The sequence below is a fragment of the Triturus cristatus genome, chromosome 1_1 (genome assembly GCF_964204655.1).
Source record: "Triturus cristatus chromosome 1_1, aTriCri1.1, whole genome shotgun sequence".
Taxonomy (NCBI): domain Eukaryota; kingdom Metazoa; phylum Chordata; class Amphibia; order Caudata; family Salamandridae; genus Triturus; species Triturus cristatus.
Window position 1 is genome coordinate 965,116,562 of NC_140579.1, and position 63,004 is coordinate 965,179,565.

The 63,004-nt window shown below is 44.3% G+C and overlaps 1 long non-coding RNA gene across 1 annotated transcript; it reads right to left on the minus strand.

Annotated features, from left to right (window-relative positions):
* Positions 1 to 32,514: 32,514 nt before the first annotated feature.
* Positions 32,515 to 48,466, minus strand: LOC146871396 (uncharacterized). The gene is made up of 2 exons (XR_014980996.1): positions 48,337 to 48,466; positions 32,515 to 32,626 (listed from the first exon to the last, which is right to left on the minus strand). It is a non-coding gene; the product is annotated as an uncharacterized LOC146871396 (long non-coding RNA).
* Positions 48,467 to 63,004: the final 14,538 nt, after the last annotated feature.

The window sequence follows — 63,004 nt, forward strand, 5'->3', positions numbered from 1 at the left end:
TAGGTATAGTACATATCACACACACACAGACCTTGTGACTATACGTTTTGTCATTACAGGCTGACATTTAGATTATTGTCCTGAGGAAGACCCGCCATTGATGCGTACAAACTCGCACATTGATCTAGGGTCGAAACGTCGACGTTGTTCATCAGATTGGTCCATGCAATTTCATCATTCCAAAACAGAAGATAATTACTGTGGTGTCATATGCAATTTACTTTGGATCAACTTCATTTAAAACACATTTTTGTTTAAGTTTATGTTTATTCAGTCTGATGTAATGTATGTCAATTGTCATGTCATTATGCATTGTTGGTCATTATATACGTTGTGATTTATATGTTTTTTGGTCAGTCCTGTACAGTATTCATATATATGTGGAGCTAAATACAGTTTAAAAAGGAAATTGATCTCTCAGTTTTTTCAAATTACTTATCTGTGTGTGTGTGTGTGTATAAAAGTGATTAAGTGAAAAATCCAATATTCATCTAAAAACATTTAATGTCAGTTAAACTGAGCGTACTCCCAACAGAACCATTGTCCTTGCGGTGGTGGCATGTGCATCCTGCTATGATGCATCGTCCGGGCAGGTCAGGACTCGATTTGATGTGTGAAACCTGGTGGACCGCAGTTGAGGCCAGAGGCAGCGGTCAGTGAGGGGCAACCGCTGTCCAGCCAGCTCCTCCGGGTACTCTCCCACACGACGTTGGAATGGCATGTGGCAATGTTTGTGGTTGACGGAGGTAGAAGCACCAGAGCTCGGCGTGTGTGCGCCTGCGACGATGCCATGTCCTACCTTGTCCGGACTGGGTTGGATTAGTGTGAGGCCTGCTGGACTGCAGTGTAGGCAGAAGGCAGTGGTCAGCAAGGGCCCACAGCCACATTTCGTTGGCATGCGATGCACAGGGTTAATGGCACCAGAGCAGTTGGTAGTGTTCGATCACCTCCGTTACGATGATCCTTTTTTCCTCTGGACTGAACCGTGTCTTCCTCTTACCCCTCTCCTTGCGTGCAATCATATGAACTCTGCCATTGTGTAGTCAAGACTCAGTTCCAAATATGTGACCTACTTGACCGCAACGTAGGCCGGTGGAGTACATCAACGAAAAAGGAGTGCTGGGTGCCTGTGTCGCGGAGGCAATGATGGTCTGAGGAGGCTGCCAAGGTCGCGGGCCTCGGGCTTGGAGCTTGCACAGGCACGTGGTGGGCCCTGTTTGACACACACCGGTGTCGCCAGGTGAGCGGTGTGGCCTGGTTGCGCAGGGGCGGCCAAGACGGATCTGGGGACATGCGGCCTGGGGTGCAGCAGGCACACATGATCGCAGGCACCGCAGCTCACGGCAGACACGTTGGCCATTGCGGATGAGAACCACGCCCAGAGCAGCAGGCTTTTTATACACACCCCTACGCTGGCCTGGCGTACGCCAGGCCAGGCCAGCCCACTCCGCTCGCGCTTACAGGGGGGGACGTAACAAGCTCGATTTCCGCAATCGTCCCCACTGCCTGGGGTGACATGGTTACATCCACTGTTCACTACACTCCAGACACCAGCAGTATGTGTCCACATGGGCATGTCAGTGGTCTGCATACTGCAGTCTGGCCAGCACATCAACGCCACACTTGGCATTGTGTACATTCTCATTCGTGTGTCACTTGACCCTTCGCACATGCCTGGTTCCCACCTCTCCACACATTCTGCTATTGTGTTTCTGCGGTGCCATGCCGTTGATGGCTTGTGTACATGGCTACCCAAGGTTACCACATTAAGTTGTGCTGTCATGTCTGGTAGGTGGGCATGTTGTTTGGCATGTTGTATGTGAGTTTGTATGCATTGTGTGCATTTCCAGAGTTGTGAGTTGCATGATTGTGGAGTTGAGGTGTGTTCATATGGTACTTACCAATGAGCAATGCATTCCCCGGGGGCGGTGGTGGGCCTGGGGGTGTGGTGGGCCTGGGGGTGGTGGTGGTGGGTGTTGCGGCCCTCTTGGGGCTCCGAGCTGCATGATCAGTAGCTCCATGGCATCTGTTGTTCTTCAAGTGTGGCTCTGACTTGGGCTCCCTTTCATGGTGCTGGTTGTCGTCCGACTTTGCACCAGGTCAGAGCAGGTGTTAAATCCCTGCTGCTAACGTGCCTTATTGCCTGTTTTGTGATCTTATCGCCGATCTGGCTGGTCGTAGACTTTTGCACAGGAACGCCTACTCTGCATCTCATTAGCGTTAGTTACCGGTGTCATCTGTGGCGATGTTTTTTGCGGCTGCTATCGCAGGTAATCTGGTGATATCGGCTGTTAGTACCAGCTTGTGAATGGGGCAATTAATTTATCAGTGTAAGGAGGATGAGCAGTTCCTAGTTGAATTAAGGTAAGGGGGGCAGACAGGTCTTTCTACGTAATGCCCTCACACACCTCAAAGGATGTCATGCTTCATCATTTGGGCATTTGCCCCTCGTCAGGCCGGCGCTGCAATGCCTGACGGGCTCCCGAAGCCGGGGCTCTTTGTCGGGGATCTTTTGAAGAAGCCGTAAGGTGTGTGCGGGTGTGGGGGCTGGGTAGTGCACGAGGCGTATATGGTGGGTTAAAATAGGTATAGAGCAGTCCTACTTAGTTCAAGTTTTTATTATTTAGGTAGCTCTAGCCTAGTTTAAAAGCTGTGTAGGAGCCCTTACTTGGGAGCAATGTTCCTAAAGGGCTTTTGTGGTGTAAGTGGTCAACATGTTTCGTGCCCAGACTGCCCCTAAAGGGTTAATGGCACTTCGTCAGGACCGTTAAACTAATTGTGTTGAATGCACTATCATCTAGCAATATAGAGTCAAATAAGCCAGAACCGTTAGGGAGTATACTAGTGGACTGGTACTGGGGTATACTTAGGACCCCTAGAAAAGCAGTGCAAGCTGACTGGGATAGACCAGAGCACATCGTTGCTCCAATTGAGGAGTAGGCGGGCAACTAGCGGCCGTCCTACCCTTGCTCAGGGCCCCGTCTCATTAGCGTTAGTTACCGGTGTCATCTGTGGCGATGTTTTTTGCGGCTGCTATCGCAGGTAATCTGGTGATATCGGCTGTTAGCACCAGCTTGTGAATGGGGCAATGAATTTATTGCCACTTTGGCTGCGATAAAGTGCAGCTAACTCGGAGATGTCTTTGAGAATATGCCCCTTAGTGTCCTTTTTGCCTCACACACAGGCGCATGGATGATATAGCTGCCGCTATATAGAGCACCTCTAGGGCAACACTTACACATAGTGAAATCGGGGGGGGGGGGGTAGATAGCGGCCTGGGATTGAGGCCATGAGACAGATACCCACCAATTCCCGGGGAACCACCCAAGAGACACACAATATACACATATCTGAACCCCTGTGGGGTGCCGGTGGCGCTAGTACAGAACTCAGGGTGAGGTGGTAACACTTAAGCCTAATATCTCCGTGATCCATTTCTCATCGCCAGTGACTTTAACGCTATACCGGACATGGACGTAGGCAGGTAGCATCCGTCAGTGCCCAGGCACTACAGTCAAGAATGTAGTGGAGGGGCTGACACTACAAAAAAGGGCCGAACTCTGGTGGACTGTTGGAGGGTATTACACCTGCTGAAATTGGAAAACTCATGCTCCACACTCGCATAAACTAGTTCTTTCCACCCCTAACCTTTTTACATGCATCCTGGAGATAGAATACTTATCTAAAACTCCATCAGACCACAACCCGTTGTTAAGGACCCTGCAATAGGGAGATGGGGTACCTTCATGGATGTTGCAAACACTAATGTTTGCTAAAGCTCTCTTTAAGCACACGCTTAATGAAAAGATCACACACTTTTTAGAACCAATTATGTGTACTTATATGACACCCTCGTAATATGGGACACCAGGGGCATACGCATGAAATCTAAAATATCTGTTTGCTTAAAGGCATAGTTGATTCAAGCTGTGATACCACTCTCGACCAAACTGGCCCTGAGCCACCACGATGGTTAGATTATGCACACCGCGGTAGGCATCAACAACTCCTTTGCTGACTACTACAGCAGCCTATATGTTACATGCATGACACAGACTACTATACAGATAGACTACTACATGCATAACCCAACTGACTGGAGAGCAGCGAACAGAGCTGGAACTACATCTACAACCAGAGGAGATTGAACTAGCCTTGTCTCAGATGCATACAGGCAAAACCCTGGGCAGAGATGGGCTGCTAGCAGAATTTTATAAGATATTTCCAGGACAACTGCCCCCCCCCCACCTGATGAACCTATACTGTGAAGCATATGTAAGAGGGCCACCACAACCGACTATGACCGAAGCTGTGGTAGTGATGCTCCCAAAGGGAGGCTGTGACCCACTGGAGGCTGGCTCCTACTGACACCTCTCACTCCTTAACCTTGAATTTAAAGTCCTAGCGAAGAGCCTTGCCACAGAATACTAAAAGTACTGCCCTATCTCATATACACAGCTAGAGTCGGTTTTTCCCAGGCCGTAGTACTATCTTGAAAGTCAGACTACAATTCCAAATTCTAAGTAGTGTTGCGGAGTACCCTGAGTCGGCTGCGGCCTACATACAAATGGAGAAGGCTCTGAACTCCCTTGAGGAGAGCTTTCTTTGGGCAACCATGAGACACATTGGTTTCGGGAACGGCATAATTAAACAGGAGCATGATTTCAGAAGCTTGCCCTGTGCAGCAAGAGACGCGGCATGGGCGTCCTTTCTCCCCATTGTTGTTAGCACTGGCCATGGAACATTTAGAACACATTTTATTCGTAGCAAGAATGTCCACAGTTGCACACACACCATCTTGCTATGCACAGATGACATTTTGCAATTCATTCAAGACCATACCTTAGGCCTACCAGTGTTATTCAATTAACTTCATTGATAAGGGACATACTTTGGTATACATGTGAATGCGGACAAGTCAAGTCTCTTTCCACTGAAGGAGGGAGGCGCCTGCCAGCTGTCCTCCCAAGTAGTTTTTGGATTTCCAGTTGACGCGGCATCTTTAAGTGTCTTGGAGTCAAGGTGTATATAGACCAACAAGATAGGCTACAGAGCAATCTTGGGCAGGCATTGACATCAGCCAGGGCTTCCATAGGCTTTTGGTGCAGGCTCCCATTGTCAATAATGGGCTTGGTGGCTTTGAACAAAATGGTGTTACTGACCAGATTATATTTAGGGCTCCCGGTTTTATGGTATTTATTTTTTTAACATTTCTGTCTGTATTTATCCATATTCATTTTTGGGCCATCTTATTGGTATTTACCCATATTTATTTTGTGTTCTGAGAATAAATGGAGCTGTAAAATGGTATATTTCCACATTTATTTAACTCTTCGACGTGCACTCATACATGGATACCTGTCACGTTTTAGCAAATTAATGTGTAACAAAAGACTACACTTACAGGTACATATTAGCACTTATAACTAAAAATATATGTAAACATATGCCTGTATTTAAGGAAATCTCATCCTGTTTTTTAACTCTCCATGTTGTCTGTCTGCCTAGCTGTAGCCTGGAATTCATGAAAGACAGCACAGAGAGGCTCTCGGAAGAAGTACCATTTTCAGAATTTTTCCGTTTTCAAAATTTTATACAGACAGGAAACACATTGTTTTTTGTCTGTATTTATCTGTAAAAATCAGTAAAAACAGAAAACCGGAAGCCTTAATTATAATTAAGGCTCCCGGTTTTCCGTTTAAACGGATTTTTACATATAAATACAGACGGAAAACCTTTTGGTTTTTGTCTGTATTTATATATAAAAACGGGAAAATACTTACAAAACAGATGCTCCTGCCGCCTCTGTGCTCCTCTATAAAATCTGAGTGAGAGGTGCACAGGGGCTGCTGAAAGAAATCTTAAACTGCTGCCCTCAAACTGCCACTCCGAAGAGGGGTGAACAAGTGCAGATGGGAGCGCCGTGTCTACAGAGACCCTCCAGGACCCCTCACAGCGGTGGTCAGGCAAGGTGTAAATTGTAGGAGCAATGCAAGCAGCCAATGTCCATTAAGTGGTGTGAAAACACCCCAGGACATCGGCTGAAGCCCCAGCAAACTTTTGTTTTTGTTGTTGAATGGGAGGGGGAAGGAGGTTGATATGGCAGGGCACGGAGGGGGTCAAAGGGAAGAGCATTAAGAACACCATTTATTTTAAAAATAGTAGATTGTTGAAGGTGGAGCGACGGTCACTTTAAACAGAGGGATGGGTCCTAGAGGGATTGAGGCACGCCTGGCAGGAACCCAAGATTGCGGCTCCCAAGACGGATTGAGTGAGCTCAGATATGCCTTGCAATGCCGGCGATTTTCAAGCGAGGTGAGCCCAACACTCATACCTCATATCCATACCACACAGGGTGAGCAAGAGTGGGGCATGTGATGGCAACGAAATCCAGCGGGTATAATAAATAGGTGGTTCCATTCCAGGATTTCCGGGCCAAAATTATTGGATATTGCTCTTGTCTCCATAGGCCCTAGGTGCTAGCAGGGCCGGCTTTAGGGCGGTGCGAACGGTGCCACCGCACCAGGTGCTGGCTTCCTGGGGGCGCCGCGTTTGAAAGTTTATTAAGCTTTTGAAGCACCTGCTGCTGCGTTTCTTTCCGCCTGCAAATACCAGGCCTCACATAAATGTCAAGAAAACTCGTGTGATTAATTATTTTCCTGGAGAGAGATCAGCGTTTTGTATAGTTGAGGTTTTGACTTAGGTGAAGTTAGTGCAGAGGGTGAATATGCCTGCTGCAAAGAACTTGTATCAAGTAGATTACAGAGTGCGTATGATGTAAACAGGTCAGCAGATTACTGCTTTCAAAAGAGACATCCTTTTGTTACTTGCAATTTATAATTTAAAGTCCTAATATAGGATAGTGTGCTATTAACTTTCATCCTAGAGCTGCATACACACTGCAAAGTATACATTATTAGAACATTGATTAATGTTGCAAGAAGGGTTAATTTGGCTAGAAATCGATTCTTATTATTAAAGAAAACTCCCAACTATGCTGTTTCTTTTTCGACTCTGCTTGGTGTGGAGAAGCACAAACGCTTTCTTAAACTATACTGCCTACCAGTATGGGTGACATGTGACTCCTACACTTTCAGTCCTTTGGCTTAAGTAACATTTCCTATACACTGATTTACACTTGTATGATTGATTGTCTCTGTGTAATGTGTGTGTGATGCAAAGTGCTCGGACACCCTACACTGGTATGAGTGGCGCTATATAACTAATTCAATGCATCTGAGAGAGTGTGGTTATGGTGACTTGGTCACTGTTAAAGGGTGCTAGTGAGAGAATCCGTGGTGGAGGTGGTCATTGGGGGGGGGGGAGGGGCGCCAACAAACATTGTCGCACAGGGCGCCAACAGCACTAAAGCCGGCCCTGGGTGCTAGAGAGGTTTCACTTCTCAGGGTAGTGATGGGGAGGGCCTCCCCTCGCCGATCAGCCACCAGACAGGAGAGCATGCTTTCCCTCAGTAGGGCCATAGGGGTGGAACGATCTGGGGTGAGAGGGCGGCATGCCTCATCAGGGTAGGAAGAAACTTGCCTGCAGTCTGAAAGGAAGGCAGGGACGCTCCTAATGTGAATAATGCATTTAGCATAGGATCCAATTAAAAAAAACAGCTATAACAACCTAGTGCAAGTGTGCATGTCAATTTAAATAAATGTGGTAAAATACTAGTTTCAGCCTCTTTTTTTCATGCGACAAAAATAAATGTGGGTAAATACAGATTAAATGTGCAAAAAATAAATATGGATAAATACAGACGGAAATGTGAGAAAAATAAATACCATAAAACCGGGAGCCCTAATTATAATATATTATTTTTGCGGATATTCCTTTGCAGTTGACCCGTTATTTTTTTCAACAGCTCCACACATTCCTGACAGAACTGGTGTGGGGAGCAAACATGAGAATAGTAGTCTTAGAAACTCTGTATCTCCCGTTGGATGGGGGGAACTGGGAGGTCCAGACTTTGAGTCTTACTATTTGGCCACCCAACTCCAGAGTGTGGCAGGATGGCTCAGCCCAGGTGCCTCCTTCAAACTCGCCTATTTGAATGGAAGACTAGTCCGTATGAATGTAGGGGAATATGTGCTGGATAAGAGATGTGGCACCCAACCTGTCTCCATCCTACTGCGAGTGGCACAATATACCTATGTTATAGGACAGGTTCGACCCCACATGCTCCGGAGGTCTTGCTATGGTCATTCCCAAGCTATGCTCAGCAAGCAAATGGGGTGAACAGACCTTTTTTAACTGAGCCACATTGGTCGACCGGTACGACTCTGGAGAGAAGCACGACCATCCCTTGTGGCCGTTCCTAATTCATGCTGGATGTACCAGATTTTTATGCCTTGTATTAGTTGGTGGTTCTGAAGGGACGGGTAAGGGCAACATATTTTAGACAATTGCTGGTCTGTTCCAGTGGGATGATGGGAGGTAATGTAGTGACATTGGTTGGTTGATGGACCATGACGTGGTACTGCTACGATTTTACTGCCTAGATCTTAATGGGTTAGTCCATGTTAGAAATGTGGGTCTCTCGTTGGCAATGGTTTGCACCTTTGTGCAAGTAGGGACCCTTCTACCTAGTCAGGGAAAGGGGGATACACTTCTAAAATAACCCCTGATTACCCCCTTGGTAGCATGGCACGAGCAGACAGGCTTAATTCAGAGGCAGTGTGTAAAGCATTTGTGCACACATACAGTAGTACAGTGAAAACACTACAAATAGACACCACACCAGTTTAGAAAAAATAAGTCAACTTTATCTAAACCAAACAAGACCAAAACGACAAAATTACAACAAACAATAATCAAGATGTGATTCTTAGAAGGAAAAAACAGTTCTGTCCAAAGCAAACTATAGATGCAACACTTTCAGCAACACAAAGTACTTTGGATGCATCAAAATCATAAACAAAAACCACAGGGAAGGTGATGCGTCAGTTCCTTACTTCAGGGGAGGTGATTTGCCGGTTCCTTACTGCCACGCAGAAAGAGGTGGTGGTTTGGTTCCTTACTGAAGGGGAGGTGATGCGTCGGTTTCTTACTGTGCGGGGGTGTTATGCGTTGGTTTCTTATTGCGGCTCCAGCGTTGATGTAGACATGGTGCCCCGGTGCAATGCGTGGGGATTGGGGATGCAATGGCTCTAGATGCGGCGGCAACGACGCTGCGTTAGACTCTCCAGCCACGGTCCCACGATGTGTCGGTTCTTGCAGCCGTACAGCAGGGCCTGCGTCAGAATCAGTGCGCTGATCTCGCACTTCGTAGATTGGTGCTTGGGTTTTGGCGTGAGGCGACTTCTCCAGCCGTGGGCAGGTGCTGCGTCGGTTTCTTCAGCGGCACACTGGCGATGTGTGGAAATTCTTCCCACACGCCGGCTATGCGTCGGAAACAAGTGCGGATGGGTCACGCTTCTTAAGTTGCTTCTCTTTTCCAGCCTCCAGCAGCAGAAACAACCTCGAGAGACCCAACACCTCTTGGCAGGTCAGAACTCCCAGCAAGGAAGTTCAGGGGAGCTTGTGGTGAAGTCTTTGTGTCCATGAGACTTCAGAACAGGAGGCAAGCTCTACTTCAAGCCCTTGGAGATCTTCTTCAAGCAGGTTGCACAGCACACATCAAAGTACTTTTCCTTTTCCTTGGCAAAAGCAGCCACTGCAGGCCAACCCTAGTCAACACACAGCAAAGGGGCAGTACTTCTTCTTCAGCTTTCCCAGCTCTTCTCCTTGGTTGAGGGTCCTCTTGAGTCCAGAAGTAATAACAAGTTCTGGGACCTGGGCCCCAATATTTATATTCCATTTCTCTTTGTTCTCTTGTGGAGCAGAGGCTCTGTGCTCAGTCAAAACCAGTTCTGTCCTCTTTGGTCCAGCTTCCTGGCAGGAGGTGCAGACAGCATTGTGTAAGGCAGACAGGGCCCATTCAGGTGAAAGGAAATCTCCCCCTACTCTAAATGCAGCCCAGGTCTATTCAGCTCAGCCCTGACTCATCCAGGAAAGGCAGGACACATCTCAACCCTCCAGAGGCTGTCTACAGTGAATGTACATCACCAGCCCCTGTCATTCCAAAGCCAGACAGTCAATCCACAAGCCAGCAGAGGCACACAGGATGGCTAAGCAAGAAAATACACACTTTCTAAAAGTGGTATTTTCAAACATTTAATAAAAAAATCATTGTCACTAAAAGATGCATTTTTATATTCTGAGTTCAGGCATACTAAACTTTACCTTCCTATCTGATACCAATGGGAAGTTATATTTATAAGGTGTTATAAATAAACTCCCATTCTATCCTATGGGACAGATAGCCTTTCAATAGTGAAAAACGAAATTTGCTGTAGTTCACTATTAGGACATGTTGCACACATCAGGACATGTCCTACCTTTCACATACACTGCACTCTGCCCACAGGGGTACCTTGGGCCTACCTCAGGGGTGACTCACATGTAAGAAAAGGGCAGGTTAGGGCCTGGAAAGTGGGTGCACTTGCCAGGTCGACATGACAGTACCAGACTGCACACAGATTTTGCAATGGCAGGTCTGAGAACCTTTTGCAAGGCTGCTTGTGTGGGTGGCACAATCAGTGCTGCAGGTCGACTAGCAGCATTTGACTTACAGGCCCTGGGCACACACAGTACATTGTACTAGGGACTTAGTATTAAGTCAAACAAGCCAATCATGGAAACACCAGTCCATAATAACAATTTACACAGAGAGCATAAGCACTTTTGCACTGATCAGCAGTGGCAAAGTACTCAGAGTCATAAAACCAACAAAAACAGGGTAAAAAACAGGAGGCCAAAAAGTCTGGGGATAAACCCGCTGAGAAGCCAGGTCTAACAGTCCACCATATCACTCAATGGATGGTCTTTCTTTGCCACCAAGGTCCGTGGAAATGTCTCCACTTGTTGATTAAGGGCCTGATTATGAGTTTGGTAGTGTAGGAGTGGGGCGGCATGCCACCTCCCCGCTCCCACACTACCAAACTCCACCGCCCGCCGGATTACAAGATGTAATTCGGGCGGGCGGGCAGTTCTGCGGCAGCTGGCCCATGGCACTGCCTTTCAAATGCTCATAGGAGAGCCTTAGAACAGCAGCGCCGTTGGACCCCCACAGCTCATTCCAGCATGGCATGGGCTGTAAAGATCATGTTGTGCTGGAACAGGGGGTGCATACAGACAGGGTGCACCCCCATGCACAGGGGCAACAGGGGGCCCTGTAAGCCCCCTTAGTTTGAGGACCGTCACACTTTTCATGGCGGCCTCACCGCCATCTGCTTGGTGGTGCTGCAGCTGCACTGACTGCATATTGATGCCCTAGACTGCTGTGTCACTCCAGAGGAATCGTGGATCCCTGGCGGTTGCGGCTGTCCTAATGCTGTCCAAGCGTCGTACCTGTAATACGGCAGTTGGACCACTGGAGGGATCGCCAAACTCATAATCAACCCCATGGTCAGTAAATCATTCATCCGTATCAGATATTTTATCGTACTTTTTATGGTTCCCAGGGGCATATGTATCAAACGATTTTGTATTTGCAAACGCTGCGAATCGCAAAAAAACAGCGTTTGCGAATACAAAATCGCAAAACGCGATGTATGTGACATTTCGCATCGCATTATTAAGGAATTGCTAATTTTGCGATTCCTTAATTTTGCGTAAGCATTTAAGGAATCGCAAATTGCGATTCCTTAAATGCTATGTAACACGCACGCAAGTTGTGCGAATTCTCCTTAAGAAATCGCAAATTACCACCAACTTCAAGTTGGTTGTAATTTGCGATTTCTTTGAAAAATGCAATTTTTGGCATTTTTCAAAGTGCCATGTGGCGCACATACATGCCCTTAGGGCATGTATGTGCGCCATATGCGCACACATGTTCATTTCAGGGGTGCATCAGGGTGTCATCATGACACCCTTGCACCTTTGAAATTATTCTCAATTTGCGATTAGCAAATTGCAATTCGCAATTTGAGAATTACTTCCCATTCATTCCTATGGGCCTCCTGGCCCATAGGAATGAATGGGAAGGTATTCCTTAATTGCGATTTCGCAATTTGCTAATCGCAGTTAAGGAATATTAAGAATTCACAAAATATGTGCGAATTTTTAAATACATCCCGTTTTGCAATTCTCAAATAGCGATTCTCAAAAAATCGCTATTTGAGAATCGCAAATACGGTTTTTGATACATATGCCCCCTAATCCTTAATGTGATCAATGGTTAGGTAGACCACCCACGCAGTTCTTCATTGCATCTCAGCAGTCAAGCATTCTAACATAAGGGTGATTTTAGCATTTCATAAACAGCAACAATACAAACGCTAGGTTTGGAGATGAGGGTTCTGGAGTCTAAGCTATTGTTTTGGAAGAAGTTTGGCGGTGACCTAAGAGATGCACTGGTGGATGATAATGGCATCTATAAAAGCATTAGTGCTCACGTAGTTATGATTTAAAATGAACGCAATAGCAACTTAGAACCTGCGTAATGCTCCTAGGAAAAGGTTGTGAAGTTTGAATAGTTTCTATTATATTTATTCACCTAGCCCTTTTAGTGGTGCGAAATGAGCTTGGGCATCTGATCATCACGTTGAACTTAACACATAAGTCATGGAGAGGAATGTGTGGTCACAATTCTGGTTTCTTTTTTCAGGAGCTATTTACCATTTGGGCCTTCATGGAAAGTAATAAAAGGAAAAGATTGTTTTTCATAGAGCTAAACCAGAAGGAAGATTATGGTCCAGATAGATGTTATTAAAACCAGAACCGCATTGAACAAATTAAAACAACTTTCTTTTTATTCAAAAACAATTTCATCAATCAAATGTTTGTACAAATGCAAAGCGTGTGCTGAATTTAATTCAAAGCTTGCTTTCGCTTTTTGTTGTTGTTAAAAGAAACCAAAAGTTACAAAACACATCTTGTAAATATATAAACACTACACACCTTTAAAATGTACCTGAAATGCTAAAAGGTTAATTATCAAAAACAGCTGCCTCAAGTATGGAAAACTGTAAAGCGTTCTAACTATTAAAATATACTGTACTATAAGCAGAAAATACACCAGGGAAAAAGTGGACTCCTGAAATAGTTCACTGAAGTGGCCAGCTACTGCGAATGAATATGGTTCTATCTTCTTGTTCAATACTAAGTTTTAGGGGCTACTATATTTTTTGTTCACATTGTCATGCTAGATGCAGGTTGCGAAAGACATCGACATAGACGTAGCGAGTGCAGTATGGCATGTTCACATTTCTGGTGCCACTTCTAGTGTAAATTCAGGTGGAGGAATTTGGAAGGGAGGCCATGTAAAGCAACAATTCTGCAGGTGCGTGACTTGCTCTAAGACACAGGCTTAGTTTGTGCGTAACTGTACAATCTCCCCATGCACTCCAAGTTTATTGACGGCAATTTCTGCTTCTGGATCGGATTTCATGCCGATTTATGACTCTTAAAAGCCATCTTTGGGTACTCATTAGTCCCATGGCTCTGGAAAATTTGTGTTACTGCAGTCCAGTAGCTGAAGCAAAACGCGCAAACTTCAAAACAGAAGCAAAGTTGGGGCTTTTCATTGTATTATTTGCTCAATAGCAAGTCAATATATGCATCAAAAGCATTGTTCTTGACAAAAAAAATGGATAAACATTGAGGATTCAGCCTTTTTTTTTTTTTTTTTTTCAGTCCTCATACGCCACTTCCCACCCTTTCTCTCTCTATAGCGCCCTAGGGTGATTTTCGTCTCATATATGAGAAGTTATTGCTTACTAGGAGGCGGAGGGGGGTACCATGCCATGACCAAGCCTACCAAAGCAAGTTTCCTCCAAGAGATTTCGAAGCAACTTAATCATAGGACCATTCTTTTCCTCTTTTCAATGAGCCACGGTTTAAACATCTTATATCCCTGCCCTTCACCCATAGTGTTTCAAGAATAAAGTCCAAAATCTGTACTTCTTTTTATATTGACCCACCATGTCCAATTTGCCTATACCTCTCATAGCTCTAATCCAGGTCAAATCTGTCGGAGGATCTGGCGAAACCCACATTCTGCAAATTTCCCTCCGGGCCAACAAAATAGCATAGAACACCAACTTAATTTTATCATCAAGGCCCTTACCTTGTAAGTCCAGTCTTCCTGTAATAATCTTTTCGGGGCTTACCTTGATACTTTGCTCTAGCACCACTGATAGGCAATTACTCACAGCGCCCCAAAAATCCTTGATCGCCGGGCATGTGGCAAACATATGAATATCGTCCTCATTTGGGCTATTGCATTTAGGGCACCGTACGTTTCCACCATCCTTAAATGTGGCCAACCTCTTTGGAGTCCAATACGCCCTGTGGAGAGTGAACAGATGGTTCCTTCTTAAATTCGCAGGCTTTACCACCTTATATAGAATCAACATAGTTACTTGCCATTGTCTCCGGCAGTAAAAAAGGGCCATCCTCCATCTCCACAATATCCCAATACCACATCACCACTTCTTTTTTAATACGAACATCCGATGCCAGCTTTTCTTCAAAGTCATTATGCCGCCCGATGAGATGTTCTTTCCTGGCTACCCAGCTTTGAATCTGAACATATTTGAATTTAGAAAACTTACAGCCCCAGTGCAACTCACAAACAGACCACGGCAATAAACTTACGTCTACAAATAACTCGCCCCATTTCTGAGGACCTTCTGTTTTTAATGCCTTTGCCAATGCATCTTCCGTCCAACTAGGGGCGCCCGGAGTTTCCCAGGTGAAATATGGAATTTTTGTGGCCCTCCTGACCCGATACCAGACCGTAGCCAAATCTCTTAGGACCTTCAGTCTTACTTTTTTGAAATATTTTTGATCCGAAAATTTATACATAAAACCAGCCTGTTTGATCTTCTCAACTCTCAACAAAGCAGAAAGTAATTCCCCTATAACCGAGTTCCCTGGAGTACCCAGAAGCATTCTACAATTCTTGAGCAGAAAGGCCAAAGAATATATCTGAGAATCCGGGGCTGCCAGACCTCCCTTCACACACTTTCTCCTAATTTTTTTCCATGATAATCGTGATCCCTTAGATGACCAGATGAATGACCCCATCTCACTCTGCAACTTTGCCAACCCCTCCTTCTCAAACATAAGAGGAATAGAATCAAATAAAAAAGTTATCTTCGGCAACACCATCATCTTAACCAAGTTAACACGACCGGAAATGGTTAATGGAAGATGACTCCAGCCCCTCATTAGCATGGAAATATCCTTCCTGGCTTTAACAAAATTAGTTGTGGAGAGCTGCTTTATGTCCTGAGTAATTTGGACCCCCAAATATCTGATCTGCTTTTTAGGAATTACAGCCTCCGTTGCCAGGTTCCAGGACATGATTTCAGTTTTATCAGTATTTAAGCCATACCCTGAGACTTCGCCAAAGTTCTTTGTGATGGTATCTATTGTGGCCAATGTTTGTTTCAAGTCAGACGTTAAGATAACTATATCATCCGCGTAGAGGCCGATCTTTCTAGTCCATCCCTGAAACTTAAAAGGAGGGATACTATCTACCTCCCTAATCTTACAAGCCAGCGGTTCAATATAAAGATAAAAAAAAAGAGAGGATAGGGGACATCCCTGCCTAGTACCCCTCATTACCTTTATGGGCTTTGTTAATACTCCATTGACTAATACTCTAGAGGTAGGTGACTGATAGAGACGTACTAAAGCTTGACCAAAGTTTTCCCCCAACCGTAGGTGCATTATTAAAGCCTTCAGAAAGACCCAATTTACGCGGTCAAAAGCCTTGGCGGCGTCAAGAGCAACAACCGCCAAGGGAAGCGTCTGTTCGACAGCAACATCAATGCTTCCTATCAGAGAGAACGTTAGTTCCTTTAAATACCTGCCCTTGATAAACCCCTTTTGATCTTCATGAACAATATATGGAATCACCTTACCCAGCCTATCTGCCATGATCTTTGCGAACAGTTTATAGTCACTATTTAAAAGTGAGATAGGCCTGTACGACTCCATATATTTTGGTGATTTCCCAGGTTTTGGAATAACAATTATGTTTGCCTGATTCCAGGATGCAGGAAGCTCTGTGCTACCAAGAAAAACCTTGTTGAACACCTTAGTTAATAGCGATATCAAACTCCCAGATAAACTCTTATACACTTCTGCCGGAAGGCCGTCTGGGCCAGGTGCCTTGCCTTTCTTAGCTTGTCTAATGGCCTCCTCTACTTCTCCCTGACTTATCTCCTGGTTCAAGAAATTCTGGAAATCTTCAGTTAAAGGCTTTAAAACTTTTACCCAATCCTCTATCCGCTGCCTGTCCGGAATCAAATCTTCCCTATACACCTCCTCAAAATATTTATAAAAAGCCTCCACGATATCCTTTGTTTCTGTAGCCATACTCCCTGCTTCACCTGCTTTCACTTCTTTAATCATATTCCTTATCCGGTCTTTCCTAGCTTTCCAGGCTAATAATTTACTTGTGCCCTCTCCATATTCGAAATGGGCCAGTCTACTGGCCTCCCATTTTTCTTTTACCCTATTATTCACCACAATGGCTAGTTCCTCTTTCAGTTCTACCAGTTTTTGAACAATCTCTTCCTTCGGGGCTCTCCCCCTGTTTACAATAACTGCTTCACCCTGCCGGATTTCAAGTTCCAGACGTTCTACTTCATAGAAATAAGCTCTTCTTCTACTTGCCCCCATAGCACCCAGCCTACCCCGAAGAAAAGCCTTAGCTGTCTCCCATACACTGTCTATCCTAGCCGAGCCCACATTATGTTCAATAAATGCTTCAACTTCCTGCTGAAGGCACTGCATTGCCTCCTGGTCATACAAAACTGTACGATCCAACCTCCAGGCTGAATCCAAATTGCGAGTCCCTATCGCAACTTCTAAAGTAACCGCTGAATGATCAGATAGGTGTACTCCTACATGCATAATTTGTTTTACCTTATCCACTAATCTTGCGTCTATTAGAAAATAGTCAATTCTAGATCTGTGGCTATACTTTTTGTTATAAAAGGTGTAGCCTACTGTTGTAATGTGCTTATTATCTATACTCTCTCCCTACTCTGGTTCTCTGCCTGCCTGCTCAGCCTTTGATGAGGTATGATAGAATGTTGAGGGTGGTTTGGATTCTAGTGGGATCAGTTGGTGAGAAGGGGCTGAGCCGGGAGGACGCTGCTCCTGGTGGGGCATTAAGAAGGAACAGAACATCTCCTGATAACCTGTAACATGTGATTTGGATCTGAAGAATAAATCATCTATCGTTAATACAAGACCATGCCTGCGCTCATTTATTCCTTTTAACACTGGCGACGAGTTAAAGAACCTGCGTGTACCTTCAAAGGATTTTGGACTTGTGAAACTTAAGGGCCTACTTTGGATGAACTTGGAACTGAAGAAGCGCATAAAAAAAAAAAGAAGTAATCTTGCACTCCACAAGCCCCACCAGTGACCTAAAGACCGGTCAGCCCTGTCGTGGACGTGCCAGATGATGGATTTGGGTGAGTGCTTCCCCAAAAGACTAAATTGACTGTGGTTTTGGACATTTCTGACCATTTGGGAATGGTCAGCCCTAACCTGGACCTGCCAATTTCTGCTGTTTTGGAAGTGTGTCTTCATGTAGAGGAGTTTCCCTGAGGACCAACAAGAATGTGTTGCTCGCAAGTTTTCACAGTGCCTCAGAGTGGAAGTGCTGTCAAGTTCCCCCAGAGACTTTAAGAAATAATTTTAACATTGAGGTTTGTCATGTTAATTCAACAAAGTGTGTTTTCCAGTCAAAGCCAGTTTAAAGAAGTCATGAACATGCCAATCTTTGCATTTCGTCTTTAAAAGCGTGGTGTGTGATCGATGTTTTGGGCACGATTTTGCTGGTTGGCATTGCCAGCGTGATGAAGATCCTGCACAATTAACATACAACGTTTTGCTACAATTGGCATAGTTTTGTTTATATGCAGCAAGATTCAGTGGGTAATGACTATTGTACAATTTTTCGGCGCATTTTGAGTTTTGTGACTTTCATTGTGTTCGGTCACTGGCAGCGTTTTACAGTTGGTTTGGCTTCTCATTTCATATTCAAAAGCTGAGGCGCGTGCTGCAATAAGCGCGTGGACACTTACCTGCCTCTAGGAGATCGCGCTGTTTCATCGCTGACGTCCATGACTTCCATGACGATGGTGGGTTCTGTTGTGCTTCCTGGCTGCTGTTGGGACGTGTGGTGTGCACCGACGCGCCGTGAGCCACTCTGCAACGACGTTGGCAGCGTGCCGCCATCTTGTGGCTGGCGTCCGCTGTTGCTTTTCCTTTTGGGGGTTCCTGATTAGCGCAGAGTTGCTGAGTTCATTTTTTTTTCTGCCAACCAATGTGTTGCGTTTTTTTTCAATAAAGTTTCCTGCATGTCGACATGTGTGCCAGTGACGACGCGGTGTCTTCATGATTTCTACTTCACTATTTTCTTCATCTGTCAAGTGTTTTTGGTATGTGCACCCTGTGGACGCTGGAGACTTGTGACTTCGTATGTTTTTCGTTTTGCAAGCGGTCAGCATTTTGTGCTGTTATACACAGTTGTGGAGCACTTCTTAGCGCTATAGCGCTATATCTTTTCTTGCTTGTGTATTTTCAGTTAATTGTGAGTGTGTTTTAGGGTTAAGGGATACCTTGATTTGTCAGTTTAGTTACCTATAAGATATGTTTGGGTGTATTTTGGGGTTAATGTTACCCTGTATTTGTTAGGGTTTAGAGATACCTTAAATTGTCAAGTATAGTTACCCTTAAGATGTGTTTTTGGGGTGTGTCTTGGGTTTAATGTTTACCCTGTGTTTGGATAGGGATAATGGATACCCTAAATGGTCTAGAGTCACCCACGTGAGGGTGTGTCTTGGGTTAAAGGATACCCTAAATTTGTCTTGGGTTATAAATACCCATACGGTTTTGCGAGTGTGCTTTAGGGTTAAGGGATACCCTAGATTTGACTTGGGTTATATATACCCATAGTGTTTTGCGAGTATGTTTTAGGGTTAAGGGATACCCTAAATTTGTCATGGGTTATGGTTACCCATAGTTTATTGCGAGGTCTTTTTGAGGTTATAGTTGCCTTGCAATTTGTCTTGGGTTAAGAGTACCCGTGGTGTTTGCATGAGTGTTGGGGTTAAAATGCCCTAGATTTGCTGGTGTCTTAAAGTAAGTTTGGATTTGCTTAGTTTCAGTCTTAGATCTGTCTTAGTGGTAGATCTGTCTTGTTTTAGTTGGTGCAGCTTAGGGTTGTAGATCCCTGTTCTGCCGCAGTGTTGGGCCTTCATATGAGGCACAATGGGTACGTTGTGGGGTGTAGTGTCTGGTACCCATAGTTGTAGTGTGAGTTTTCATGCTAACTTTGCAATTTTGTTTTTGATCATTATCAGGGCAAGGATGGTGTTTAATGTTTTGGTTATTCATTTTCCTTTTCTACTAAATGTGTGTTAAATTTATCTTCATGCATTTTACTGTATATGATCATTATCGCTGGGGGGGGTGTTGTTTAATTAGTTGTTATTAATGCATCCTCCTATGCTCAGTGAGTGTTGTATCATCATAACACATGTTGATTGTTTTCAAATATTATAAGGGGGGAGATGTGTTGTAATGTGCTTATTATCTATACTCTCTCCCTACTCTGGTTCTCTGCCTGCCTGCTCAGCCTTTGATGAGGTATGATAGAATGTTGAGGGTGGTTTGGATTCTAGTGGGATCAGTTGGTGAGAAGGGGCTGAGCAGGGAGGACGCTGCTCCTGGTGGGGCATTAAGAAGGAACAGAACATCTCCTGATAACCTGTAACATGTGATTTGGATCTGAATAATAAATCATCTATCGTTAATACAAGACCATGCCTGCGCTCATTTATTCCTTTTAACACCTACATTCTCCCCTGCCCTCTGTCTCCACACATCACACAGTCCAAACTGATCAATCAAGCCCCTTAATCTAGATGCCATTTTACTATTTGCCTGGGCTCTACTATTCACTGATCTATCTAGCTTGGCGTCCAACACTGTATTAAAATCCCCAGCAAAAATTATAAAGCCTGTAAGGCCCATCATCTCTTTAGCTAATTCGTCCAATGGACCAACATCGTCTTGATTTGGCCCGTAATATCCTATAACATTATACATAAGGCCACCTATCTTCAAGTTTACTATCAGCCACCTGCCTTTAGTTTCTGCCATCTTACCTTCAACCTGGCAATCTAATCCATTTCTAACCAGCAAAGCAATGCCTTTAGTTACCGCCGTCTGTGGCGTGTAGAAAGCATATTTTAACCACCGAAGTGAACCCATAAATTTCTTGCTCTCTTCCTCTGTTAAATGGGACTCTTGAAGAATCATAATATTTGCTGGGACATCTCTCAAATATTTCATAATCCTATCCCTCCTGGCTTTAACCCTTAGGCCATTTACATTCCATGACATCCAAGTCACCGCCGCTATCCTACCCTCCACCATCACACACCCACTTCCATCTCTTTAACACCCAGGTGAAAAGTAACTCAAGAGAACTTTTTTTGAAAAGTTTTTTTCCCCACCGCCCTCCCACACCAACCCCCCCTCCCTTTCCTACCGCTCTGCCCCTCAGCCCCCCACCCCCCTCCCGGGAAAACCCAACCAATATCATTAGGCCCAACCTAGGCCTTTCGAGTGCCGGTTTCAGTGGACGTGTTAATCTCACCACTATACTATTTTACCCTCCGTGACCCGTGGTGGCACCAAAGTTATGAACCTCCGCCCTGACAATACTCCAAAAAACTATCAACATCTTCCACCGCTCTAAAGGTGTGCATTTTGTTATTCCACATTACTTTAAAAAAAGCTGGGAATTTCAGCTGTACCGTAGCTCCCAACCTCCTCAGAGGCTCAATTCTTTTACCCAACTCCCACTGTCTGTTTGCAGTTACCACAGAGAGATCTGACCTAACCTCTATTTTTGCTTCGCCAACAGTTAATGAGCCCTTCTTCAGCGCAACCGCTAGGATCTTCTCTTTTAAACCATACGTTAAGAAGTTTATCAAGATCCTTCTGGGTTTTAAGCGATTTGGATTCAGTCTGGAAGGGTCTTGGTGTATCCTCTGAATATCTAGAGAAATCTCCTCTTCTGTTTCTTCTAGCTGTTAATCAGTTTTCAATAGATGGACAATAAAACCTTTTATATCATCCCCTTCTTTTCCCTCTGGAAGCTTCAAAATTTTTAAATTATTCCTTCGCTGCATGTTTTCCAACTTTTCCAAGCGTTCCTCATAGGCCCTCTTCCTGAATCTGACCTCCTCTAGCTCCTTGCTATTCTCATCAACCTTGCCTTGAATCACCTTGACCTCCAGCTCAAGTGTTTCTGTGCGCAAGTTTAGCTCATCAAATTTGGCTTCCAATAACCCCACTGCCTCCCTGATCCCATCTTGCTTTGCTTTAGACTCCTCAAACCCCCTATGCATGGCGATAACCACACTATCCGGATGAACCTCTCCCGACAAACTTTCGCTCCCTCCATCCTTACTCTCTAGGACTCCCTCGGACCTTAGTGGCTCTGCCATGGTGGAGGGACCCCCCCCGCCTGGACTACCCAGTGGGCTACCCAATACTCCATCTGCCTCCAGCCCCTCTTGATTTTCTTCTTCCATCTCTAAAACCTTATACCTATTTGGACTCAAATGATCAGCCCAGTCTGCCAAACTACTGTTGAGCCCAGTTGTCAGGTCGGCTGACTTTAGCCCTCTTTCCCCTGCTTCACCCAGCACTGTATCTGTTGGATCACGACCTCTTGAGAGTACGAGTGTCTTAGGGACTGGTTTAAAGTATGCGTTTAAAGAAGGGTTGACAGTGAATTTCTTGCCTAGTATTCCCGTCCTGTTAGTTTGCCTCGTCTGTCTTTTTAAATTGCTCTTAAGAGAAATTCCTGTGTGGGTTTTGCTCCTCTGTTGTATGTTTACAATTTCCTCCCCCGCTGCCTTCCCTATACTTCTCAATGCATATCCTGTATTTATTTTTTTATATGTTTTGGCTTTTGTTTTGGGGCAGGTGTCCACCTCTCTGCCCTTTACCTCCAAACAACCTGCAGAGATGTATCCGGAAATCTGTGGAGCCACTTCAATTTTAGGGAGAGAAATAGGTTTACTGCCTTGCTTGCTGGCGGTTCCCCTCCCCACCGCCCCTCCCGCACAGTACTGAATCCTAGAAACCGCCCGCCTCCCTCTACCTCGCTCTACAGCAGCCCGGCTCCAATGCTCCGTTCCTGCCACTACGATGAGCTCCTCCGGCGGCTCCTCTGGAGGCCCCTCCTCCGCCGCCGCCTTCTGCAGTGGAATTTTCTCCGCGTCCTCCGCCGCCATACACCGCCGCAATGATCGCGAAAGCGGCCGAAACCGAAGGACGAAGAACGCACACCACGTTACAAAGCGTCAGGTATTCCGAAATTCCTTTTTCTCGTCGCACACGGGTCTATTCAGCCTTGCAACACGCCACCTTTCCCGGCACTCACGACCAGACTCCCTAGCTGGCCGCCATGTTTTCCCCGGCCCATGCTTGAGAATTCAGCCTTGTTCCACTGAATATTTTTTAACAAGAGCTAAGTAACATTTTAAGTATCTCCAGAGTGTCATACATTGCATTTCCGGTAGGTAGGACTGTGATATACATGCCCTACAGATAAATGTGTTTTAATAATGCTGGATGCTTTCTCAAGTCAAAACTTTGTATTAATCTCATTTCTCAGCAAATATCTATTAAACAAAGGCCCATGCCTGAGCGGTTCTGGGAGTTCTGGTGAGTGAAGTGCTAGTATGTGATGACAAGCATTTACAATGCAACGGTCTCGGCATTGGTAAAGTTAGAGCTATTGGCATTGCTCATGACATTATTTTTGTTAATGTTTTTGTTTTTAAAACATTTAAAGAAACGGCATTGTCATGAGCAATGCCAATAGCTCTAACTTTAACAATGCCGAGACCGTTGCATTGTAAATGCTTGTTATAATACTAAAAACATTGAAGCAGTGTTTGTGAAAAGGAGCAATCCGCAAATGTGGGCCACTTTTTGTTAGGGTGCCCTGGCCTAAACTACAAAAACTCCTACATAGGCCCATATGTAGGACTGGGGACGTGTTTCACTTGAGTTTCTAGAAATAAAACGTTTTTGCTTAAAAATGCCTGGAAGTAATTTTAGCCATTTTATCAAAAAAAACTATAAAACTCTAGTAGGTAGGAAACTATAAGTCCTGGCATTCACTGCCAGGCAGTTGGAATGTTTTCATGGTTTTGTGTGTAAAAGCCATGCTGGCCGCAACTGTGTAATAATAAAATAGACGCTTGCTCCTAAATGTCAGGGTATAACTGACCGAGCACCTCGGTGAGAGCTGGGTGCTTGTCTCCCTGGCAGTGGCGTTGCTGTCCTCTGTGTGGGGGAATGCTTTGCCATGCAGTACAACGATAAGCTTTTACAGCCCGACATGAAAGGGCACCGACGTGACAACGAACAAAAGCCTCCACCCCCTCCTGCTTGCTGGGGGCAGGCCGAGCAAAGCAAACTTCACACAAAGCTGCTGCAGCTGAAGTGAGTCACAGAGACGCGAGGCAAATGCAGAGTAAAACAGTCTCAGGTTTTTGCCACTCATCCATTGACAATACAACTGATTTCCTGTAAAGGGTGATTCACACGAGGGACAGATGCGCGTGAGTCCCAGCGTTTAAAATGTGGGTGGAGGAACATTTTGTGTGTTAGTCAATTAACAGAGGGGGCAGAGCCTTATGCAGTGCTGACACCGAGCGTGGTGACTTATAGTTTAATCGCACAACTCTCAGGACCCTAGGCGCTAAATTCTCGAAAGGGGAGGACATTAGAAGTAGTTACTTATGGCTTTGGGCGCTGTTTGGGGTGGAAGCAGGAACGTTTCCCCATACACAGAACAAGGAGCAGCAAGTAATGTTTCAGATGTGGGTATTGCGCCGGGATGGGGGTTATCTAGGCGCTTGTGCAGTACACGGAGATGAAATGGAGAGCGACAGGAAGCTATGACAGGTAATGTGGATTGAAGACTTGGCTGCCGCCCACCCAGGGGGTCACGAGCAGTAAAGCGGTGCGGATAGTTGGGCCACCCCCCTCCCCCCACAACAAGACGAAGTGAAGCAAGCAGCCGCAAACATTCAGCATACACTACCGTGTAGAATACATATTTTCTTTTGGGGTGGGGGGAGGGGGGGGGTACAGGGTTGTCTCTACAGTGCGACATACAAGGATAGATACACTGATTTATGCAAGTTGACTTTCAGCACAGTGTAGTTTGAAACATAGCTTCGTGAGGGGAGTACTTTATACACTACGACATGCAGTGCGACTCATAGGAGTGAATGCACAAGGAAGTTAACTGCGATTGGCTAGGCGATATATTATGCAATATTCAATGCGACCTCTGTGCAGCCCGTTACACACACAGTGCATGAACAAGTCATGCGAAAGTCAGGATTTAAACAGTTGTCATGATTATATTTTGCCAGGGGGCTGGCTACCTCACAAATAAATGCATGTCCCAAGCGTGGGAACAAAACACGTATTTTAACACTTTCACTCCAGACACCCGTGGGCCTTAACTTTATGAAATATCGGAACCCTCTGCGAGCATGGCTGCTGTGGGCGCAGTTCTGTCCTTTTGTATTTTTAATTTACATTTAGGCAGAAGACCTAGGCATTAAACAAATATCCCTGTTAAAGCCCCCCTCGCCCCCTCCCCCCGCCCCCCCGCCTCCTCGCCTCCTCGCCTCCTCCCCCCCGCCCCCCCCGCCCCCTCGCCTCCCCGCCTCCTCCCCCCCCGCCCCCCCCGCCCCCTCGCCTCCCCGCCTACTCCTTACCTGTAATTGCACACCTGCCCGCGGAGCAGCAAGCCCTACCTGCCGGTATCAGGAGAACGAACGGAAAGTCGGACTTTGTTTTGGTGTCTTCTGCTTTGTTCACATGACTTTCCCCATTACCACCAAGCCCCGCCCACTGCAGTCAGCATTTCCTTAGGACCGCAGTTTAAAGGGTCCGCGCTGCCGATCGTGGGCCAGGGAGGAGACGCGTGTGATCTGATTACGGACGTCAAGGAGAGAAGTGATTTACTACCCACCCTTAACTCACCCAGAAAAAACATTTTGGTTAAATATGAGTGACGGGTGGACTTTACATCGGTTTTCAAATGAATTGGCTGAAAAGGCACAGTCGACAGCCAGCGTTCAAAGACAGTTGTGGGGAGGGAGCTGGTATACGCAGGGCTTGAAGTTGGCTGGGTCTCTTCGGGTCTGGGACCCTTTAGTAATTCAAAACGTACATTGAAACGTGTGCTCATATTCTTGTCCTGTGTTGGGTTCTCGAATAGAGATACTACGTGTAAGCGGTTCCTCGCAACTCTACTACTGCTACTTCGGGTGTTGGAAAATACTACGTGTAAGCGGTTCCTCGCAACTCTACTACTGCTACTTCGGGTGTTGGAAAAGCGTCTGCAATTCACAGGGAAGGTAAAAAACATGGTTTTTAGGTCTCTAACCCCCCCTCCAAAAACAACCCGAGGGCACCGGAAGACACCACCGCCTTTCTCCGAGGCACAGCGAAAATGCCTCGGAGAAAGGGAGCCTCATTTTCGGATTTGGGGGCGTGTTTTGCTGTTGTCTCCTCCCTGAGACTTCTCGCAAAAAACACGCCCCCCGATCCGAAAAAGACGGGGCTTCAACGGAGTGACTGGACCTCTTCTCCAGTGGCTGGCCAGCATTTAAGAGGCCAGCCAATGGAGAACAGGAGAGAAGAGGGGCGGGTGCAAGCCCCTCTTCTCAATGACATTAAATCTCCGGACTTCCGGTCTGCCGACCGGATGGTCCCGAGACCTAATGACATTAAATCTCCGGACTTCCGGTCTGCCGACCGGATGGTCCCGAGACCTAAAAAAGTAATCTGTAAACCTTCATTCATAAACCCAAAGGTTGAGCTCACATTGTACATAGCCACTAGGTATTCTTCTACCTATGTACCTTAATTTGGTCCCCCACCATCGGTGCAGCCGGACTTCTCTTGGAGTAGTAGGACCATAGCAGACATTTCGCATTGGAGATTGTTGCAAATCATGCTACGCATTGTACATCTCTGTAGCCAGCCATCCCTCCATGACAAACAAACGAAGTTGATGGTGGCTTAACTTTTTAACAGAAATAGTGACTGACAGCCTGTGATGTAGCTGGCTACTTGCAGGGTGCTGGCACTCCTTAAAACTCGGATGCACTAAGGGCCAAAGGTGGTCCTCATAGCATAAACTACAAACACCACGAAGTCCCTGAAAACAGTTTCACATTTATTTCCTTTGCATATGGCAAATGTGACAAACAAAGCACTACACATCTAGAGCGATCACTTGCACAATTTAAGACTTGAAGAGGATCAGTCTGACTTAACAAATATTAAAATGTGGTGGTTCACTACTGCAAGGCCTCCTCCAAGGCAACTTAAAAATGGGAGATGGTTTCTGATTGGCAAAGGTCTTAAAATAAGCAACATAAAAATATTTTCTCAAACTGCATTCACAGTGTATCTTTTCAAGGAAATAATTGCTTACACTGTGCTCCTCAGAAGTCACTCTCTTAATGATAGCAGATTTTACAAAATATTATATCACGAACGTTCCAGTTCCTTAGGGTCCAATGCTGGCTCTGTTCCAGGCTCAATATTCTACCTCTTTCAGTCCCATGTGTTCAGTCCCATGGCTGCAACATATCCACTGACTCAAGGTTTCACTCTGGGCCTCAGTTGGTATCAGTAGTGACGTCGGTAGTACCACTTGAAGAGTGCCTCACTTACACAGAGTGCTAAGTTAGGAATGGTTAACAGCTACATTTCTACAGCTTTCATCAAAAGCAATAACAGTCCGCATTGAATGTGGGCCCAGCATGATGCACATTTTATAAATTGATACCTGTCTGGTGGGAATAACGAATTATCAAACATTTTGACCCTCATGCCGGATGTAGAGGAGGTGAATGATGTGGAAATCAACCATGCAGTCTAAGTAATTGCTTCACTGACTATAGGATCTATGCTCTCCTAGTAACAGCTGAGGGTAGGACACACAAGATCACTAAATTCAGTCCTAGGCTCTGCAGCCAAAGGACATAATGATCAGCAAGTACGTGCGGGACTGAGATTGATGAATGCCTCAACTTTTGAGGATGAAGTACTCCTCAACTGTTTAGGACTACCACTAAAATCTTTAAATGCCATTGTGGAACATCTTTTTGGGAAACAGGAACCAAATATTTACATAAGGATCCATGCCTTGACAACTGCATAATTAAACGAACATTGGACAAAAGAGGTGGAAAAGCAAAGCATTACACAGAGCACCAACAAGCAAATATCCAAAGGAAAGAATGATCTTTTTGCGTTACACACCCGGCATGGATGCAATATCTACTGGTTTTGATGTAAAACTCAGCAGAATCAATACACTTGTTCCCAACACTGAGGATTCCTGTCCATGAATTCATAAAGTTCAGGCACACATTTGAACCAGAAGCGCCAAACTGTGCTGAACACAATTTCTTTTGATAAATCAGTGGCAACTGCTCTCTGGCAGCACGTTTATGCTCTCCTTTCAACACTTCTTCCACAGATTGCCAAGCAAAGCTATAAAACTTCCATTTAAGTGGAAGAACCCTTTCAGGTTGAAACCAGATATCAATATGAAATAACATAAGAAGTCAAACACGTAACAGTCACACAGGCTGTTTTTCTTTGAAAGTATTTTCAATGCTTAGAAGCGGTGCAGTATGGTTTAATGGCTAGGCTCACAATGACCAGCTCTCCCATATGATGCTACCAGAGACTGTGCAGCAGTGCAGAAAGAGGGAGACACTCGAGCACTCCTATAATCTACAACCCAAGCATTCACTGAGTTACTGATACTCTGTCTTCCCTATACGGTGATCCTTGCGAGTGATACTTGCAATGTTAATTCATCTTCCGTGAGTAGGTCTCGCTGCTTCTTCAAAGGTAATGCACCATCATGTTGCTAATTTCTCATCAGTAGTCAAAAAAATCAATCCTCTCATTTTGATGTACAGAAACACACTTTACCTATCAAAGGAACAATCAGAATTTATCTGAGAAGAGAATAGAATGCAAGATGTTTTAACCGAAAAATAATTTTATCCTCTAAAAATATGAGAATCCTATCTGCTAATGACTTTCTTCCACCATTTGATCCTTTCAAACTTATGATTAATAAAAAATGTCCACAAATTGCCCCAGGTGTATGTCAGAGGAGGGCATAATTTGAGTTGCAACCCTTAAGCAGAGATCAACCATGGGGCTGTTGGCAGACTTCTGAATCCTTAACAGTCTCAGCTAACACCTAAGAATCATACTGTAGCAAGTGATTACATTACAGTGTGATTGTAAAGACGTCAAACACTGAATGAGTTATATTTAAGATGTGGATACCATTCGCTTTTGGGGGAAAGATGGTGCCAAGAGAATGCACTCCAAGTCTATATAGTAGTCGGTGTTCAAGCAACAAACAGAGGACTGTCTATGAAGCCAATAGTTCCATTATGTTTACATGTAGACTCTACATGTAGTTGCCTCTGAAACCTTATGCTCTGGGCCAAAGGGCTATCAAAACCATTGTGGTACACTTTTAGAGATATTACTGTGTTATAATAGCCTATAATTTGATGCACACTATTAGCTATCTGCCTGCAATTTACAGTGCATGTTAAAACATGCATTCTTTTTTGTGGCAAGTCTTATAAGAGTTATATACAATTTAGTCCATTGCCTGGTCTACAGAGGAACTTTGATTATTAGCTCTACTTGGCTCTGTGGAGGCTTACATCATAAAGGAAGACTATAAGCAAACAGATCATTTCCCACCAGATCAATGAATGTATTGCCTTGTGTAAAGAAGTAGCTTGAAACCAAGGCTATTGAGTTTGACAATCTGTTGCATCACAAACCATGCAGACACACATGCTATGTGTCTGTTTATTTGAATAAAGGCACTCTGCATGACAGCAACCTGGAGTTCTCTCCATCTATTTACAGAAATTATCTGGACTCTAAATACCCAAACTGTGGACGGATATGTCATGAATTTTGGAATGTTTTCATATGAGCATTTTGCGGCAAATGAACAGCTATACTGTCAAAATTAGTTCAGCTATTAGGAAAGGCTATCTAACGTGAAACATATAGGAGAATAATATATACTTAGGCAAGTTATTAGACGGTAACAACCTTTTGATGAGCACAATAACGTGTACCTATCTTCAGATTAGTCAGGATTTAGAGACGGTTTTAGTAGCAGCAGGGAAAGTACTAAAATAAAGAGTCTTCATTGAAAATATGGCATCCACCATAACCATTAGTACCAAATGGTAAATTCTATTTCTATTTTAAAGCAGAGATAAGACAAAGAAAATTCCTATATCGAAAACTAGACGATCCATTGTCAGATACATAAAGAAAGCTTTTCCCATGTACATTTCTCCACCAACGCTAATATGTTAAGATGTGCTTAAGATATGGCCTTTCTCATGTTATGCTTAGAAGATCAAATTTACAGAAGCACCTCAGTACTCCCTGAAATTAACCATTTTGCACATCTTAATCCAGTTTACGCAAGTCAATCATTGCAACATTAATCATTAAAATACTGGCATGGTTCTCCAAACTACTCTGCAAAAGGTTTTAAATGAAAGAAGTGAATTACAAAGCAGTGCAGCATGCCACAAACAGGTCGATTCTACGGTGTTGAACAAGGGATGTGCCACTTCTGGCAAGTATCTCTACTTCTCCGCAATAGATACTCTCCATTGTTGGCGTAAAGAATAAAGAAGTTTCAATATCTTGGAAAAGATCCTATCTCTCACAAAAGCTGAACTAAACCTCTGCTTTGTCTTGCAGCTGGCCTAAAATAGTGCCTATACTCCGGCGAGTGACTGGCATACCTATTAGTCCAGTCTATGGCATGGGATAAAAGACAGTGGAGATGGCAGGTGTGGAGCTAAAGAGTTGTTGGGGGGGGGGGGGGCACACAGGTTCGTCTCCTATCTCCAGTAAAGGAAATATACCTTATAGGTAGTTAATAATCAAGGCTGGTATGGGCTCCACTGAGGCACCACCTTGAGACCCTCTAACTGGCCCTATAGGCGCTGCCTATAACCACACAGGAAAGTCCTAACCCTTGTCTAAAACCACTTACATAAACGTTTGCTTTAACTAGTTCTGATTAAGGATGAATTAAAGAGCAGATTTAAAAATAAATGAATATTCTGACCAATATTTGATGACATAGTGGTCACTGAGGGAATTAAATACTGCTAATATTGAAACAGCCCTATTTTATGGCTTACACAAGTGTAACAAAGTAGTCCACTATTTAACTCATTTTACAGGATATCTGTCCAGCCTAATGCCACATCATCTCCTAAACTACAACACTCCAGCTCAACGTTCACAATATGCAAGGCATGCATAAATGACTTTATTTTGTCAAGTATTGTTTAAATAAAACTAATCTCCCTGAATAGAAAATGCAATTATTACTGTTCAAAGTCCCTCTGTCCACAGAACAGTGCGAAGAGTTAAGAAAACTACTTTGGCTTCAAATACAGTTGCCAACAACATAGACCTGGTTCCAGTTAAAAGCAAAAACTCAGAGTAATTCTGGTAGGCTTCGAGAGAAAGCAGTGAAATACATAATATTACCCTTTGGTGCCAGTACTACGTAAACCGGCTTTTACAGATAGAAGAAGCTTATCTTCAGAAAAAGTCCAGCATCCTTAGTGTATAAGCTGGTCGCCATATAGCTAGGTAATATATGGGCGACATCTGCAAGCAAAACACTGCAATTTCTTATACATTACCAGGTTCATGACTGCAAAACTGCGTTGCACGCACATTGTGAATATACTTCACGTATTTTTACAACCTCTACCAAGGACCCTTTGCGTCCTCTTTTATTAACTGAATGGCTATATTTGTGAACATCTCCAGCACAGGGTCACTTTACATTTTAGAAACCTTTGGTGGATATTGACTACAAAATGTCGTAGCATGCCAAAATTGGTAACGCCATGCTCTGACATTTGTAAAATACAGCGATGCGCTGTATTTACAAACATACGGCACACCCCAGTATTTCTCCAAGAGCGGGCGCTAATAAAGCTGCCAGGTGCCAGCACAAGTACCCTTGCACCATGTTGTAGGGTGACTGTGCTGCAGGGGCGACTGTTTACATGCAGGAAGGGCAGGCAATTTGTTCTTTCTATGTGTTCTACAGAATGCAGCACACATGTAATGAGCAAAAAACGTATTACCTGGCCTCAGTTTTGCACTGCTTCAGCCTTGTAAATATAGGGCAACGTCAAAAAGCAATGGCCGGTGCGGAAGGACACCCATTGCACCCCCTTTTCAAGCTAAGTGAAGGTTGAAACAGGGCATTATTTACAAGACGGCATTAAGCCAAATTAAGTGGCATAACGCTGCCTTGTATATAAGAAGAAGGGGATATCACCACAAGAACGTTGCGAAAAGTGACTTTTAAAATTATTGTTTTAGGAAATTAAGATAGAGGAATTGTATCACCTTCTGACAATGGATTTCTACACGATCTGGCAAAACAAAAAAAAATGCACGTCGTCGTTCTCTGGAACACTTGTTAAGTAGGCCCGTTAGAAAGGTGTTCAAGATCACTCCATAACAGTTAACCGATTGTGGTCAAAATTGTCATTGCACATGTATGACTGCTAATCCAAGGAATTCGACAGTCAGTCAGGATGCAAAACATCATGGACGCTCTTTGAAGTCATGGTTAAGACACCAAAGAGTTAATTGAAGCACACTGATACATAGTTGTGTGCTCTGTAACTGAGGTGGGTCACTCATGCAGAAGGGAGAGTCCTGCATCAATTGTTTGTGTGAGGGAGTTTTAAAATATTTCTGAGATTTTCAGTAATCACTGAGCTTTAGGACGGTTTGCATTTCTCCTTCTCTTAACTAGTCTGTAATAGATAAAGCAACATGCGACCTGGAAGAGATCAAAGTGGTAATGAAAAGTTCTTTACCCAGGGATTTACACTGACAAAGGCTTCCTATGACATTCAGTTCTTACTGACTACTACTGAGCTGAATATACAAGGTCTTCTGCAGAAAAAATGTCCAACAAAAGACCACAATCTCATTTGCTTATTTGGAAGAGACACCATGTGGAAGAACTGGCAGCCATTACATTATTAAGAAGCTGGAGAATGTACAGGTTCTGTTAGAGGATGGGAGCCCTACTGTACACCAATTGGCTCACTGGTTATTAATTCACTTCTCTATAGATTCCTAAAGAAGGTTCCAGAGAAGGCTTGTCTGACGTAGGCTGTGGAATGTAATGAAGAGAAACACTTTTAATGTGGTCCCAACTGTGTTTTAGTACTAAGCTGCCAGAAGTAAGTGCTGAATTGTGTCAGCTTAGATTGGTAATTCAACAAATGTACCGTGACACTTAGATCTTTGGAAACAAAGGTTTACAAGCTAAAAGAATACAAATAAAGTTTTCGAGTGTCCATTAGGTAAGGCACATCCCAAACACCTGTTCCAGTTCTTGTCTTCGCTGCTGCACCTGAAAAGACAAATATAAGTATTACTCGAAGTCAATGTGTAGACTGAGTGTTTCTTTCTATTAAAAAGCCATTGTAAAAAGGAAACACAATTTAGTTTAATGTGGTGCTGTTCAAAATATGATGCATTTGCTTCAGTACATTCAACGTTCAGACCTTGTACCCAAGGCCCTGAGCGCTATGATAAACTCTTTTACGGGTTGCTGCTGTCCTTAAGACCATATCTTCCCAAGTGCCCGTTCCAGCAGGCTAGGAGAGCACCAGGACCTGTGACGTGGCTCATCCTTCCTCCCAGGAGAGGCGCAGTATAAGCCACCGATCGCACAAGCAGCTGAGCATTCCTTGTGAAGGTTGTGAACGCTACAAATTCATGAAGCGCCTGGTGAGATGGGGAGGATCCTGATACCTGTCCACACACCACGGCCAAGGGAGAATTATGTAGGGCCGAATATATAGATTTTTCAGTCAGCTGTGCCTTTTTACCTTTTTTGTTCGTGACAGTTTTTTCACTCAATAGGCTCCCCAATCCAAAGTCCACTGAGGATGTGTTTTTATGTTCCACAAGCAGTGCACAGGGCTCTCCTGGCGGGGAGCACAGCCATGATGTATTCCCGCTCACAGTAGTGGGTGCTACTGATCCGTCATCAGTCCATGGAGAGACTGGCAGTTGAGGCACCAGTGAATTCTTTTTTTTTTAGTTTTTACTTTATTTTTTATTTTATAATAACAGCTCACTGGGTGAACATGCATGACAGCAGCATTGCGTCAGTTTAAATTTCATCAAGCTGAGTATATCAATGCGGGCACCAGTGACAATGAAGGGCTTTTGTTACCTGTAACCGATGGAGATGAACGTATTGACTATTTATACAATCCACTCAGTTCCCACCGACTGAGATTTCTCACTTCCCCGTGTATATATGAACAACGTTTTATTATACTGTCACGTTGTGTACGTGATGTGTAAATAGCGTCTATGTAGGAGAAAGGGCTGACTGGAGGCCTTTAGACCCACCACAGAACCAAGCTACCTTTGCTTGGACTGCCAGGCCCATCAATCCTCTAATCCAATTCATCTGACCAAATGTGGACTTTCCTGTTTTTCATTGGTGGTGGGACATTTGAATATCAAACTCACAAACATTACTCTGCCTATCTGACATGGATATTACTGTAGCCAATTCTTGGTTGCTCTCACACCTCCTTCGGGGAAGCAGCTCTGGAAGATGTTCCATGTTTATCAATTTTAAACATTGTAGCACGTTTTGTTTGCCACCATCTTCCCACCATTGGCTTGGTTCGGATAGATAGTATCTCCCTTTGGTTGGGAAGATGTTTTATTAGATCCTCTAGATAATCTATGTCTGGCAAGTAACACAGCTATAGTAGTTTTTGGTCCCCTCAAAGCTTGTATCAAGCCTAGAACTCCGGGGAAAGCCCTGAGACGGCTATTTCTCTAAAACAAAATGTTTTCAGGTTCAGAGAGGACCTGGCTCGGCAGTTTGGTCTGGATAGTTCCTACCAGAACAGGGTCAACAATGATTTGGCACGGTCTAATATGAGGTGGCCTGGTGGGTAAAAAAACAATACGTTGGAATACTACCATGAGTGATTGCCATTGGTTAGACTTATTACTAGCATCTTCTCATCACTTTTTGTGTGTTTGGGTACTAAGGAGGACTCGCTTTAGTTTCTAGCGGAGTCCTAGCACCAGTCGTTTTCCAGCTGAAAGCTTTCACTTTGGAGACTTGTTGGATCTGTAACTGGTCCCTTCCTAGATACTGGTCTCCAAGTTAAAGTCCAGAAGCTGAGTGGGACCTTTTATGTTTATTATTTTATGAATATTTCAAAAGTTAACTAGCACGTCAATGGCTCTGATTGAAAGGCCACTACAATGACAGCTGCATCGTTGTTAGTTGATTGCCTGTAGTTGATTGCCAACATTTATTTTGGTAAGCATGTCAGCTGGAAGAAGAAGGAGACTGGTATGCTGCCCACAGAGAGCAACTCCAGCCCCACTTCTTCATCTGCTATTGTTTGTCTCAAAGATTATTTTGGGGGATTACACAAGTTTCCCACTGGAGCAGCACCTTGAAAGATGCATGTGGGCTTCTGCTGGTAGATGCCCCGCACTACATTCTGGGTAAAGGACCTTTCCATACCTCTCTCTGAACACGGAAACTATGCCCAGGTTGTGTGGCTGAGTTTTGAAACTGCACAAATGTGCTGAATGATTAACAGCCGTTTAATCTTGAAATAAATAAACTACTTAGGGAACAGTACTTGAATAACTCCTCGGAAAGATACTATAGAATATTATTATTAACAAGCATTTGCAATGCAATAGGTCTCGCTTTACTTAAAGTTTGAGCTATTGGCATTGCATTATAATTTGCAACGACATTAACTTAAACTTTCAGTAATGCGAAACCTATTGCATTGCAAAGGCTTGTTTTTAAATGAAAACCGTATTCCTTAAAGGAAAATGGGATGCATTTAAAAAATAAAAATGAAAGGTTTCAGTTCCATTTTTTAAAAGCAGGAAGTGGTCCATGGGACCAATGCCTGACCTTAAAAAACATTTTTGCTGCCAATCACAAAAGGGAAGGGATCCCCTGGGGGACCCTTCCCGTTTGCAACTTGCTTACCACCAATTTAAAATTGGTGGTAATTGCAATTGTTTTGAGACCGCAAATGTGGCCACAAAGCTACCTTATATCCCCCTGCGACTCACTATTAGGAAGAGACGCCCTTGGCATACTCCTTCCTAATAGCGACTTGCAAAACCTATTTGGGGGGTTGTAACAGGTTACTGACTCGCAAAATAGGTTTGGTACATGCTACAACCCTTTTTAGTGGTCGCAAACAGGCTGATTTCCCATTGGCTACCAGTAAAAACGGTTGCACATCTGGCCCCTAGTCCATAATGAGGTATTATCAAGGGCTTTTTAGCCCTTTAATCTATTGAAATATTGTACAATGCTGGTAATTTGAAACAAATTCGGTGTTTTATCATCAAGATTTCTTTATTAACGTGTTTCAGTATGTCACGTTCTGTAAATTGCGAAATATACTTTACAAAAAGTTAAGAATTTTACTTTAAGACACCTGAACATATTGTATTATTTACTGTGGGTTGGTTTAAAAAAGATACAGGGGCACATGCATCAAGCATTTTTGCCTTCGCAAACGGGTTTGCGTACGCAAAAAATGCTTTTCAGATGCAGCGAACCCCAATTTTTAATTCGATAACCTGTTACCGAATCACAAAATGGGTTTGCGATTTGGAATTTAGAAGGGGCATGTTTAGGGCGTCCTTTCCAAATACCAAATCCAAACGGTATGCATGAATGTTTTGTGAATGCGGTCGAAAAACATTTGCATACTACCACCTACTTCAAGTAGGTGGTAACCCATTCCCCTTTGTGAATGGTTGTAAAAGCATTTTTAAGAGCAGGCAGTGGTCCCACGGACCACTGCCTGGTCTAAAAAAATGAAAAGAACACTTCTCATTTTACTTTTTGAAAAGCATCTCGTTTTCCTTTAAGGAAAACGGGCTGCTTTACAAAAATAAAGATTGCTTCATTTGAAAGCAATCACGGACATGGTGGTCTGCTGACCTCAGCAGGCCACCATCCCTGTGATTTTTGCTATTCCTAAGGGATCGCAAATTGCGATCTACCTCATTAATATTAATGAAGTAGAGCGATTTTGCGACCCTCTAGGAATCGCAATCTGAAACTCCGAGTTTCACGCATTGTAAATTGCGATGACCTAATTGCGATTCTCAGGAATTCACAATTAGGTATTTGGAATTTACAATTTTGATGCGTGTGCCCCACAGTACTGGGTTTTGGTTTGAAGGAACATAAGCATGAAGGAGCTGAGTAACTTTCTCCTACCAAACTCTTTGCTCATGAAAAGATGTCTCCTACTCAAAGGAGAGCAGAGGTTTACTACTTTTTTTAAAACTCCCTTTACAAAACATTATCTGACTATTTGTTCTGTTAGGTGATTTTTTTCTATCACCTTTCTCTGTTGTTTTTATTTGAGAAATAGATTCTCTTCTGATAAGTGGTGTACAGCTCAGTATTTTTCACGCAACTATCATGCATCTCTAATTAAAAGTAAAAAAAATATGCAACGGTGCAAAGTTCTAAGTGAATGGGACGACACACAAATATTGCATTGTCTCCATTTTCATCATTTTGCACTCAAGAGTAATTTTGTACAACTTTCACTTGAAAGTGCAAAGTCATCTTTGAGGAAAAGCTATGTGGTGCATGCACTTGTGTATAAAGCGCTGACTTCACTAAGGGGGCGTGGCCAAGATGGCAGAGAGGTGCGAAAGCCCCGGACCCAGGCCTCTCCGGGCGTCCGACAGAGCTCAATTTTGCTGCCTGGAGGTGTGTGAACCACGTGAGTCTCCTGTCCGGCCCGGAGTGGCGCTGAAGAGACGGCGCGGGAGCGGCCCAGTGGCAGCCGGGTTTGCGGCCTGCTGCACGCAGTAAAGCCTCGGCCTGGAGTTTGGCACAGCCAGTGGCCCCTGCAGCGGCTCCAAGGGAGCAACGCGTTGTGTGCCTGGTTGGGTGCCAGGCCCTTGCGGCGACAGCTTGCTCATACCCCCATACTGCATCGGCGCTGCACCGTGGGGATCGTGGTATGCGGCGCCTGGAGGCTCCCTGGCCCCGTGTGACTGGCAGAGGCTGACGGACTGAGAGGCGGCCGAGGACGGGGGTCCGTCTGGGGACACACATCCCCTCCATCGGAGGAGCCTGCGTGAGTCTTTTGCCCGGGCCCGCTGGGGAGCGGCCGACGTCAGGGACTGTGGGGCCCCGAAGCGACACAGCAGGAGAGGGAAAATCAGCCTGAAGAGGCCTGACGTGGGCTGTTCTCGGCTGGAAGGTGAGTGCGTTCTACCCAGTGGAGGCGGCGACTTTGGAGAGTGTAATCCACACACAGGGGCGGTCGGCGAAAGAAACGTGCCCTTGGCCCTGGCCTTCCCAGCCACGCTCTTCCTGCACCGAATGGGACACTGACTCTCGGCTCTGCCATTCACCCCCCGCGCTGACCCCGGGAGGTCTAGAGGGGCTCTGGGCACCGGGGAGGGTGGCCTGAGTGAAGTGGGACATCGGCGGGGCCTGGACCATACGGCCTGGTGCGTGCGGTGCGCCACGGGTCCCCGCGTGCACTGTGGACCGTGGGTGGCATCAGGCGCTTGGGGGCCACGCGGCGTGGCGGGCAGGGCCACTGGTGGCATAGGAGCACGGTGCAGCAGACAGTAGTCTCTACAGGCAGCGAGGGTCGGCCTGAACATCCCGGAGGGCCCAGTGGCTCTGGACGTTGATGCCTCCGCTGCCTGCGGCCTCCCTCTTCAGGGTTCGTGGGCGCCGACGAGGTTCTCGGATAGCTGAATCGAGTGGAGGAATACCACCCCGGAGGACCTGCTCCATCGGTCGGCTCTCCACACGCCAAGGTTGAGACATGGCCTCCACCAGAGGGAAGAAAAGCAAATCCTTGCAAGAGCTCTTCGCACGACCCCAGGGGGGGACTCCAGCGGACCCCGCCAATAAAATAGACCACTCTCCGACCACCAAGAGTGGCCCCGTAGATGAGCCCATCACGAAGGCCTTCCTGGAATCCCTGTTTTCGGCCCTACGGGATGACATCCACACGGTGCAGAGAGAATTTGCGGCAGAGCTCAAGGAGGTCCGTAAAGACATGGATGCCATCGGGCAACGGGTGGCGGCGCTGGAGGATGGAGGTGACGCCCGGGACGCCGAGGTCTCCCTCGTGCAGCAAGACCTCATGCGCATACATGACCAACAGGTAGACCTCCAATCCCACCTGGAGGACCTGGAGAATCGCTCCCGGCGCCATAATGTCTGGATCCGGGGAGTGAACACCAACCGATATTGTCACATATGTACGCAAACTCTTTACTCATATTTTGGGTAACCCTCTGGACGCTGAACTTAAGATTGACCGAGTGCACCGGGTGGGACTCCCCCGCTCGGACACTGCCCCGCCAGCGGACATTCTGGTCTGTGTCCAGGACTTTTGCACCAAAGAGGAAATACTCCGTAAGGCCAGGTCTATGCATCCCATCTCCTTCCGTGACCAGTCGCCAGTTCTCTACTAGGACTTAGCCGCGCTCACACTCCAAAAGCGCAAAACCTTCAGGCCCATCACCGCGGTCCTCCGCCAACGGAATATTACTTACTCCTGGGGTCACCCATTCCGCCTCATCTATCGCTACGATGGCAAGCTGTACCAGCTACGCTCCTTGGCGGAGGCCAGCCGGCTGCTGGGCATTGATGTGCCAGAGGAGGAGGGCGGCTGAGACTCCCAGTACCTCGGCACTGACGAGACACGCCCGCGATGGAGGCTACAGAGACGCAGACGCCGCTCCGGCCGGCAGCGGCGCCCGGACCCAGCAGAGGTAGCGAAGAGACAGCGGGAAGCTGTGGAGACGTTGCCGGATGCCCTCACCAGGTCTCAGCCTTCCTGAACAGTCCTGGGTCCTGTATCCTTACCTTTCTTCCTTCCAGCTATTCTCTCTACCTCGAGTGGCTCTGTAGGGGGAGGTGGGGGAAGTGCGGGGCCACGACAACCCTACAACGATGTTTAACCAATCTTCTGCGGAAGATGGACTATTTCCAGATATACGGTTATGTTTTGCTCTTTGTTGGACTTGGGAAGTTTATGTTTATTCTTGGGGCTATCTTTACTTCCTTTCCTCTCTCCTGTCTACTTCCTGTCCCCTATCCCGGACCTGGCGGCGCACACCTCCTGCCGCACAGGAGCTTTTATGCTCAAGAGTGGGCCCCCCGCCCCAGCGGCGCATGCTCTGCTCTACATGTTATACTGCACTGTAGATGCCACCCTATAGTCTCAAAGTCCTCACACTTAATGTGAGAGGCCTAAACAATCCTATCAAAAGGAGGGCGATCTTGGCCTACCTGGAGTCCTCGGGAGCCGAGGTGTGTTTATTACAAGAGACACACCTACTGTCCAGGGACTGCCACAGGCCAGCTCACGCTCCTTCCCGACGCAGTTCTTTTCCTCTGGTCCCACCAGCGGGGGTGGCTATCTTGCTCTCCAGGGCTTTCAAAGGGAGGGTGATGCAAAAAGAAGCTGAAATTAAGGGCCGATTATTGACTTACCAATTATAGGTTGGGGGCCACACTTTTATTATAGGGTCTGTCTATGCCCCGAATGAAGGGCAGGAGAGATTTCTTCACGAAGCTCTGTACGAGGCCACAGCTACCTCGGAACGCAGGATTCTTTTAGGGGGGGATCTCAATTTAGTTTTAGATAACGAACTGGGCCGTTCAGCGCAACGCTATGGCCAAGTGGGCGCCCTTTCTCACGCAGGACTCACAAGACTGACTGACCTCGGACTGACAGACATTTGGAGATATTACCACCCACACTCTAGCGAATACTCTTACTATTCCAGTGCCCATAAGACTTACGCCAGGTTAGACTACTTCCTGGGCTCCCAACTCCTCAGAGACGCCACATCCTCCACAGACATTCTAGTGGCTGCCCTATCGGATCACGTCCCGGTGGTACTCACATTGACCCTCCCCCCAATCCGAAGGCCTACACGCAAGTGCCGCTTCCGAGATACCCTCCTCTGTCGCGCCAACATCGTGGCACAGATCCAACATACTCTGGACAACTACCTTTCCCATAATGACAACCCCAACACGTCCCTCTCCACCAGATGGGAGACCCTGAAGGCAGTTGTGTGGGGGTCCGTTATTGCTATATATTCGGCGGAGAACGCGGAACGCAAACGCAAAAGGGAGGATCTCTCCCAGAGGATTCGGGAGTTAGAAGAGATGCACTGCCGTACAGGGGCCCCAAGGATATTGCGCCAATTAAAGACATTTTATAAACAATGTGATTCTACCTTGTAAAAGTGAAACTTATTTATTAATTTGTAGTTTTTTAGTGATACTAGATAAAGTAAAGTGCTCCATGAATTGTCATGGGAAGGCACTAAGTGTTTTTAAAATACCCCTTACACACTATGAATCCCATGGTGTCATGCTTCATCATAGGGGTCTTCCCGTCCCTCTACGGGGCGGGGCGTGCTGCAACCTGCGAATACGCGGGAGCACTGTTGTTTGTGAATGAATAGGCTATGTGTAATGTGGGAGTGAGAGTGGTAGGGTTAGTGAATAGTTACAAAAGTTGTGCAAGTCTGGAGAACGTTTGTAAGGGTGCAATGACCTTTATCGTTTGTAATAACCAAAGTCGGTATCTGAAATGATAAGAAAACATAAAGTAAACAACCCTGTGGTTGTTCATTTGAACACATCACCATACTGTGGAGTCACTTTATTAAAAAGAAAACTTGATATATTTTTCTCTCCTGCTGTTATTGGCAGTAAGGGTTGTTGTTCAGTGAGAGGCTGCCCGACACTGGCGGAACATAATCGCTGGTTTTTGCACTTGGTTTAGACACAAAACAACATACACACCCATTCATCCCACTCATCTAGTGTTGTTTAGTATTGTATAAAGAGTGGTGAATTGTTCATTTATGTAAACAAACATGCTTGTGGTAACGGACTCATCCCGGTTCGTTTCACACACACGTAATGATAGTTAGGTACATACACTATTGGAAAAAGTATCTGGCTTCATGAGCTTGCACCGGAAGGAAGGATGCCTTGTAATGGTCACTGTATTCAAATTCAAATTAAATTTTTTTATTTGATTTAGTTCTCTACTGAGAACAACAAATAAGAAGTTTAAAAAACAACAAAATTACATCTATGACTAAATGGCTTTGTAACATTCATCCTAATATAAATTTATTTAAAAAAAATTAAATTTAAACAGGTTATAACAAGTAAATTCATTAGGAGGTGATTTTAAAAGAGAAATCAAACTGTACATTTGCACAATTGCACTTTGTTTGGATTGGCTTTAGGAACCTCTTTCTAGCAGCAACGACTATGGGATTAGGGCATATGAACAGTGCATGTGTCAAGTCTTGAACTCCTCCTTGACAGTGGTTGCATAGGCTTCCGACATTTTTATTTTATGTCCAATTGCAAGTTAGGGATTTAAAAGGGAGAATTACAAATCGAAGTAAAATCATGCATCGTCGGGCGCCGTGACTTAAAGTAAAAGTAAGATAGTGTTGCCGCTAATAAAATTCCATTGAATCTGCATATGCCTTGTATAGTAGCAGTTTTGAACAGTGTAAAATGTCAAGATCATAACTTATTCTTGGCGCTGAGTGTTTTAAAAAAAGTTTCAAGTGTGCCGGAGTCCAGCCGATCCACTGTACATTCTGTTAACTTCAGTGCAAACATTAGATTTTGATAAAAAAAACATATTTTGTAGATCTTGGATCAAAGATTTCCGATCTTAGCAGTGCTCTTAGGGTTCCTGGTTCAGCGTGCAAGATGTTATATGCCCATCGTATTATGTTGGTAATTCCCCTGGCATATGTGTACTGGTTCGCAAGAACTTGAGGCGCAGGGCTTGCACGGGCACAGCTTGAGGCACTTTAGTTAGTTTCCGGAGGCTCTGGCTTTCTTTAAGTTGTATTGAATGCCATTGACTTATTGGGATGTGTTCGAGAGCATATCAATCAAATCATTTGTAAAGCGCGCTACTTACCCGTGAGGGTTTCAAGGTGCTGAGAGGGGGGGGGGGGGGGGGGGTGCTGCTGCTACTGTTTGAAGAGCCAGGTCTCGAGTCATCTTCTGAAGGTCAGCAGGTCTTCGGTTTGTCGTAGGTTGAGGGGGAGGGTGTTCCAGGTCTCAGCGGCGCGGTGGGAGAAGGACCTGCCTCCGGATGTGGTTCTGCGGATGTGCGGGACTGTTGTCAGGGCGTGGTCAGCAGAGTGGAGTTTCCTGTTGGGTACGTAGAAGGAGAGTCGACTGTTGAGATACGCTGAGCCGGTTTTGTGGAGTGACTTGTGTGCATGGACCAGGAGCTTGAAGGAGATTCTTTTGTCGACGGGGAGGCAGTGCAGGTTCCTCAGGTGGGGGGTGATGTGGTCACGGCGCGGGACATCGAGGATTAGGCGTGCAGATGCGTTCTGGATTCTTTGCAGTCTGTTGATGAGCTTGGACGAGGCTTCAGTGTAGAGGGCGTTTCCGTAGTCGAGTCTGCTGCTGACTAGGGCCTGGGTGACTGTTTTCCTCGTGTTTGTCGGGATCCATCTGTAGATCTTGGAGAGCATGCGGAGGGTGTTAAAGCAGGTGGAGGAGACTGCATTGACTTGTTTGGTCATGGTGAGTTTTGAGTCGAGGATGACTCCCAGGTTGCGTGCGTGGTTGGTAGGGGACGGGGGTGTCCCCAGTAATGCGGGCCACCAGGAGTCGTCCCATGCTGAGGGGTTGGGCCCGAGGATGAGGATCTCCATCTTGTCTGAGTTCAGCTTAAGACGGCTTTCCTTCATCCAGTCGGCGACGGCCTTCATTCCCTGGTGGAGGTTGGATTTGGCGGTGAGAGGGTCCTTGGTGAGGGAGAGGTTCAGCTGCTTGTCGTTGGCGTAGGAGATTATGTTGAGGTTGTGCTGTCGGGCGATGCGTGCTAGTGGTGCCATGTAGACGTTCAACAGCATCGGGCTGAGGGAGGATCCCTGTGGGACGCCGCAGATGATATCGGAGGCTTCGGATCAGAATGGGGGGAGGCGGACTTTCTGAGTTCTGCCGGTGAGGAAGGAGGTGGTCACGGATTCCTGCGTCGTGGAGTCGCATGCGGAGTGTGCGGTGGCAGATGCTGACGAAGGCGGCGGAGAGATCCAGGAGGATGAGGCCCGCCGTCTCGCCGTTGTCTAGCAGGATCCTGATGTCGTCTATGGCGGCGATGAGGGCGGTATCGGTGCTGTGGTTGCTGCGGAATTCTGATTGGGAGGGGTCCAGGATGTTGTTGTCTTCGAGGTGACGGGAGAGCTGGATGTTAACTATCTTCTCGATGACCTTTGCTGGGAACGTAAGCAGGGAGATGGCCCGGAAGTTCTTGAGGTCGCTCGGATCCGTCTTAGGTTTCTTCAGTAGGGTGTTGATCTCTGCGTGCTTCCAGCTCTCAGGGAAGGTAGCGGTCTCAAAGGAGAGGTTGATGATGGAGGTGGGGTGCGATGCTGCCGGCTTTGTTGAAGATGTGGTGTGGGAGAGGGTCAGACGGGGATCCGGAGTGGATTGTGCCCATGGTCTTGATTGTGTCCTCGATGCTCACGTTGGCCCAGGTTGTCAGGGAGTCGTGGTTGGTGGGGTGCGGTGGGTCTGGCGTGTCGAGGCCTGTAGGGGTCGTCCGGGGGTTGAAGCTGTCATGGATGTCGGTGATCTTGCGGTGAAAGAAGGTGGCGAGGGAGTCACACTGGGCTTGCGATGGCGGGATGTCGTTGGCGCTGGAGCTGGGGTTGGAGAGTTCCTTCACGATGTTGAAGAGCTCCTTGGTTTTGTGTGCGTTGTTGTCAAGGGGGTCTGAGAAGGAGGTCCTTTTGGCGTTTCTGATGAGGTGGTGGTGGTTGAGGATGGCGTCTTTGTGGGCCGCGCGACTGTCCGGCGTCTTGTCGCTGTGCCATATGTTCTCCAATTTCTGGCAGGTGCGCTTTGGAGGAGTTCCGGGGTGAACCAGCTGGTTCTTTTGCTGGTGTCTCTGTTGGTGGGCTTTTTCAGCGGGGCTAGGGTGTTGGCACAGTCGTTCATCCAGCGTCCGAGGGTGAGTGCACCTTTGTCGGGGTTGGTGGGGTTGGTCGGTGGGTTGAGTGCGAGGCTTGTCTGTAGTTGTTCTTCAGTGACTTTGCCCCAGCAGCGGCGGGGGATCTGTAGGGTGTGGTGGTGTGTGAGTGGTTTTCGAAAGGAGAAGTGGATACAGTGGTGGTCTGTCCAGGTGAGTTCGGAGGCGTGGCTGAAGGCGACGTGGGGGCTTGAGGAGAAGATGGCATCAAGCGTGTGACCGGCGATGTGGGTCGGTGTTGTGACGAGCTGTTTTAGTCCGAGGTTGGCGAGTTTGTCGATCAGGGTGGAGGAGTTGTAGTCGTTGTTGTTCTCCAGATGATAGTACAGGTCTCCGAGGAGGATGTAGTCGGTAGAGGTCAGCGCGTGCGTGCTGATGAGGTCGGCGATGGAGTCGCAGAATTGTGGCCGGGGTCCTGGCGGTCTGTAGACGAGGGTGCCTCTTAGGGTGGTCTTGGGGTCCGTGTGGATCTGGAAGTGCATGTGTTCGGCGGTGCTGAGAGTGTCCTTGGTGTTTGTTGAGACCCTGATGGTGTTTTTGTGGACGATGGCGATTTCTCCTCCGGCTCCGTTGGTGCGGTCTCTGCGGGTGATCTTGTACCCGTCGGGGATGGCTATAGCGATGTCTGGAGAGGAGGCTTTGTTCATCCAGGTCTCGGTCAGGAAGGCGCTGTCCGGGGATGGGATGTGGTGTCGAGTAGGTCCCAGAGCTCAACGGCGTGTTTGCGTGCGGAGCAGGTGTTGATCAGGATGCATCTGAGCTGGTTGGGATCCGTCGTTGCGGGTGTCTCGGCGCCTTAGAGGCAGGAGAAGCTGCAGTTCCGGCAGGCGAAGAGACCGTGGGTGCGCTTCGGGGCAGCCTTGCAGCAGGTGTGGGTTCTTCCTGGGTTGAGAGCGACTAGGGTGTTGGCGTCGTAGCGGAGGCGGTCTTCCTGGCTGGTGCGGGGGGCAGGGGTTCTGGTGCTTGGCACGGTCCAGGCACGGACGGGCGCAGACGGTCTTGCCTTAGGCGCACCTTTGTTGCGCCAGCGGCGCGCCCGCTGCGCGCAGCCGCCATATATGGGGAGGCGGGGAGGAAGGAGCAGCTGGGAGGCGGGAGGCATGTGTCAGGTGCAGCGAATGGGCGCAGGTGGGGTGGGGCCGCAGGGGAAGCAGTGGCGGGGACGGGGGAAGGAGACAGGCATGGGGCACGGAATCAAGAAAAGGGCACAGAAGTCAGCAAAAGGGGCACAGAATCAAAAAGGGAGCACAGAAGTTAGCAAGGGGTACAGAATCAAAAGGGGGCACATAAGTGAGCAAGGGGTACAGAATCAAAAGGGGGCACAGAAGCAAGCGGCGAGCGGGGGGCACAGAGGAGGAGCGGGCAGACAGTTACAGGCACAACAGAGCGGATACGAACCTAAGGCCATCACTGGCCACCAGGGATGAGGCGCAGATGTAAGCCTGTGGGTGGTGGGGGGCCTCGACTTCAACGGCGGCAGTAGTCGACAGCGGGGGTGCAGGCGGAGCTGCAGCGGGGGGGAGCGACCTACCAGGTAAGGTCAAGGGTCGCTCTCCTCACCGCGCAGCGGCCGCCATATATGGGGAGGTGGGGAGGGAGGAGCAGCTGGGAGGCGTGTGTCAGGTGCAGCGAATTGGTGCGGAGGGGGCGGGGCCGCAGGGGAAGCAGCGGCGGGGACAGGGGAAGGTGACAGGCAAGGGGCACAGAATCAAGAAAAGGGCACAGAAGTCAGCAAAAGGGGCACAGAATCAAAAAGGGGGCACAGAAGTTAGCAAGGGGTACAGAATCAAAAGGGGGCACAGAAGTCAGCAACAGGGGCACAGAATCAAAAAGGGGGCACAGAAGTTAGCAAGGGGTACAGAATCAAAAGGTGGCACAGAAGCAAGCGGCGAGCGGGGGGCAGGGGGGCACAGAGGAGGAGCGGCAGACAGTTACAGGCACAACAGAGCGGATACGAACCTAAGGCCACCACTGGCCACCAGGGATGAGGCGCAGGTGGAAGCCTGCAGGTGGTGGAGGGCCTCGACTTCAACGGCGGCAGTAGTCGACAGCGGGGGTGCAGGCGGAGCTGCAGGGGGGGGGAGTGACCTACCAGGTAAGGTCAAGGGTCGCTCTCCTCACTGCGCAGCGGGCGCCATATATTGGGAGGTGGGGAGGGAGGAGCAGCTGGGAGGCGTGTGTCAGGTGCAGCGAATGGGCGCGGAGGGGGCGGGGCCGTAGGGGAAGCAGCGGCGGGGACAGGGGAAGGAGACAGGCAAGGGACACGGAATCAAGAAAAGGGCACAGAAGTCAGCAAAAGGGGCACAGAATCAAAAAGGGGGCACAGAAGTTAGCAAGGGGTACAGAATCAAAAGGGGGCACAGAAGTCAGCAAAAGGGGCACAGAATCAACAAGCATTGGCCTAGCCAATAGGTCTCGCCTTTGGGACATTATAAGTGTTTAGTTATCCAGCACAATATCCTTGGTGCAACAACATCAAGTGTTGCATGGCTAAACACTTATTAGGTCCCAAAGGCGAGACCTATTGGCTATGCCAATGCTTGTTATTATTGAATGCATGCTTTGGCACTGCAGCTGTCAGTTGATTCTTTTACAGCTACCTGCGCCTATTGTACACTGTACTTTCAGAACAGTGGCATTTGTGTTGCCTTTTGATTTGCTAGCCGTCAAGCCCCGAGGTTCATCATGGCTTATGCATAGCATAGCTGCTTTTGTGCCTGGGATGAGCAAACATTGCTCCATATTTCTTTCTTTCTTTTGTGAACATATCATTCCCACACACTTTTGTGTCAGACTTCTAGAGGTGAGGGCGCCTCAGTGATTGTAATCAATAGTTTGAAACGTCAACTCACTCATTTGGCTTAGGTTAGTGAAACATGTATCTGGGTGAGAAACATCGACATAAACAAGTTTATTTTATGGTAGAAGATCGTTAGTGGCGTCTCATGCAGTCTTTGCAATGATGTTTACATTCACTTCTAAGTTTTCAAAAGCGATCTATGTAGCCAGGATTGACATGCATGCCCACCTCAGAGCAAGTTAACAAGATGCGATAGCTGAACTCAAGAGTGTGAAATCGCATTGACCGAGAGATCTTATGGTTTGCTTAGTTTGAAGGTTTGAGGTGCACAGCGAAACTTTCAGACCCGTTTTGGTTTTTGTCAAAGTCATTTTGATTTTTGGTACACTTAATCCTGCACCAAAAGTTTCCATCTTTTTTTGGAGAGATGGGACTCTGAGGTTAATTGTAACTGAATACAAATGCAAAGAATCTTGTCTTGTTCACCTGCCATTTCATCTTTGACTTCTGCCGTTTTCAATATACTCCTCTGTTTTATTTTTGCTGGCTGCTTTTCTTCTTTCAGGGGTGAACTTCCTAAAAACCCTCTGTGATGTCGCTTCTCCTGTTCCATGAGATCTGGGTTCTATAGAACATAGAACCTAGAACTCAGCTTGTACCTGGAAGTCAGTTACCCTTATGGAGCTGATGGATGGGGTGTTAATAATAAACCTCTATAACAACCTATACGTGCGTTTCCTGTGGTACTATCAAGAAACATTACACTGGCGACGATTGAGGAACAGAACGGAGAAATAAACACCTCAACATCAAGCTGGGATTATTTTGTGACAAGTCGTTGTCGCATTGTTAAAAAGGCTGTCTAAAAGATTGCGTTAAAAGAATGCGGGTGGTCAAGACCTGTAAGGTACTGTAAAGCTCATTTTCATTTATGGCGTGATTTTGAGGAGAAGAAAGGAAGCAGTTTCTCAGAAGTATTGCGCTGTGTGAAGTTGTTTCTTAATGAAAGTCCGCTATTAACGATGGTGCGAGGAAGATTAAATCTGCTTGAGCGTGATTTTAGTGAGGAAATGTGGCGGAAGTCATAAAACAGAACCCTGCTAAATACGGCCAAGCTCTCATCTACTCCAGCGGCAGTTAAAAAATAAATAGAAGTAGAGAAGATTAGTTATGCTTCTCCTGCGGCTGACTCACCGGTAAATGGATGCGAAGAGGGGCTTGACATAATCCTGCTGCCAGCGCGTCTTTATTTGCCTCAAGGGAATCGTCGAGAGCAACGCTAGCGGAGAGAGATAATTGAAAACAGGAGCTCTTTCCACTTTGATTGTCGGCGTGGTCTGGTGACGTATTGGAACACTACAGAGGGTATTGGCAATGACTATGAGTCATCAGTCATGTGTTCTCTCAGCTAAGTGACATTGTGGATCAGGATTGGAGAACTGTCAAGTGTGGGTGTTTGGAACACTTTTATAAAGTTTGGTTGCATGAAATGCTTTTCATTTGGTAAAATAATAATAACGCTGTGTGTGTTGTTATTTGAGGAATATTATAAGTGCTGATCTTCAAATTTGGTCATAGTTCAGCTGATATATATGTTTTTTAAACATAAAATAGAATATGTATTGCTAGTTTAAGGCAGTAAATTATAAAATTTATATTAATAAGCTAGGAAGTTGCATTGTAATTGATGTGAATTATTTGTTTTGGAGTTTTTTTTTAGAAGAAGTGTTCCTTACCTGTTAGGTGGGAAAAAAAGGAAAAAATTGGTTGCTATTCATATTAAATATTATAAAGTAAGTTATGCAGAACGTAACTGCACCACCATTTTTTTTAAGTTCACATGGGGAGCCTCCTGTAAAATGGAGCAAGTGGAAAAAAAAATTGCGCACTATGCACGTGTTTGTGGTACGAATTTAAGTGCGGAGAGAAAAAATTCATTACTTTTACACTGCTTGGGTGGTGAAGGTCAAGAGGTATTAGAACATTTGCTGGATTTATCCACAGAGGAACAAAGAGGATTAAATGAGTATGAGATATGTATACTTCAGTTAGATAAGCATTATTTGTCCAGGGTCAGCACCATTATGGAAAGATATCATTTTGGCTTAAGAGAACAGGGGAAAGAAGAAACTATAGAGGATTTTTTAACTGGGTTAAGGAAGTTAGCTTCAAGTTGCAAGTTTGGGGCGGCAAATGAGGAAAGAATAAGAGATCAGTTTGTGTTAAAGTGTAGGGAAGAAAAAATAAGGGAAGAGTTATGGCTTAAAGATGAACCACCCTTAGAAGAAGTAGTGATTATAGCAAAAAGAGTTGAACACATGTTAAAATGTGTAAATGAATTAAAAGTTGAAAAAAATAAAACTACACCTACGGTAGAAGAGGTACAGGAAAGTGTAAATCTTATTAAAAATGTAAAATCGGATTCCAAGGAGTTAACTAAAGAGGAATATACAAAAGAAACGTTTGAATGTTTTCGTTGTGGAAAGTCTGGACACAAAGCAAATTCAAAATCCTGTCCAGCTTTGAATTTTGTATGTCATGGATGTGGCAAGAAAGGACATTTTATAAAATTTTGCAGATCAAAACAGAAGAAATTGCAAAATAAAGAGATAAAAGAAATAATTTGTCAGATTAGTAGTAGTGAGGACAACAAACATCCTATTGGAAGTGTAAAAGTTGATGGTATTGCTCTGAAAATGAAATTTGACTCGTGCTCACATTTGACTATAATTTCAAAAGATGTTTTCTGCAAATGGTTTCAACATAAAAACAGTTTTAAAAAAATGGATGTAAATCCAGGAGGGTATGGAGGTCAACCCATTAGTATGTTGGGATATTTTGATGCTTGCATAGAAATGGAGAAGAAAATTATTGTGGGAAAAATGTATGTTTCAAAGGTAGGGGATAATTTACTTGGCTGGCCACATCAACGGTTGTTGGGAGTTACATTGAATCCTAATGCAGAACCGCAAGTTCAGATACAAAAGATTGAAGGTACATTTAATCACTTTGTGCAGGAATTTCCGTGTTTGTTTAGGGATGTTCTAGGTTGTTTGAAAGGGTACAAACATTGCATCAAACTTAAGAATGGAGCTGTACCATCTGTGGCAAAAGTAAGAAGAATTCCATTTCCCTACAGGAGAAGGTTGAACAGGAAATAGATAAGTTGCTTAAACAAGGAATAATTTCTCCTGTAGAAGCTTCTGAGTGGTTGGCTCCGGTTGTTATTGTGAACAAACCTAATGGCGATATAAGGCTTTGTGTGGACTTGAGGTCCCTTAATAAGGAGGTAGTTGTTGACAAGTTCCGATTGCCTAATATAGATGAAATAATGTCTACGTTGGGTGGTGCAAAGTTTTTTACTACCCTAGATCTCACGGAGGCCTATCATCAAATAGAGCTGACGCAGGACTCACAGGACTTGACGGCATTCATCACTCCCATGGGTGCTTTCAAATATAAAAGAATGCCGTTTGGTCTTGTATCTGCTGCGTCTGTGTTTCAAAGGGTCATGTCATCAGTTTTGAAAAGTGTGAAAAATGTGAAATGTTATCAAGATGATCTTTTGATATTTGGTTCCAATCAACAGGAACATGATATGTATGTGAGATTAGTACTTGGCAAACTTGAGAAAGCAGGTCTCACATTAAAATATGAAAAAGTAAATTTTCAGAACAACAGGTGAATTATTTAGGGCATTACATCACAGCCTCTGGAATAATTCTTAAGAAAGAGTTGGTAGAAACAATTATAAATCTAGCAACTTCTGTGACAAAAGAAGAAGTTGTTTCATTCTTGGGTAGGATTGAATATTATGGGAAATTTGTTAACAATCTTGCAAGTAAATCAAGTAACATGAGACAGTTGCTTGGAAAGAACAAAGAATGTATTTGGTCGGAAGAGTGTCAAAGAGAATTCTTAGAGTTGAAAGAAAATTTAAAAAATGCACCGAGTTTGCAGGCATTTATTCCAGGGAAATAGACCACTGTAGTGACTGATGCAAGTTCAAAAGGGTTAGGTGCCATTTTAAAGCAAACCAGAGATGGTAAAGAACAGTCAATTGCGTGTGCATCAAGGAGTTTACCTGGGCCAGAATTGAATTACTCGGTAATTGAAAAAGAAGCTTTGGCTATATTCTGGGCTCTCAATAAGTTTAGAAATTTTGTATGGGGAACGTGTTTCAAGGTATGTTCAGACCATAAACCACTAAAGGAAATTTTCATGAAAAAGGGACTTGATTCCATTTCTTCTCGCATAAGACGTTGGGTTGTAGGGATGCAAGATTTTAATTTTAGTGTAGAACATCTTCCTGGTGTTGATAATGTTTCAGCGGATTGTCTGTCTCGTTTAGTTGGTGAGGTAGGTGAAGAATGGATTGATGATGATTTCTTTGAAGAGAAAGTCAGTGTGTGTGAAATTACCTCAGGTGTTGTAAAAGAAAATGAGTGGAAAGAGGAATTAAGAAAAGATGGTGAGTTGGTGAAAGTTATGAACATGATTCCAACTAAAGGTTCAAATGATAATTCGCTATCAAAAGCTTGGCGATTGGTGGCTGATGAGTTATCAGTTGATAAAGAAATTTTGTTAAGAGGAAATAAATTGGTTCCTCCCTCTTCCTTAAGGAAAAGACTGATGGAGGAGGCACATCAAGGTCATTTAGGGATAGTGAAAACTAAGGAAAGGTTGAGAGTTAGTTTTTGGTGGCCTGCTATGGATTTGGAAGTTAAGCGTGAGGTTAGAGAATGTCTACAATGCAAAATTAGTGATAAGGTTCTTCCCCCGCACGCTGTGCCCATGATTTGTAGAAGACTTCCCAATGGTCCTTGGGAGGATATTGCCATTGATATTGTTGGTCCTCTTAATGGAGAACATCGTACTCCATATTTAATTGTTTTGATTGATCTTTATTCTAGATGGGTTGAAGTCATATGTGTATCAGAGATCACCTCAAGTTGTGTCATTTCACTTTTACAGGATGTGTTTATGAGAGAAGGTTTCCCAAAAAGTATTTTATCGGATAATGGCCCTCAGTTCTGCTCAGGACAAATGAATGATTATCTTTCATCATGTGGTATCATTCATAAGAGATGTTCGATATATCATCCAGAAGGAAATGGGACAGTAGAAAGATTTAATAGAGTTATAAAAGAAAATATTCAACTTTCTAGAACTAATTGTTTGAATTGGAAGGATGAATTACAAAAATGTATTTTGGCACATCGTTTCACTCCTCATACCTCTACAGGTAAATCGCCTTTTGAATTATTTAAAGGCAGGGCTCCCAACACGAGATTGTGTCCTGGTTGGATGACATGGGGTAAAGGTGTGAAAGATAATAGCATTGGTCTTTGGAGGAAAAGAGAGGAGAATCTACAGCTTAAAAATAAAATTCACTTTGACACGAGAAAAAAGGCTAAACAAGTAAAGGTAAAGGTAGGTGATTGGGTACGTGTGAAGGCTCCTAGAGGAGCATTATCTTGGTCCAAGTTTACCGCTCCCATGAGAGTAGTAAAGTGTTTAAGAAATGCTGTCAAACTTGAGAATGGGAAAATTTGGAATTTAAATCGAGTTGTAATTACAAAGTCTAATTTTGATTTGGAAATGTTATGTAAAAATTCATCTAGTGATACAGATAAGTTGTTAAAAAATGATCTGAGACGTAGTGGTCGAAAGACTTCAGTACCTGTTTTCATGAAAGACTATGTTAGTTAACTGTCATGATCATTCTTGATTGTTATGTGATAATACTTTGTCTGTATCTCTTAATGCATTTGTTATTCAACTTGTTATTGAAAGGGAGATGTGTGATGTCGCTTCTCCTGTTCCATGAGATCTGGGTTCTATAGAACATAGAACCTAGAACTCAGCTTGTACCTGGAAGTCAGTTACCCTTATGGAGCTGATGGATGGGGTGTTAATAATAAACCTCTATAACAACCTATACATGCGTTTCCTGTGGTACTATCAAGAAACATTACACCCTACATAAGACTTTTTTTGTTGCCTGTTCTGGCCACAGATCATTGTCTGGTAGGTTTTGTTTCTCGTTGCCTTTGTGCCAGCCACTGACGCTTGCATCTTTAGCATCCAGGGCTCTGCGACTGCTGTACTCCGGCCCCCTTTAGTATTGTCTAGAGGAAAGGACCAGGTCACCTGTTTCCCTGTACTTGCTCCAGTGCTAAATTTGTAAAAAAAAAAAAAAATCAAATAAGTGCCAGGTCTCTCGTCAGGAGGCCACTTTAGCTTGCACCACACACTGCTCCACCATGCTGCCAATGACAGTAATAACACAAACACTAACCATCACACCTCTACAAATATGACGGGCCCCTCGAGCTATAAGAATGGCTTGGACGGCAGGTAATAGTAATTTTTTATGTATATTGAATTAATAATGCACTGTTGTTGTGATCATCTCTGAATAAGCCAGACCGCACCACCTTGTGGCAGATTGTCACAAGCGCAGGTGTTCCTGTCCCTCAATATTATACTAGGTGTGTGATTACAAGACTTTCTATTCTTAGCTGGTAATGCTGACGTCTGACATTATGAAATGCCTTCCAGAGTGTTGCGTAAAGTAAGGGACTGAAATCATAGCAGTTTTGACTTTTAGCTTAGCTAGAATCATGTTGTTCTTTATCCCAGGATTGATGGTGGAGCCTGGTCTGCAAGCAAGGTTAGCATTCTGACTTTTGTCTCCGTCTCTGCCATAAGGCTGTTGACTATTGTAGTTTGGGTTTGTGGTTGTGGCCGTTCACGGTCATGTATATAGTCTCTTTTCGCATTGACAGATGGCTCTGTGTGCGACATGTAATGGTGTGCATATTTGGTTGTCTCTTCATTGTTACTGTACATTAAAGAATGATGTTGTCTTTTGTTAAGTGTCACCTGATACAGCGGATGAGCTGTCACTTGCAAGTCTCCTGTAAATAAAACAAGTTGTGTTGCTGCGTTGCACTGTTTCACATTTTCATAAATCTGGCCCTAAGTGCAAGAGCCCAACTTAGTTCTCAGTGGCCAGTAGAGCTCATCCCACCCACTGCCCCTGCTAGGACTGACAAATACCAGTCTGAGCACTACCTACTAACCATCACACTGATACAGGTATGACATTTGTGTCTATTCTGGGCCATCTCAAGCAGTAAGGATGGACTACCCATGCAAGTTGAATAATGATTTATACGAATCTGTGAAATACTTAGCTGAAGTTAGAAAAAAGACAAGCAGCGCCACCATACGGTGTATTGTCATTAATTGCTGGTTTCATAAATAAAGGCCGGTGCCAGGCACCTGCAAAAGTCAGCACAAGTTAAGCACAGATCTTATCCTATCGTTGACACTTTGTAAAACCAAAGAATTCCATGCTCTTTCCTCTACTGAGTGGTAATGCCTACCGCTGGAAAGTGAAGACCACATATATCAATAAAATGCCCACAACTGCTGTCTGCTAACCTTCCACTGACCTACTCTCTGTAGGCTTTCACTGGAGATAAAGAAGTAACAGCGCCTTGCCTTAAATTCTCAAGTGAAGCACTACAGCTCTGTGTTTTTCTTTTCTTCCCACGCACTTCTCATCTTTATGCCAATAGTTTCATATTATATATTCAACCTGGTCTGAGCTCTGGTTAAAATTGTTATTTATAATTTAATGTATCTTGTAAATGTACCTCTAGTATACCATATTCGTACAGTGCTCTGACACCTTTGTGAGCTGGTTGTGCTTTAGAAAACTCTTGAATAAAATACAAATAAATAACGCTGCCACTGAAACTTGAATTCATGCTAACTCAGAAAAGAGAATGCTAAAAAAACACCTCTGCAGAAAGAATGAGAACAAAGACAAGTAGAGAATTCATACCTAATGATCAAAATTGAAAATACAGGCACACTAGCTTGATAGTACGCGAGACCGAAATCGAGCAAACCGTGACCTTTTGGAGAAAGTTAGGAATATTTTTGACAAATCAATCAGGTAACAGAACAGAAAATTCTTTTAGCAATGAATAATCTGCAACCTTTGCTGCAAAGTATACAATGTGTCTTTCTGTACCTTTGATTAAAGGACATCTAGAGACACAACAAACCTTGAGGGATTGGATGTCCCACAAAAGACTGGTCCATCATATTGTTGCAAATCTTTTAAAAGAAATTGAAGTAAGTTTCTTTTTTGAATAACGACTTAGTGGTAAAAATGTCACTAAATATAGGACCACTTTGGTCTTACACTGGGTGCTTGGTGGTGGCATTGAAAAACTACCTTTCCTGTCTCTTTTTTAAGAATTACGATGTGTATGTCACTGCACACCACATACTAGCTGCATAAATGGATAGTGAGCTACCTAACTAGTTACATAAAAAGGGAAAGTGAGCTACCTAATTAGTATTATAAATACATCTCGAGCATAATAATTCTTCTTTCCCTCTTTCCACCTGGACTTTACAACTCTGCGTTGATGCATTATGTTGTCTGATAAACTGGTGTTCACCCAACATGTGAAGCATTTCCTTTTCTGTATGAATATATAGGGAAATTTTGGGCCAATTATTTATTGCCTTTTATCTACATGTTGTTTCAGGTTTTCCTGGGGCTTTTTCTGTTTTTGAAATATACATCTGGTCCTGATGAAGATGGCAACATGGCCATCGAAACGCGTCGACCACTGATCTTGTGATATTAAGATCCTACTTTTGTAGTTGTCTTACCAATTTCAGATAACATTGACGTATTTCATGTTCTAAATGTTGAGTATATGAGAAAACCAAAAAAAAAAAAAAAAAAAAAAAAAAGTCTCTATTGTCGTTGTTTTTGCTTTATGTGTGAATGTGGAATGTGTGGGTATGGATATGAATGAGAAGGTATGCTGTTATAATATGTTTGCTGTATAGTTCATGTGCCCTAGGATTGCTGTTTATATGATGCTGTTTTACTGTAATGAATTTAATTAGTGTTTACTATATATGATTTGATTATGATAAATGTACTAAATTGATCAATGACGAATTGAATAAGTCAAACAACAAAAAATAAAATTAACAAAAATTATTATATAAAAAAAACCTTTTTCTTGTGTGTAGCATCATTGCTTTTAGACCTGAATTTTTCCCTTGTACAATTAATTTGTTTGTTTTCAAAAAAAGAGGTCGTGAGGGAAGATTTACTATTTGTCAGTGTTTATTTCCCCTTTTTCCCTGACCTTAAAGTTTATTTGAAGGGGGTCCCATTTTTTTGCTGTGCATTCACGGTTTTTCAACCGTGGGATATATTTTTGTGTTTAATATTTAATTAATTTATAAGTATTTTGTATAAGAAAAGGAAAAGTCTTTTCTTTGTTGGGTGACACTGTGTGGAGTATTCTAGTAAGGTCTACATTCCTTTCTATTTCTGATATCTAATCCTCCTTTTTCTTGTTCGTGCTCTTTTTGACATATGTGAGATCCCTTTAATTAGGAATATAGCAGTTTTCAGGATTAGTTCCTTGCCCAACTTTTGAGACGATTACATTAGTACCTCTTCATTATAGTATTGAGGATGGAGGGACTCAAAACTTTTGGCTTTACGGATGAAGACCTAAATACCTTACTGGGACAAATGGCCTCTAATGGTAACCCGAATCCCCCAAATATGCATGATAATGTAGAATGGAACAGTTTATTAAATCTGAAAAAGAAATCGAAGCGTATGGATTCACATGCACAATATATGCTCGAGTACCTCCGAGCAGGAGTTATACCATCAGGCCTAAGGGTCCGGAACGTTCCAGCCCTGTTTGTAGAGATCCGAAAATTCCTGGAGCGGTGGTCACTTATTGCTAACCGCTGCTCCAGGGATTGGATGATCCTCATTATAGAAACTGCCAGAGAAGTATTAATAGCTTTGAACCAAGAAATTCTGACTTTAGAGGATAAACTGAAAAACTCGACTGCTTTAGAAGACGCGAAAGCAAGACTTGAGAGGGTTAGTTCTGAAATGATGGATTTTGATGCCTATCTCACTAACAAAAAAGCTGATAAATTGAAAAAAGATATCAGATGGTATACAGAGGAAAAAGCATATCCTTACCTCAATGCCACGTACTATAAAGATTGGAATCAAAATCAAGATCATCAAAGTTACAACAACTATAACCCTAGACGAAGAGTAGTGAATTTCTCGGATACATATTCGACAGATTCTGATAATGAGAATGTACAGGATGCACCGGGTGCACACTACGACACATATAGGGGTAGGCGAATGTCCCAACAATCATTTCGTGGCCAATCTCCTTTTTTAGGGAGAGGCCGATTCAGAGGCAGGAACAGGAGGTGGACGTCGAACAGAGAAGACTCTCAATCGATGGCCCCTCAACATCAAAATCAGCAACCATATATGAGAACCCGCAATCAACAATACTGGCGGTAGAGGATGTTAGTAGTGGCCCAGAGGTCGGTGATATGTTACCGATTTTCAACCTTTCCACTGTCCCCCTTAATGATGATGAACGAGCTGTATTGAGTCGAGGACTTTCATTTGTTCCCTGCACCCGCCCAAACTTGTTTAAACTACATGAGGATCTCTTTTCCTTTTTCAGAAAGGTTAGATTAAAGAAATTCTTCCTTGACCGTCCCGCTACTAATGAGACAGACAACCAATCCGGATGTAAACCACCATCACAATTTACCCCCACTCTTGATATGGTGGGCCCGGAAGTTCAAATCTTTGAACAAAATGTTCTCAAAGAAATAACACGAGTGACCAAGAAATCATTTTTTGTAAAAAACAATTTGACAATCACAGAGAATGATGCTTTACGCAGCATCAAGACTAAAAAAGATCTAGTGATAAAACCCTGTGATAAAGGGGGAGGGATTGTTGTAATGGATAAGAACCAGTATTGTGATAAGATGACTAAAATGCTAGCCATCCCTCATCACTACACAAAATCCCACCCCAAGGAATTGGTTAATCTCAGAAGAATCATTTTGGACATTACTAGCCAAGCTTTAGAATGCGGTGACATTTGTCAGGAGGAATTTAACTTTCTGAATAGGTCTTGTCCTATAACACCAGCCCTTTATGGTCTGCCAAAAACTCACAAGAACATGGCAGATCCACCAATGCGCCCAATTGTTTCGACAATAGGCTCAAGTACTGAGCCTTTGTCCAAGTTTGTGGACTCATATCTCTGCCCCTTAACGCAAAGTTATGCCTCATTCATTCGGGACACGGGTGATATGATCAACAAAATTGAGGGCATACCTTTTGATCACAATCAACAGATTCTTGTAACGCTTGATATTGAAGCTTTGTATACCAACATTCCCCAGTACCAAGCGTTACAAGCTGTCGCAGCCCTGCTACAAAGAACCCCAGGAGACAGACCAGATAAATTCATCTTGGAGTGCCTAGAAGTGGTACTCATGAACAATCTTTTTGAATTTGAGGGGACTCTCTTCAAACAAATCAAGGGCACCAGCATGGGAGCATCTTGTGCTCCTAGTGTGGCCAACATCTATATGGGGGAGTGGGAGCTTAAAAATATCTTCAATGAAGCTGCCCCTTTTTTTGAAAGTGTCATCGGATGGAGACGCTTCATCGATGATATTTTCTTTATATGGACAGGTACTGACGATTCCCTGAAAGACTTCATACTTTGGCTTAATGCGAGCGACCATAATCTCAAATTCACAGCTAATAGTAGTACATCCCAAGTGGAGTTCCTAGATATTCTTATCTCGGGATTAAACAATACTATTACGGTGAGTCTGTTCAGGAAACCATCTGCGAAGAACACGATACTACATTACAAGAGTTTCCATCCTACAAGCCAGAGGGATGCCATTCCCTTCGGTGAATTCCTGCGCATCAGGCGTAATTGCACTGATATGCAGGACTTCCACACACATGGAGATGCTCTTCGGGCACGACTTCTGGCCAGAGGTTATCCCAATAGACTCATAAGACATGCCTACAAGAGAGCCAAGTATTATGATCGAGAGGCATTACTGGCAGGTTCGGCCCGTACGTCTAAGGACCAGTTGGTCTGTGTTATCAATCACTCACCTCTGAACCATAAGATTAGGAATGTGATTATGAAGAACTGGAAAATTCTGAACAGCGATGAAAATGATACTCAGCTGGAACAACCTATAGTAGCTTACCGCAGAAATCGTAACTTACGCGATCTCCTGGTACATACCAGATTAGACCAACCGAATACAGCACGTCAGCTAACAGTTACAGGTCTGCCCATGATTTTAGGCAATCACAGGTGTGGTTCCTGCCATGCCTGTGAGAGTGCCTTAGTCACTGACTGTTTTGAATATGAAGGCAAAACTGTGAAATTGAAAACCCTGACTAATTGTAGGAGTCACAACATTGTATATATGCTGGTCTGCCCGTGTGGATTAGCATATATCGGTGAAACAGCACGTGAATTTCGGGTGAGATACAGTGAGCACAAATCAGCTGTGAGAAACAAGAAACTCACAGCCCCACTGGTACAACACTGTATAGAGAAGGACCATCTCGAAAGTGACTTCAAATGGCTTATCATAGAAAAAATCTACAGTAAAAGAGGGGTAGCCATGAAAACCATTCGCAAACAACGCGAAACTTTCTGGATGTATACTCTAAATAGTGTGAAGAAAGGTCTAAATCAAGAGATACAGTGGTATGTGACCAAGACCTGGTGAAGTACTAGTGATCCTAAGGAAACGCAATATATTTAAACAATCTGGTGAGTAACCTGTCCTAGGATCATAAGGTGAGCCAATAAACTAACACAGTTCTTAATTTCTGAAATATCAGAAATAATAGATGTATGTGGAGCAGACAAACTTTATAGCATTTAGCATCAGTTTTGAGTCTAACTGGGCATTTGTGCATGTAAAGCAGACCTTCATATCTATTCTTCATTGGTGTACTTTTTTGGTTCAGGCAATGGACTTCGTGTCATCGGTGCGATAATTAGTTTGGACAAACACATTTGAACTGGATAATTCTGGCACTGGTTGAAATTGGTGAGATTTAAATAAATAAATGCGCAATGGGAGGTGATTGCCTCTATTTCGCAAGGCATAATGACAAGGGAATATGTCATGAAAGAACAAGATATACTAAATGTTCACCTAACGAGGAACAATAAAGTTACACTAGTTTCTATTTTTTTTAAAAAACGTCTGGCCTGCAAGGCTCCTTGCACGACTCTTACAAAAAACACCTAACATCGTTTGAACCAAATTAATTAATGGATGTAGTTTTTAACTTTTGACCTTGCTAATCGTGATCGTGGAATGGTCACTGTTAAAGATACCATTATACGGAACCTATTACAAGATGGCACCTAACAAATCACACTAAGTAGTCCTCTTTCACTTTAATTGAATGTAGTTGAGAATGGCGCCAACTGATCCAACATTACTTTCTCTGATTGGTTAAGTTAAAGGATATTAGGTAGCGCGGGACACGACGCTGGCGTGCTGCCGGTTTGCGGTTGTCGGTCACTCGAAGGTTTATGCAGACGAGAATGGGGTAGAAGGTAAGCCGTTCGTGTTTACTAATACATTAGAATGTAGCGTGTTTTTAAAAAAAATCTTTTGATATATCGACACTAGAACATAGCCTAGTGTAACTTTAGGTTGTGCTCGGTTATCCCTAGATTCGACTATGAAAATCGGATGGTACTTCATGGTCTAGTGAACGGACCTGCTTCAGAATTTACCTAAAGGTTAGTTATGAGATTAGGGTGTCATTGACTCAACTCCAAATCTATATGAATCTTTGCGCACCCGCTTTTGCTGTTAGAATAATGAGACAGTGTCAGCAGTCCCTAGAAAATTATTGATGACGTATATAATGCTAATATTTTAAGACAATCGGAATTAGCGTGTTGATGTAAAGACTTCCTTTTTTACGCTTTTCCGAAAAATTACAATAGTGTTATAAGTTAATGGGATTAGGTCAAATTATTCTCAGAGATTGCGTACCACTATAGACAAAGAGGGTTTATCCCCCTTTTTTAGATACGGGCATACCATTTAGGAGACCGCGCACCTTAGACTAATGACAACAAGCAGCAATGAAGGGCGCCCAATGCAGACGAACATAATTTGTTTCCTTCTTTTTTCTAGAAATCTAAATAAAGGCATTTAACCTTTACCTAATGATCAAAATTGAAAATACAGGCACACTAGCTTGATAGTACGCGAGACCGAAATCGAGCAAACCGTGACCTTTTGGAGAAAGTTAGGAATATTTTTGACAAATCAATCAGGTAACAGAACAGAAAATTCTTTTAGCAATGAATAATCTGCAACCTTTGCTGCAAAGTATACAATGTGTCTTTCTGTACCTTTGATTAAAGGACATCTAGAGACACAACAAACCTTGAGGGATTGGATGTCCCACAAAAGACTGGTCCATCATATTGTTGCAAATCTTTTAAAAGAAATTGAAGTAAGTTTCTTTTTTGAATAACGACTTAGTGGTAAAAATGTCACTAAATATAGGACCACTTTGGTCTTACACTGGGTGCTTGGTGGTGGCATTGAAAAACTACCTTTCCTGTCTCTTTTTTAAGAATTACGATGTGTATGTCACTGCACACCACATACTAGCTGCATAAATGGATAGTGAGCTACCTAACTAGTTACATAAAAAGGGAAAGTGAGCTACCTAATTAGTATTATAAAAACCTCTCGAGCATAATAATTCTTCTTTCCCTCTTTCCACCTGGACTTTACAACTCTGCGTTGATGCATTATGTTGTCTGATAAACTGGTGTTCACCCAACATGTGAAGCATTTCCTTTTCTGTATGAATATATAGGGAAATTTTGGGCCAATTATTTATTGCCTTTTATCTACATGTTGTTTCAGGTTTTCCTGGGGCTTTTTCTGTTTTTGAAATATACATCTGGTCCTGATGAAGATGGCAACATGGCAATCGAAACGCGTCGACCACTGATCTTGTGATATTAAGATCCTACTTTAGAAGTTGTCTGACCAATTTCAGATAACATTGACGTATTTCATGTTCTAAATGTTGAGTATATGAGAAAACCAAAAAAACCAAAAAAAAAAAAAAAAAAAAAAGTCTCTATTGTCGTTGTTTTTGCTTTATGTGTGAATGTGGAATGTGTGGGTATGGATATGAATGAGAAGGTATGCTGTTATAATATGTTTGCTGTATAGTTCATGTGCCCTAGGATTGCTGTTTATATGATGCTGTTTTACTGTAATGAATTTAATTAGTGTTTACTATATATGATTTGATTATGATAAATGTACTAAATTGATCAATGACGAATTGAATAAGTCAAACAACAAAAAATAAAATTAACAAAAATTATTATATAAAAAAAACCTTTTTCTTGTGTGTAGCATCATTGCTTTTAGACCTGAATTTTTCCCTTGTACAATTAATTTGTTTGTTTTCAAAAAAAGAGTTCGTGAGGGAAGATTTACTATTTGTCAGTGTTTATTTCCCCTTTTTCCCTGACCTTAAAGTTTATTTGAAGGGGGTCCCATTTTTTTGCTGAGAATTCATACGGACAACATCAGCAGAGAAAACGAAACAACATAAACATATAGCAAACAGAAAATATAAAGCAAAAGGTGGAGAATGAGCAAATGCTGTGAACATGAAAAGAAAAAGAATCAATTGTTGAAATGTGTAAGACATGGGAAAATAATGGGATGGAGAAGGAGAGAAAAAGGCACAGTACTGAAAATATAGCACAAAAGTCTAGAGGAAAAGACTCAAAATGTAGAGCCTGGTGAAAACTAGTTCTATTGGGGAATTTAAAGAGTGAGAGACAAAAACTGTGAGGAGAGCAATGTCTCATATTCAGTCTTGCCAAAAGGCAGTAGGCCTCTGAGA